General features: G+C 45.3%; 1 protein-coding gene across 1 annotated transcript; it reads right to left on the bottom strand.

Moving 5' to 3' along the window:
- Positions 1-12041: 12041 nt before the first annotated feature.
- LOC109701984 (uncharacterized) lies at positions 12042-54818 on the bottom strand. Its single transcript, XM_074057383.1, is given in 15 exon segments — positions 12042-15675; positions 15677-16979; positions 23129-23255; positions 31116-31156; positions 32943-33016; positions 33269-33454; positions 35524-35624; positions 35698-35756; positions 35829-35934; positions 39672-41527; positions 43363-43458; positions 43590-43716; positions 52208-52299; positions 53275-53406; positions 54069-54818. Coding segments are annotated over 13 exon segments (4224 nt in total). The 5' UTR covers positions 52268-52299; positions 53275-53406; positions 54069-54818; the 3' UTR covers positions 12042-15587.
- Between the last annotated feature and the right edge of the window lie 833 nt (positions 54819-55651).

Raw genomic sequence — 55651 nt, 5'->3', positions numbered from 1 at the left:
GTAGCCCAGAGACGCCGAGCCCCCAACCAACCACCTGAGTCAGGGGCTAGCTTTGGCATTTGACACTAAAAAATCCTGGAGGTGTTACTTAATATTTCTGTGCCTTAGTTTTCCACTCTGTTAAGTGAGCATAATAATTACTCCCCCACATCCAAACCCCAGGACTTCTGTGAGGGTAAAAAAGTAAGTAACACAGTTCTTGGAACAGCGCCTGGAAGCTGCTGTGTTACTGCACAATCGTCATTGAAACTTTACAACACGATCACGGAGACTAAATCAATTCTTTTTAAATTTTTGATGAAGACGTTTGAGGGGAAGAAACAGACTCCCTTGGTAATCTTATTTTCATTTCACTGGCTACTAGTGAAAATGTACTTATTTATCTGTTCTTCAGGTTTATTTTCTTTCTGGTGAATTATCTATCTCCTCCTTGCATCACTGTTTATATAGCGTTTACATAGTGAGTTATAGGCATTCTTTCTATAATCTAGATACCAATACTTTGCTTCTTAATCTGTCAGTTCAGGTTTCTATTTCCTCCCTTATCTTTTTGCTCTATTTACAAAATGCTGGGAATTTTGAATTTGAATAAATATATAAAGTCTGTGTTTTTGTTTTTTGCTTTTGAGGAGTTAAGATACCCTGCCAGGTGTGGTGCTCATGCCTATAATCCCAGCACTCTGGAACTAGGAGGAGTTTGAGACCAGCCTGAGCTATATAATGAAAATCATTCTTCTCTCTCTCTCTCTCTCTCTCTCTCTCTCTCTCTCTCTCTCTCTTTCTCTCCTTCCTCACTCTACAAAAACACTTTCTTATATGATCTCCTGTATAGTCCTGTCTTATGCTGGTTGAACCTCCAGCATTTTTTTAATGGTGTGAATTAAAGATTTAGCTTTCTTTTCCAAATGAATAAACGATTGAATGGCCTCAGTACTCAGAAAAATAATAAAAATAACTCACTTATCCAACAGATACTATAAGCAAAAGCATCTTTTGTTCTGTATCTCACTTAATTCCAAGAGCCCCATGGTAGGTAGGATTATCTCCATTTCACAGAGAAGGGAACCAGGCCACAAAAGACTTGAGTAATTTGTCCAGAGACACACAGCAAGAATATGGAGGATTGAGATGGAATTTCCTTAAGTTTCCACATAGGTCACATAATCGCCAGGAGAAACTTCCTTCATTCAGCTGTTTAGGAAGTGGGTTTCTAGATGCTCCAAGGACAATTCAGAGTTTGAAGAATGTAGATTCATTGAATCTACATTCAATGAATGAATTGAATGAATGTAGATTCATTCAACTTTTAACACTTCCTTTGATCACAGGACATTGAGAGCAAGAGCCCAGAGGAGCTGCCCCAGCTCACAGAGCCTGGGGGAGGATAAGAGCTGGGCCTCTAGATCCAAGCATGTGACTTTGGGAAGTGATTTAACTGTGTATTAGTTTACTTATCTCCAAAATGGGGATAATAATGGTTCCTACATCAAAGGGTTTTTGTGTATATCTGTGAGTTAGTATATACGTACATGTATAGTGAGTGCTTAATAAATGTCAGTAGTGTTATCATGGTAATTATTAACAAAAGGTCCTCAGCATGGGGTTTGATCCTGAGGGTTCTTAGAATAGGGTCCAGGAAGAAAGAATGTTACTGAGTCACTTATTTAGGAAATTATTACTTGGCTAGACATGATGGTGCACAACTGTAATCCCAGCACTCAGGAGGCAGAGGCAGGAGGACCATGAGTTCAAGGCCAGCAACATAGCTACCTAGTGAGTTCCAAGCTGACCTGGCCTCCAGGGAAAAACTTAGCCTCAAAAAAGAAAAAAGAAAAAAATTACTTAAATTACTTATTTCTAAAAGGGAAGAAAAAGCGGGGGGAAAAACGTCTGCATTTCCATTCCATTACTTTATTCCTTCTCAAACGTCAGCCTTCCACAGTCCTTCCTCCATGTTGGCCATGCTTCTGCACTAATGGACACCTCCGTCGTGACTGCTTCTATTACATCTGTATTACTCGAGTTAGTATTTTTCTTCTAAATGAATTTTTCAACGGCGCTAACCCATTGAATTGTGCGCTGTCCGCGGTGCTGAACCATTCGGCGCTAAGAGCCACCTTTGGCGCTTGATCATTTCCTGTGCATGCCCTGACCTGGGGCGCAACCATTTGACTTTGTGTTCTCTCCACGCGCTCAACTATTGATTTGTGCTCTGTCTGCCGTGCTGAACGCTTTAGGGGGGCTGTCCGCAGTGCTGAACCATTTGCGGAATGAGTTGCCCTGGGCTCTGACCCACCCGCGAGCTCTTTCCGTGGTAATGACTCGTGTGTGGTGTGCGGTGTGCGTTGTCCGCGTGGCTGAATTATTGAGGCATGGGCTTTTCCCAGTGCTCGACCATTTGAGGCATGAGTTGCCTTAGCACTGATCCATTGGCGGAGCACCATCCGCGGCGCTGAGCCATTGCGGCGTGCGCTGTCCGCGGTGCTGAATCTCCCCTCTGACTAGCTCGAGAGGACTCCCCGCCCCATCCCCAAACAACCCATTCCCTTGGGGAAAGCCCTGCTGTTGCCTAGAAACAAAGCTCTCTAGGGACCATGGAGAGCGTGGAATGAAAGCAAATGAAGACGAAGACTGCAGTCATTTTTAAGTGGCAGCATTGGCTCTTAGGACAGTAGGACTGGCTACAACCTGACTGAAATTCTTAACACGGAGTTTCCAAATCAGCGCTGGGGTGGGGGTGCAAAAAGGGAAATACTTGCGCAGGATTCAGACTGTTGGTTATCTTGGGTTGGGGAAAGCAGAGGAATGAGGTAGAGAATGCTTACGGAGCACACGTGAGTGACTGGAAGTTTCCTAGTTTTTATGTTGGGAAGTGGGGGGGTCACGAGAGACATGATTGTTGATGTATAGAGACATACTGTGACAATATTTTACTATAAATATTTGAACTCATGAGCTTTGGTTGCCATTTTTTTGAAGTAATGAGAAGATTTATAATTTAAAATTCCTCAAAAATCCATACTTTAAAGTACAACTGAAAGCATGCATTGCAAACTGTTAATTTTGTATCAGTTCAGTCCATAAGTATACATGCCCATGATTTTTGTCAGAACAGACTTGAATTAGGTTGGTTTTGAATTGTGCAGGTACTTCAAGAATGAGTCCCTGGCATAAGATTCTCCCCAAATTCAAAACTGCTGAATGAATTAATGTATGCATGAAAGAACAAGTTTGTTATTCACAAAGATCTGGTCACCAGGGAAGCAACAGCTGCCCAAATCACTCAAGAGATGTTCACCACTGTGTACTGTACATTACCTGGCCGCGCAATGTGTGAGGTACACACTCTGCCCCTAAAAAGCTGAAGCCCATACCTCTACAAGGGAGCTTTGAGGCTCCAACCGAGAACTCTCTGTACAGTTACAGCAACTGTGATCTGACTCTAATTTACATCTCTATCCTCGTGTGGAATGGCTGGCTCAGTGAGTTTTGATATTCCTAGCTCTTGAGAGAAACTGGAGCTCATTACACTCTTGTCTCACTTCTTGTCTGCCTTGCCTTCTAGAATTTAGACTCATGATGGTAGGAGCTGCATGCTTTTAATTCACTGAGCCTCCAGCATGTAGAACAGTGCTTGGCACATATCAGAAGTGCTGTGGATGTTGTTTTGAAAGTTGGAATGAGTGAAAAGTGATGTTTGTCAGTGTATGCAACCTCAATGTTTTAATGGTGGCAACTCATTAAATTAGAAAGAAAATGAGTGACCCCAATCAAACATTCAAGTCGTTGGTCAATTGAGACATCCAAGATCATGGAATCTGTGTTGAGTGAGACTCTGCCCTGAGACCACTTGATAGGCAGGTGATCTGTGGTTCCTGCCTCTGTCCACAAACTGTGGCCCAGATGGTAGTTTCCTGTGGCACAAGGCAAAGAATCCTGTTAGTATGGATCATCTTGCAAGAAGAATCAATTCCATTTTTTTTAGCAACCTCAGGGAATTAATCATATAGTGTGATTTCATTTCATTTATAAGCCACTCTCAAACTGACAGAGAGTTAGGTTATTTCCAAAGAGTGATCATTTAGAAGCCCCAGTTCCCCTGGGAGGGGTCCACATCCATATTATAAATGGCACACCTAGTATTTAATCCAGAGCAGTCTGTTCCCAAAGACCTTCTTGTTTCACTAATACTAGAAACTCTTCCATTTTTCTGAAAGATAAAAGAAGGAAGACTAAAGTGAGAAAACCCATTTTGTTGCCACAAATGAAGAATCCAGTCAGTTAGCATATGAGGTGAAGTCACAGAATGGCAATGAACTGTCCACTCTCCCTAGAGAAACACATGTCCTCCATCCCTTCCCCACCCCACAGGGCTTTTCTGTAGCCACACTCAGAAATAGTGGGATTAACATTTCAAAGACATAGTAACTATAAATCAAATCACATTTGTTGATCCCTATTTGTGTTCTCATCAATGACCCTACTGGTTGGGTAATATTATCCTCATTGTACAGAACAAAGTAATCTTGGTAGCCTGATATAGAAAGATTTCCAAGGCAGATCCTTATGTGTGGGGGGATTGGAGGGGGAGAAGCAAGTTACAAATCACAGATGTAGTCTAATGTCACCTATATTGTTGTAGGACGGCTCAGAGAGACAGGTTACCAAAGTTTTCGGGAAGCAAGTTTATTAAGCAAGCCAGCAGAGACTCAGCAGATTCTCATCCAAAGGCTGAGCCCCGAGAAGAAAGGGGGCTTTCCCTATATACTATTTAGAGCAGGTTACAGAAATGGGGGTGGGGGTACAGCTTGTCCCATACTTGGTCACATATTATTTCATTGGTTATTTTAAACTCTAGGCCGAGGTGACCCTTCTCTGATCTCACCCCAGGTGCTACTTGACATACTTCAAGTCTGATTTTTTGTTTGTTTGTTTCACTGTAGCACTAATTATCTCCCTTCCCCCTGCCTGCCTTCCTGCTACAATATGAAAACCCAACAACACATCAAGCAATGTCAAATATTTTCTATGGGTGTATAAATATAGATGCAAAGCCTTACCAAATTAAAAACAAAAGTTATTTAAAAGAAAAAAAACATGAGATTACCAAGTTTACCAATATTACATTTGTTCTTTCATGATTAAAAAATTAGCAGTGTTATTAAACATTTAGTACACACAGAAAGCTTGTGACACTTCTTCAAGTCTCAGCATGGCAACTTAGGGACAAAACTGCTGTCACTAAAGAGTGCAGGCTTACCAAAAGTGTTCAATAGTTCATTATTTGGGAACCAGGACTAGATCAGGTGATTCTGTTAATCTTGGGATACAGTTTAGTTTTTCATTCCAACTACAGTATGCTTTTAGTATGACACTTTTGCTTCCACATGTATTGCTTATAAAATAAAATGTCAACATCTTAAAAAGAAAAAAGGAAGAAAATCCAAAGATGTGAACAATTGTAAGATACATCTCAAAGAGAGATGTTAAAAATTTAAGATATTAAAGAGTCACCATAGCATCAATGAAATATGCTGCATAGGTTTCATTATCACAAGTTATCCAACAACAATGGTGCATATCTCATAGCAAGCAGTTGATACACAGGCATGACAATCAAGCATTCCTACACACACACACACACACACACACACACACATGCATACACAAATAAACAAATATAAACAATGCACATTTCTCCAGGCACACACAAAATAAAAGCACTTCCCCACCTCTGCAACAAACCTCAACAGGGCTGGAGATGTAGTTCAGTGGTTTAGTGTTTACCTGGCCTGCACAAGCAACTGGTACAGGGTTCAATTCCCAGGACTACAAAAAAAAAAGAAAAAAGAGAGACAAACCTCAACAGCATTCACTAACCTGTAGGGCAGAGAAGGGCTGAAATGCAGTCACCAGGAAATCTTCCTTTATCAATATATTCTGTCTTCCGACAAAGAAAATGTGCTAATTTATTAACAGTCAAGAAATCAAATAATTTTTTAGAAGGGATTAGGTGACATTAAGAACCTGTCTGAGAGGCAGGGTGGGAAAGAACTTGTTCATCCCTGATTTCCAAAGCTAGGCACACAGCAGACACCCCTCATAGATCTGTTAGACCACATTATCCAGTCACTCAGCCAGCTAATGGCAAAGCTGTGATTTCAACAGACACTGGGCATGAGGCCTGCCGTAGTTCTACTGCATGGGGCAGCTGCCTTCTGCAGGCTTTTTAACACCAGAAGAGTTACACTCCCTTTTCCAGCCTCACTCCCACGACTTGTGAATTCCTCAGGGAGGGACTGGGTTGAGGTAGGGATGGCAGTGTCAATTCCTTCTGCCTGCATGCTAGGTCTCAGCAGGAGTTCTTCTCCCAGACCGGATCCCAGCTCCATTATAGGACAGCCAACCTGTGTTTTCTCTCCTTCGTCCAGAGAAGAATGGTTGCTATGGAAATGCAGATTATACCACCCGTGCGTCTGGACCACCCACAAGGGGAAAGACTGTTCTACTGTTTAGGTTCCTTTATTTGCTGTTCTGCTAGGATCATGTGTGTCTGTGTATGTGTGTGTGTGTAATGCATTCCACATCTTTGGGAGGCTTCAATAGAAACTAATTCTTGCAGTTGCCAGAGGAAGAGAAGTGGGTGTTGAAACATGGGAGCAGCCCCATCTTTTTTTTTTTCATCATTTTATTTATTCCATATAAGGCCCAAACTCAAATTAGCCTTACCTACTCCACTTTGTAAAGGACTCCATCCTGTCTGGCAGGAAGGCTATTTTACTTTGTTTTACAGAAGCTGTTTTACTTTACTTTTTTTTTAATGATACTGGGGCTTGATCTCAGAGCCTCACACTTGCTAGGCTGGCACTATCACTTGAGCCACTCTGCCAACCCATTTTTTGGTGATGGGCTTTTTGGAGATAGGGTCTCAAACTGTTTTCTCAGGGACTGGTTTCCAACTGTGATCCTCCTGATCTCTGCCTCCAGAGTGGCTAGGATTACAGGCGTGAACTACAAATGCCTGGCCAGAAATTGTTTCTCTGAACTCAGTGGAACCCTACTTGCATCTTGTTGACAACATATTCAGACCACATGATGCCATTGGAAAAGATTGTACAAGCTACCAAACAACTGCTTTGGCGAATCACTGAGAAAATGATCACCCAGCTAACTTCCTGAACAGTCACGTGAACCAGAAAACAAAACTTCAGTAGTTTAGTCTTTATATGTCTTAAATGCTTACAAACTCCAGCCCTAACCTCATTCTGGACCATACCTCTCTTAGTATCTGGAAAGTGAATAAAACTTTGTTTCTGCCTCAATTTCTGTTTTTCTGTGACATCTTTCACATCCCACACACCAGTCTCATGGACTATGACCCAACAGGAGTGGTGTTGTTAATGGTGCTGGTTCAATTTGTGATCAGAAGACTAAATTCTTTGTCCTGTGTGGAAAAATCCATGGCAGGAAACGTAAGTGTAAATGGAATTTATTAAAAGTTAGGGAAGAGAAACACAAAGGGAAGTATGGTGGGGCCCAGGTGGAAGCTGGAAGCCAAGAAAGCATGTTTCTACTCTTCAGATGCTTTTAAAACCTAGGATAACCTATGGGCAGGGAAGGACAAAGAGATTCCCATCCAATAATTAATGACTTTGGAGGGGACTGATTGGTTCTCAGCCAGGTGAGGATGATTCCTGAGCCAATGCATAGTTAATCTAAGATGTAATTTTTTTTCTATGAGTCCCAAACTTTCTCTAATTTATTAAGCCTGTCTCCGTGTTACTCAGCAAAAGCTAACAGCTAACCCTTATACACAAGGCTATTTTTGTACCAGTTTTTAATTTAGTGAAATGCTTTTGTGGAAGTTGGTAATTGTTGCTGGAAAGCCCCTGAAGCTATTGCACTTCTTTAAAAACACAAATGAGGCCAAGTATCGTGGCACACCCCTGAAATTCAAGTGACTTGGGAGGTGGAGCTCAGGAGGATCATGATTTAAGGCCAGCTCAGGCAAAAAGTTAGGAAGACCTCATCTCTGCCCACATGCTGGGTGTGGTGGTGCTCACCTGTTATTCCAGCTAAGTGGGAGGCATAAATAGATGGATCATGAAAACCCTATGATCCTATCTAAAATATCCTATTCTAAAATAACTGAAGCAAAAAAGGGATAGAGGCATGGCTCAAGTGTCAGAGCACCTGTCTAGCAAGTTTGAGACCCTGAGTTCAAACTCTAGTGAAAAGCCTCCACTCAACCTTGTTGGCTTAGATGTCCAGCGAGAAGGAGGGTTGGAGTTCTGTATTCTTGTCTCATAACACCAAAGAATGAACTTTAGGACAAGAGCAAGTAAAGCGAGAGTAAAGCAAGAGAGTTTATTGAGATACAAAAATGTAAAGCGGAAGAGTAGAGCTTCCAGAGTTGAGGGGGGTCACCACAATAGGGTGCTGAAGAAGTGACTTGATCTGAGGGGGTTGACCATTTTCTCCAGGGCCAGGGCATTCCTCAATCTCTATGCTAACTAGGTGTATAGAAAGCAGCATTCTGGTTGGTTATTCCTGCAGCATTCTGATTGGTTGTGCCCTAATCCTCACACCATCCTTATTCTGACCCAACCTGCTTTTCCTTCTTTTCACCCTGTAAGGCCACAGGGAGGTCATAATGGAGGTTTCCAGGGCCCCTTCTGTCTCATTAGTACCAACAAAATTTTTTTTTAAAAATAATAACACAATCAAGCACCAGCGGCTCACGCCTGTAACCCTAGCTACTGAGGAGGCAGAGATCAGGAGGACTGCAGTTTGAAGCCAGCCCAGGCAATTAGTTCTCAAGACCCTATCTTGAAAAACCCATACACACAAAAAACAGGCTGGTGGAGTGGCTTAAGGTGTAGGCCCTGAGTTCAAACTCCATTAGTGCAAAAAAATTAAAACTAAATTAAAAAAACCCCAAATGAGAGCCACAGTAAATACTGTCGTCAGCTTTGTAAATATAACACTCCAACTCAGAGCCCTTTCCTCATCAGTTCACCAACTCTGCCTTATCATTTCTCATCCAATTGAATTCTAACCTACTTAGCAGATCTCTGAGGATGGATCCTTGGGTGTTGACATCTTTTCTCTCTTCCCAGCAAGGCTTCAATGAGCACATGGACATATGGAGAATGCTGTCCTTCCTAGTATGTATACATCAGGCTGCCTTCTGTCAATTTCATCTGCTCAAATATGACCCTCTTCTAGAGGCCACCTCCCTGACTGCCAAAGCCAAGGTAGTCCTCCACTACACTCCACTTCATCTTGGTCTGTGAATATAACAGGTACTTAGAAAGTGCTTTCTCTAAAAACAAAACAAAACAAAAACACTGAGTCACCTGGGCCCACAAGTTAACTAAAAGCTGAGAGATTTTGGCATCCCTGCCTCTATTTTGCATCTGTGTCCTTTGCTCTGAGTCTTTCTTCTAAAGGAAAGGAACAGCAGGACAGACCACTTCCCAAATGAAGACAATTCCCTATATTGATGAGGCTGTATGCTGGAGCAGGAGCAATCATCTCATGGGATCCAGATCGCTCCCCTCAAGTGATGACAGTGACAGCATCTTCTCCAGAACTCCTAAGGGAGGACTGACTGAGACAGTGATCAACCAAGTCACACTTTGCACCAGGCTGTTTAATTATGCAGCCTCCCCCAATCTTCCCTTATTCAAACCTAAAGCTCATGTCTGTACCCCAAGATGGGTTGGAGTGCTTACTTTGCCTCTCCCCAGGCCATGCTGGTGCCATGTGAATTTCCCTTCTCTGCCCATCGCCACTACTCATCTCTTGTCATATTGGGGTGAATGCTGGACCTGACTTGATGGACCCTCCCGAGTTGGACTTCAGGCCTAGAACTCTGGCTATATGTCCATGCTCAAAAATTCAGAGTAGGGGTCCCATTAGGAAAAGGACTTTGACTTGCTCAGTGCTGAATTCCCAGTCTCTGCCACAGTGTCTGGAACAGAGTAGGGACTCAGATATTTGTTGAAACATTGTTCACCCCAAAGCTTTTTGTCTCTGGAGATTCCTGCATTTCAGATCATGAAGACATTCTAGGGATTCATATATTAGGCACTGAGTTTCCTATTTCTTGTCACAGCCTCTTCCCCACCACTAAAAGAGAGGAGGACAAAAAATAGCTTAGGCTCCTTCCTGACACTGATTTCTCCTCCCCCTGTACAATACTTCTGTGCTACATTAAATTTAGTAGTGAGAACAGTCAAGTTTACACCTGCCCTTCTCTTCCCCATCAACCTCTCTTTAAAACAGGTGATCAGCTATAAATAAGCATCTGACTTGCTTGAGGGCATCTATTTCAAGGCACGCAGACTCTGTTCTGCCTGTCCCTCCTGCAAGCTCCAGGACTGTCTAGTTCAGATTCAAATAGGGACAAAAACACAACCATGTGCTGCCCCCACCTTGCAAAAGCATTTCTGTGGTCTTTCCCGATATTATTTCACTAAGCCTCCACTCCTGCTGTTGCAGGTAAATATCACACTGTGTCTGGGAGCTCACAGTGGACACTGCCTGCAGTATGTGCTCAATAAATGACACTCGTAGTGATAACTGGTACATGCCATGGATACTGAAATGTTGTTCCTGAGTTCATGTCCTGGTGTAGTCTATGATTGAAGATGCCAGATCAGGAGTTAAGAGTTAAAGCAAACATAAAATTTATTGAAAGGTTAGCAAAGCACCCTGACAGGTGGGACTTAGTGAAAGAGCTAAGCCAAAGAAAAGCTGAAGTCTAGGAGAAGATATAGGGTGTTAACTAGCTTAGGTCCAACTATTCTACCTTAAAACTGTGTTTGTAATTGGTTGGTGCCTAGCTAACTTATTAAATCTGACCACTGCTTCATCCTTCTTATCCAGCTGACCTTCCTGCTACCCACATTGTGCAGCTGCATTTTGTTACTGTGGTGAAAGGCTTGTTATTTCTCTGAGAAGTCCGTTGTTTCCCACGCCTCTTTAGATGTCTGCTTTTAAGGATGTCTTCCTGTCTCCTTCAACTCAAAAGTTACTTCTGCCATCTGTTCCTTTACATCCCCAGAGTCATTTTTGTCCTCTATCTCCCTCCCGTTTGCTCCCATCACACCATGAGGCTCATCAAGTAGATCCATGGCCAGGACCCCGTGGTTGACCCGGAGTACCTGATACTTACCAAAGACCAGTGAGAGCTGCCGCTATTGCTGTTGTTACTATTGTTCTTATGGGATTTTAAAGTAAAATTAAAAACTGTAGTAAAGTGCAGGATGAGCCCAGTATCTGTAATAAAAATAGTAAAAGCTTTAGAGCTGCTCGGTGCAATGCAGCCTAGGTAACTAGTAAAACATAAATTGATTAAAATGAGATACAGTAAAAATTCAGTTCCTGAGTCACACAGGAGCCACAGTCACGTTCTCAGAAGTCCAGGTAGCATAACGCGTGTACACACAGAGAACAGTTAAGTTCATTGCAAAATTCACCTGGCCATGCTCCTGTAGTGGACCTCAGCCCCTGCTCTCAGCAGATCCTGAGCTTTTTAACTCAGTCAATCTACATGAACAACACTGAAGGGAACATGTTCAAAGAAGAGGCTCAGGAAACCAAGACCAGGTGAGTGGGAGGGCACACGGCAACGTCAATGTCTCCCAAATACTTTCATTACGGTCATCTTTCCAGAGCTCATCTTTCAGTGTTGTTCTCTCTCTAACCCTATTCTCATTTTCTTTCTGTTTTTTTCCCCCTCTTTTCCTTCTTTCCCTCACCCTCTCCCTCTCCTCTTCTTCCTCTGATCCATCTTTTTCTTTCCCCCTTCCCTCTTTCCTCAGAGTTCCTCCCTCCTCCTCTACCAGCTCTCCCTCTCCTTTTTCCTCTTTTCCTACTCCCCCACTCCCTTCTCACTCTTCACTGTCTGTCCTACCTCTTCTCCCCTCATCCCTCCTGCCTCCAGGCCTGGTCCTATCCCTATCCCTTCTCTCCACTCTTCCCTCCTTCTGAACCTTACCCCACTCCCTCTTCCTCTCTCCTCCTCCTGACCCCTCCCCCTTCTCATCCCATCTCCCAAGCTTTTTTATTATTTTAAAAAAATATTTTTTGCAGTGCAGGGACTTGAACTCAAGGCCTTCACCTTGAGCCACTCCACCAGCCCTTTTTTGTAATGAGTATTTTTGAGATAGGGTCTCGAGAGAACTATTTGCCTGGACTGGCTTTGAACTCTGATCCTCCTGATCTCTGCCTCCTGAGTAGCCGGGATTACATGCATGAGCCACTAGCACCCGGCATTCTCCCACACTTCTTTTCCAAACCCTATCCCCCCTTCCTCCTTTCAATCCTCTCCTCCTCCCCTTGTCCAGCCTCCTCCTCTCCCTCCTTTGCCTTTCCTTCTCAGCCCTGTTAGCTAATACCTAAAAATGTGTTTTCCATCTTTCCTTCATGAACTATGATTGTAAACTGAGCATGCTCAGAGGCACTCCAGCCCTGAAAGTGTTTTCCTATATGAGTAAGTGGAGTCTCCCTGAATAAAATCCCCACCCTTTATTTGTTTGAGGAGGGCACTTCTTTGGAAGTTAACACCCATGCTCTCCTTATCTGCTGCAGGGAATAAATCTTTCTCCTCTCTTTTCTTTCTTGGCCATGCTTGTTTTGGTTTTGCATTCATCAAGATACAAATCTATTGTGTCCAGTTTCATAAGCAGAAGAAATGTGAACCATCTCTGCCCTGGTCCTGAGACTCTGGACTCACCTCCTCAAACTCTCTCCTCTTTCTTGCGTGCTGGACCCTATATGTACCTTGCACATACAGCTCCATGTAGAGCCCATACACTGAGGCTTCTAGGGACCATCAAGCAGCAGGATGAGAACCTGTGTCCTGAGTGCCCCCATGGGCAGCAGACAGCAGAGCTGACAGCAGAGCTTCTGCTGTTCATCTGGGGTGGGGTGTGTGAGAAGGAAAGAGAAAGAATGAGAGAAAAAGAAGATAGAGATAGAGGGGGAGGAGGGAGAGAGAAACAGGAAGAGGAGGAAGGAGGGAGGGATGGAAGAGGGAGGATAAGGAAGAGAACAGAGGAGGGAAAGACAGGGGAGGGAAGGGGAGGAGAGGGGATGGCAGGGGAGGGAGAGAGTGAATTTTGTTCTTTAAGCCTCTGCGTTGTTAGGTTCACCTGTCATTAGTGTCATCTTCCCCTGACTCACCCATCAATCAAACCTGGGGAGTGTCACTATTTTCTTGTTTTTGAGAAGAAGAATCCAAAGCACAGAGGAGTTAAATACAATGTGCCCAGGCTACAGAGCTGTGCTAAGTCCTTCCTCTCACTCACCTTCCATCCAGCACCCTTCTCGCCTGCATGGTTGTCATGATGTTTTCCAAATGTGTCACTGGGAACTCCAATTATGACCTGTTTATAATCTCCATTCTTTCCCAACCTCCCCCACTACAGGTGACTTACATGACTTAGGGAACTTACGTGTTCTGTGGCAGGTACAGAAGTGGAGTGTAACAGAGTGCTAGCCATGCAGCAGAAGCTGAAGGGAGACTGGAGTTCCTGGCTACTGTGGCCACTGCTGGGCCCAATCGGGTAGCCAAACCCTTCTCTAACCTGGCAGTGACCACCAGATGCCCTAGCTCCCCTGCCTTACCTCCTGGCTAGAGGGGCAGCAGAGTACAGACAGACAGATGGTCTCTCAAGGCAAGAGGGGCCAGCCCTCAGTTCTTAGCCCACTGGGCAGATGTGGTGGATATGGGGTGCTTTCTCCACATTGCCCTACATCTCCCCCACTGTAATCTGTGTGCACTGACCCTGCACCCACATCAAGGGCACACACTGGTTTCAGGCCACCTGGGACATCTATCCCATCCCTCTGGCCACAGGTATCATTTTGGGAATGAGGACAGGACCCAGATCTAAGCCATCCAGCCGGTGCCATCCCTCTGGTCACAGCATCAGGCATGGTGATTCCAAAAGAATGAATTTTGGGGGTTTTATTCCCCCAATGACTGGAGGAGGTCTTCTCTCTCCATTTGGATGTGAATGAGAACATGTACAGTCCTGAGGAACCACTGCCAATTAAGTGCCCACAAGGGAAGTCAGTCTGAACATGAGGCCAACACAAAAGGGACAGCCAGAGACTTCCAGAAAACCAGAGTTGTGGCTCCAGTGCTGTGCCTGCAGCAAACCCATTCCCACTTGAGCACAAAGTGTTCCTGCTGATATAATTTTTAAAATGAATCATTTATTCTACACACACACACACACACACACACACACACACACCAGTGCTAAGGAGTGCAGAGGAGCATTTAGAAATGTCAGGACATTAGCAAACAGTAGTATTATATGTCAACATTAAGAGCAGTTTAAAAACAAAACAAAACAAAACAAAAAACCCAAGGTGGGAGGGAAGGGGGAGATCCATGTGTAAAAAACACTTCAAGTCAGCCTGGGAAACTCATTTGAAGATATTGATACAGTTGCTCTGAACACCTGTGTACCCCTCAAATCACACGTTGGAAACTTAACCCCCCAAAGGAACAGTTGGCAGAGATGGAGCAGAGCTCCTGTGACTGGTTTAGTGACCTTCTGAAAGAAGTGGAGGGAGCTTCCTTGTCTTCTTCCACCAGGTGAGGACACAGGTAGGAGGCACTATGAGGAACAGGTCCTCAACAGAGAACAGACCCACCTGCACCTTGGCCTTTCAGGACTCTAGATCTGCTATAAGCAGTACATTTCTATGGTTTGTAAGTTACCTGGTCTAAGGTACTTTGTTACAGCAACAGGAATGGACCAGGACAGTTACTGTTACTGTTTAACTGCATCATAACTATAGAACAGTCTGTGCTAGGGTGTGGATCCTGGAGCCCATAAAGATTGGAACCCGAAACACACCTGGCAGTTGTGTTCTGAGTCTCCCACTCTCAGTCTTGAACGGTCAAAAAGACCGTTCAAAATGGCCTGTTGGTTAAAAGTTCTAAGACTGCTTTAAGAAACTTTGGCATTCAAAGCTGATTTTGTTATTTGCTAACTGAAAAAAAATTTCCCTAGCAAACAACTTGCAAACTTCACTGAGTGATTTGATGACTCCAGCACACAGTGTAGGAGACCAGGAGGGCTAGGGTGTGGGGAAGCTGGGCGCCAACCAGCCAACATTGACCCTCAATCTTAATCCCCGGAGGAAACTCAGATGGGGCAAACCACATCTGAGCTCTGTGCATATGATGGAGTAAGGGATGTCCCAGTGTTCAGCCTCCCCTCCACCTGCCCTAGGCTGCTGCAGGAGTAATCCTGCGAGCTCCAGGGAGCAGACCAGACCCCTGAAGAACTACATCTCTCCTTGGAGCCTCCATGGATCCTGGCTCAGCTACACGGACCTTAAAATATACCCAACAAGCCAAACGTCAGGGGCTCGCCTTCTGGCGCTGTTTAAGGAAGCGCACTGATGGAAATGCCTTTCCAGGTTCCTACGTTCCCAGCCTCTCCATCCCGAGTCACCAGACCTCCAGCGGGAGGACAGTCCACACCGGCCACCCGGAGGCAGCACCCCCTACACACACACCTGGCCCTGCAGACCTGCCAGGTGCCGCGGATGGCTCAAGTGTGAATCCGCAGGTGGCGCGTGAGGTTGGTGTTGCGGCTGAAGGTCTTCCCGCACTCGGCGCAGCGGTAGGGCTTCTCGCCGGTGCACGGTGAGCGAGGAGTTTTTGATGAAGGCCTTGCCACACTGCGCGCAGCGGTACGGCTTCTCGCCAGTGTGGATGCGCTGGTGCTCGATGAGGTACGCGCTCTGGCTGAAGGCCTTGCCGCACTCGCCGCACCGGTAAGGCCGCTCGCCCGTGTGCACGATCTGGTGCACCACGAGCGACGAGCGCCCAGTGAAGTGCTTCTTGCACACGTAGCACTCGTAGGGCTTCTCACCGGTGTGGATGCGCTGGTGCTGCGCTAGGGCCGAGTTCTTACTGAAGGCCTTGCCGCACTCGCCGCACTCAAAGGGCTTCACACCGATGTGGAAGCGCTGGTGCTGGATGAGGTAGGAGCTCTGGCTGAAGGCCTTGCCGCACTCGTTGCACGCGTATGGCTTCTCGCCCGTGTGGTTCCGCTGATGCAGGGTAAGCGATGAGCTTTTGTTGAAGGCCTTGCCGCACTCCTTGCACGCGTACGGCTTCTCGCCCGTGTGCGTGCGGTGGTGCTCGGTCAGGTGCATGTTCTGGCTGAAGGCCCGGCCGCACACCGGGCACACGTACGGTTTCTCGCCCGTGTGCGTGCGCTGGTGCACCACGAGGTGCATGTTCTGGCTGAAGGCCTTGCCGCAGTCCCCGCATGCGTACGGCTTCTCGCCCGTGTGCACGCGCTCGTGCTGCACCAGGGACGAGGTCTTGCGGAATGCCTTGCCGCACACGCCGCAGGTGTACGGCCGCTCGCCTGTGTGCGTGCGCTGGTGCACCACGAGGTTCATGCGCTGGCTGAAGGCCTTGCCGCAGTCCCCGCACACGTACGGCTTCTCGCCTGTGTGCACGCGCCGGTGGATGGTGAGGGACGAGCGCTCCAAGAACGGCTTCCCGCACACGTCGCAGCCAAAAGGCTTCTCCCCAGTGTGGATCCTCTGGTGCTTTATCAGGGATGAGCTTCGGCTGAAGACCTTGCCGCACTGGCCGCACGCGTGCGCTGGCTTCTCCGCGTTCTTCCTGCGCATCCCCAGTGGATAGGCGCCCTTCTCCTGGGTGCAGCTGTGGTTGGTAGATGCCTTCAACTCAAAACACTCGGGGACGAACCCCTTGGCTAGGACGTCCCCCAGCCCAGAGCCCAGGAACTCCGGGCTGGGTCCCGTCCCTTCCCGCCACCCATCTACCCAGCCGTCTGGTGTCCGTGCTTCTCCCCAGGCGCAAGTCCTAGCGGGCCCTGCCAAGGCCGCCTGCAACGGTGGTTTGTCCTCCGGAATGTGATGCTTCATATCCAACTCCTTCATTTCAGGTCTAGTCTCCCAGTCTGGAAAAACAAAACAAACAAAAGCTGGGCGTGAGAAAGACCCGCAGTGGGACTGGGAAACCCAGGTTCGAGATGCTGTGTGAAATACTGGTCACCCAAGGCAATGGATAACACAGATCCGACATGCTCCATGAGACAAGGTCCTCACGTGGGCCTGGAAAAATGAGATCCAAAATGCTGCAAGACGCCCATGCACCAGCAAAGAACACCCTCGGATGAGAGAGGGATGGAGAAGCCAAGTCAGCTTCTGGAGGCGCACTGACGGAAGGACTAAAAGGGAACAAGAACTGTCCCTTTGGAGAGGGAGAAAGGGCAGCAGCATCTTGGAAGGCAGGAGGGAGGAGAGCTAGGTTTCCTGCAGGAAGTCCTGGCCTGCCGGTCTTTCCTCTTCTTGTCATCCTGAATACCCAACAAGCAGGGTCCTATTTGAAGTAACAAATAGCAGCTAAGCCATTATGTTGTTTGTGTGCTGGGGACTAGGCTCCCCACCCCACCTCTTGTTCAGTCCTGGCTGCAGGAGGCCCACTTGTTCACTGGCTTCCAGTGAGTTTGGCCAAAGGCAGGAACCAGCAGGAGAGGAGGGTGGCAGAGAGGAATGCTGACAGCTTCCTGAGGCTCAGGGGGGCTGGATACAAGATCCCCTCCTCTCTCCTGGGCTTTCCATCCTTGCTGCTCTCTGGTGCCTCCTGGCTGTTCCCCAACCTCCCACATCCCAGTACCCAACATGGTCTCCAAAACAGAGTGTTCACACATCTCTCTCATGTGAGTCCGAGCCTTCCCACCAAAAACTTAAAAAGAAGTAAGGAAGGCCCATCAAAGAGACTTAGTAGAATAAGTCAGACAGGAGAGAATCAACACAGCATGAATCTATGGATGTGCGGGCCTGGGGAGTCAGACTCACAGGGGCAGAAAGAAGGACCACCACGACTGGGGAGGGTGAAGGGCAAGTTAGTGTTTACCAGTCACAGTGTCAATTCGGGAAGATGAGAAAGCTCTCCAGGTGGACAGTGGTGACAGTTACCCACAATGTGAATGTCCCAAATGGCACTGAACTGTACACTTCAAAATGGTTATTTTGTGTATTTTATTACACTCTAAAAAAATTGATGGCACTGGGGTTTGAACTCAGGGCCTAGCACTTCCCAGGCAAGCACTGTACCATTCGAGCCACGCCTCAGCCCCTTTTGCTTTATTTTTCAGATAGAGTCTTGAGCTTTTTGTTCAGGCTGACTCAGACCTCCTACCTACACCTCCTGTGTAGCAGGGATTACAGATGTGAGCCATCACATCAGCTACAACTTAAAAAGATTTGAAGACACTTAGCAGTCATCCTTGCTTCTTACCTTTCCACGCACCACTCCCACTACCAGAAAGTACCTGTGGATGCACAAAACAGCCTGAACAGGACCAGATCTCTCTGTCACCTTCACCACTGCCAACCACCTAGTCAGCCACCATGATTTTTTTGCCAAAGTGTGCCACAGGTTCCCATCTACTCCCCTGCCCCCAAACTCACCTCTCCACCTTGAGATCCGCACGCCTCCCTGTTCAAATTGAATACCCTGGCAATAAAGATCTGGTGGCACCAAGGTTTGTGGAAGGAGCCCAGGACACCTCTCCTAAGTCACCCCCACCGTCCTTCCTCCCATGGGCCACTCGTACCCTCTGTTCCCTTTTTATCCCCTGTCCATGTGAAGCTCTTCCTGCCTTAGCATCCACTGTCCCCCCCCCACACCACTATGCTACCCCTCTCTCCCAAAGATCCTCATCCTTCAGGCATCAGTTTCCATCAATCTCCCTGAGAGGCCTCCCCCTTCTTCCTACTAAGAAAGGATCTTTCCTCTTGCCATTCTCTTGAGCCCTCAGTGGTCCATGACAACCCTTCTCTGCTTGTTCTTTGTTGATTACTGGCTTCCCCAGAAGACTGAGCTCCATCAGGCAGGAACCAAGCCTGTCCCCAGCTCCTCCCACAGTGCCTGGCACACAGAAGGCACAGGCTCCCATCTGCACTGCCCAGCACAGTGCTGAGCAGTTTGTATGGACTCTCTCTCCACATCCTTACAACCACATGAGTTAGGTGTAGTTGTGGACTGTTATGCTCCAAGAATGAAGCCAGATACTCCAGGGCACATGGCACTGAGGCAAAGCTGGGGTTCAAGTTGTGTAAGGAGGGGCACACAGGAGTGGGTGTAGGTGATTCTCTGTGGAGAGAGGAAGGAAGGGCACTGGTGGGTGTGGTTGGGGGGCTGACAGAGACCAAGATGCCCTGGGATATAGACCAGCACTGGCTGTGGGAACAAAGAGAGCTGGTGTGAGAGGGCTGGAGTCCCATGGAGTGAGTGTTAACTTAAGAAGACTGGAGAACTGGAGGTGGAGGCCAGCATGGAGTAGGGAAACAAGACGCAGCCTCCCTTGGTGGATTAAAACCCCTCAGCACACAGTAGAGATGCCTGCACGCCCTACTTATAACAGCACCATTCACAAGGCCAGGCTGTGGCATCAGCCCAGGTGCCCACCATCTGCTGAGTGGATAAAGAAAATGTGGTTTACATACATAGTGTGGAGTAGTATTCAGCCATAAAGAAGAGTTTCGTGCCATTTGCAGGAAAATGGATGAAACTGGAGATTATCATGTTAAATGAAATAAGCCAGACCTAGAAAGACAAATATATGTTTTCTCACATATGTGGAATCTAGAATTAAAATAAGCTACAAAAGCAGAAGGGGAGATTACTTGAGGGGAGAGAGACCAGTGAGAGGAGAGGGGGACAACACAGGGGATGGGCGGGTGAGTATGACAAAAGCACATAGTATGCAAGTATGAAAATATCATATTGAAGCCCATTATTTTGTACAATTAATCAAACAATAAAAAAAAAAAAAACGCTTTCAGTAGAGCTCATTTGCAAAGCAGCAGACACCCAACTCCTAGCTGTGAAAACCCAGTTCGGTGTTAGCCAGAAAAGTCTGCTGCACCACAGCATTTCTCACCAGAGTCAAAACAGCATAAGCCCAACAGCATACATGCATGGCTGGCAGTCCCCCACTCACTGCTGAAGAAAAGTTCAAGACCCACTTCTGCAGGGGCGTCTTGCAGGAAGATAGCCGGAGCACAGAGCAACCCCTGCCTCTGGAGCCAATGTGGGTGCACCTTGTTCTCATCATGCTAGAGCTCCCATCTGACCTTCAGGGTTTCCTTGTCTCCTTATGTGCTTCTACGATTGCTTCTGATTTCAAAATAGTTTGCACTTATTATTAAACACCAAAAATGTAAATGTGGAAAATGGTGTATCCTGGAATCTCACTCATCAGAGTTAACACTTTGGGTTATACTTTTAGGATTTCCCCCCTCCACAGCCTTTTAGGATTTCTCCCCTCCACACCCTTAAACATATGCACAACACATCTGCACAGTACACATACATGAACACACACTTTGTCCAAGATAGAGAAACAAGGACAAGGTTCCCTCCAGCCCTAAAACAGCCTAAAAAGGAAAAATTTTTAAAAAATACTTTTTAAGGCACTGGACATCTGGAGTGAAAGGCAGCAATTTCTAAGAGATGAGAATCAAGTAGGGTAGCATGCATTCCCTTAGCTCACTGCCTGGAATGTTCCAGGCTGTGACACAGGCAGGGGAAACTGATGCATGACCTGGCAGCCTTTCTGGGTATAGGAGATGAAGCTGAGTTTACAGAATGGAGCACTGGAGAGGAGACTGGCAGGCTGCCCCCCTCACCCCCCCCCCCACGCCACTGGTGTTGATGGAGTGTCCTGCATCAGAGACCCTCCATCAACCATTTGCAAAACAGCAGCACAGCAATTGTGCAGACTGCTGCACAATATCAGGAAATGATCCAGCACTGGGGGTAAACCATCTGGAAGGATTTAACTGTGTCTAGAGTTGACCTAGGGCCTTTCCCATCAGTCAGACAGAAAACCCTATAATCCAAGGGTCCTGTGGAAAGTAAGTGGTTCCAGTCTGAGCTCAAGTCATAAAAGCAAGATGGAAAGGACCAGGCTACTTTGCACTGGGTCAGGGCACCCAGGCCCGTGGGACAGAAGAGTCCAGAATTAGACACCTCCACACAGAAAATTAATATTTAACAAAGGCACAAGGCAATTCAGATGAGAAAGAACACTTTTGAAAAAATGAACATATTTGCCAAAAAATGAACTTGGATTGATGTTTTTAATCATCTATAAAAACTGACTCTCAGTGGCTCAGAGAACAAAATGTAAAACCTAACATTATACAACTTTCAGAAGAAAACCCTTGTGATTTTGGAATATGCAAAGTTTTCTTAGCTCTGGCATCAAAAGTGCTGTCCAGAAAAGGGAACAACTGATAAACTGCAGCTCATCCAATTTAAAACAGCAGCTCTTCAGCAAATGGCACTGGGCACCTGGACACCCACAAAGTCCTTTCTTACATCACTTACAAAAATTAACTGAAGTGGACCAAAGTCCTAATGAAAACTGTAATAAAATAGCTCTTAGAAGAAAGAGTCAACCTTCTGTGCGGCTTTGGGTTAGGCAGCAGCTTCCCAGGTATGAAATTAATGACGATTAAAACCATACAAACTGGACTGAGTCAAAATTAAAGACTTCTGCTTCTCATGACACTGTCAAGAAAAGCAAAAACACAATCCACAGAAAAGAAATACTTGCATAGCATATCTAAGAAAAGACTTGTATCTAGAATATAACTCAAAACTCGATGATAATCCAACTTTAATTTAAAAAAAATAGGCAAAAGACCCAAATGGAAAATTTACCAAAGGTGATATAACGAAAGGCAAATACACACAGGACAAGACAGTCGATATCCAACAAAAGCCACATACCTAACCTACAAGGCTCAAATGAAACGGGTGGAGCAGGTGGGCCTCTCCTTGTAGGCACTGCTGGTGGGAACGTCAAGTGGTTCCAGCTTCAGACTAGAGTTGGCAGATTCTACACAGACAATGTGATGCTCACTTTCCACCCCTATGTGTTCATGCAAGAAGAAGGAGACCATATCTACCCAGGATCTGTACTCACACACTCATGGAAGCCTTGTTTTGAATACCTCAGAACCGAAAGTAGCCCAAATGCTGGTCAGCAGGTAAATGGGTAAACAGACTGTGGAGACTATGCAGTGGAGTAATATGCAGTCATAAAGAGAAAAAGGTAGCAACATGGGTGATGCTCAAATCATGCACTGAGTCAAAGAAGTCAGAGGACATGGTGCAGTGTTACAAGACTATAAAAATTGAGAACTGCGGAGTGGAGTTTGAGACCCAAAGCTGACAAGTGCATGCATGGGGATGGGAGAGCAGGGGACTTTCTGGGTGACAGATGTGTTCGCTGTCTTCATCACCTGTCAAAATGGAGCTAATATCACCTTATGTGCCATTAATTGTCAGTCAATCACACCTCCAAGGAAGCCATTAAAGCACCAGGTCCCTGCTCGAGTGTTTCCACCTGGTCGAGTATCTCCAGACATCTTCCATGGCGATGCCTGAAGAGTCCTCACTGAGCTCTGCAGAGCTGCAAACCTGGGTGTTCAGTCAGTTGAGTGTGGCTGGGTGTGTGGCAATCTCCTTTACTTTTCCTCTCATACAAAACTTTGCCCACTTATGGGAGAATTCCTAAATGACAGACCCCTAAATATGCAATTCTTAAAAATTTGACTCACATTGACAAGCTAGTCTTCAAAAGAGTTGTCCAACTTTAAAATGAGAGAGTCTCTTTCCATCCACCTGATATGCAGGCTGTAATTCTTGTTAATCTTTGTGTACCTCAAAGGCAAAAGGACAATATCTCAATTTGTATATCTCTATTAGCTAGGTTAAAAAAGAAACTTCAAAGTATAATCTTGTGTATTTCTACATCTATGAATTGCAAGCTCATCTGTGAATCGGGTTTTGGTTTTTTTTAATCATTCACTTAGTCTCTTTCTTATTCATTCCTGGGAACTCTATGACACTTTGATCATACACATGAAGAAAATCACTCCCCATGCCATCTATTAACTTTATTTTTAGCTTCAAGTAGAGTAATTTTAATTTTGTTCTGCACAGTCAAATCTGTCAACCTTCTTTCTTATTTCTTTGTGGTCCTGAAGCCATAGGCTAACAGTGACTCAATGAAGCCACCCCCCTTACCCAGCAAGACCAGGTTCCTGTAGTTCTCCAGCATGACGTCCCTGTACAGGTCCTTCTGGGCTGGCTCCAGCCACTGCCACTCCTCCTGGGTGAAGTCCACAGTCACGTCCCTGAACGTCACTGATTTCTGTAAGAGGAAACCCACATCTGTTCACCGTGGGGCCCTCCTTACACAGGTCTGGAAGCCGGGAGGACTTAAGGATCTGCAGTGATGTCAACAGGATGCAGGATTTTGATGGGATCACTCACAGCTCTCTCAGTGCGTAATTGTATTGGGCTCTGACAGAGAAAGAAGCAAATGGGACAGTTTGGAACACAGTAGCAGATTTGAGAGCCGGACAGAAAGGAACCAAAAGGAAAATGAGCCCATCAATATCAGGAGTACAGCAGGGGCCGGTTCCTGGGGGAATCTGGGAACTCAAAGAACTCTACAGAGTGCCTACAAAGTGCCAGCCACTGAGCACTGCTGGGATACAATGCAGAAGGTTCCAGAACTGTCTCCTTGTGACAGAGGCAGATTAAAACACACAGCACTTGGCCACTGCAGTCATGAAGGTCAGAACAACGTCCTTAAGGCACTGAGTACAGACAGGGAAGACTGGGAAAAGGTGACCTGGATGCCATCTGCAGAGGGAATTAGCAATCAGGGCCTTGGAGGGAGACTCACTGGAAGGGAGACCCTGCATCAAGATCTGAGATGTCAAAGGTTGATCAGACTGCCAGGTATTGGCAAGAGTCCTGGAGGGGGAGACTGAGCCTCACAAACAGGTGGACTAAATGAATATGGCAGGCAGGAGGGGTCAATCATGGTAACACCCTTGCTCATTACACAGTTCTAGGTGCCAGGTGCTGTATAAGGGGGTAGATTATGATGTGTCCCACTCCTAAGGATTCACAAGGTGAATTCCTAGTCCAGGACCTCAGCAACATGACTTCATTTGGAAGCAGGGTTGCTGTGGGTGGAATTAAAATGAAGGCATCCAATAGGGTTCTTATAAGATGGCATCCATTGGGAGCGGACACACAGGGAGAACCTGGGTGCAGACAGAACCTCACTGTACAAACCTAGGAAACACCAGCAGCCTGGGGAGAGGCTGGAGCAGACCATTGACAGCACCGCCAGAGAAGCCTTGCTGCTCCCAGGCTCCCAGCCACAACTTAAGGAATCTTTTTCCACTGTTTAAGCCCCCAGTCTGCCATAATTACTTACAGCAGCCCCAGGAAGCCAATGTATGTTTCACACATCCTAACTCATTTACTGACTCGGCACTGATCTGTAGCAGGTACTGATAAAGTCAGCCCTTCCAGATGGTTCTACCAAGCCCCCAAACAGGAGCCGCTACAGGGAGGCTGAAGGTGCAGATAAAGGAGCAGAGCACAGAGAACGCCTGTCACACACCTAATGAGAGGGACGACCAGGCTTGAACCCAGCAGCTATTGAGAGCCTCCCTCTCGTGAACCAGAGCGCAGGTAGGAAAACTAGGAGTGTCCAAACACAGAGTCTTGGTTCTGACCTCTTGAACCCCCACTTCTGTCCCCACCTTCTCCTCTCCTAGTTTCCTGACTACATGCTGGCCTATATTCTCATTGATTTGACCCAGGGCCTTTCCATTTGCTTCTAACTCTCTGTGGAATGCTCTTTCTTCTACTGACAGCAGTAGGACCTGACATATGATGTTAAAAAAGTAGACTCTGTGTTTGCATGACCAGGTTCACATTAAGATGGAGGCCACTCAAGTGTCCATGGATGGGTGAATGCATGAGCAAAATGTGGTCCATCCATACAGTGGAATGCTATTCAGCCTTTAAAAAGGAAGGAAATTCTAGCTATTTGGGAGGTAGAGTTAGGAGGATTATGGTCTAGGCCAGCCTGGGCAAAAAATTCCCAAGACACCATGTCAACCAATAAAAATCTGGGGATGGCGGTGCTTATACTTGTCATCCCAGCTACACCAGAAGCACAAATAGGAGGACTGTGGTCCCAGCTAGCCCAGGCATAAATGCTGGGCATGTGGCTCAAGTGGTAGAGCACCTGCCTGGCAAGTGCGAGGCCCTGAGTTCAAACCCCAGTACTGCCAAAAAGAGAAAGAAACAAAGAAAGGAAATTCTAACATATTCTACAACTGGTATGAGCCTCGTGGACACTGTGCTAAGTGAAATGTGCCAGTTTCACCAGGCAAATACTGCATGATTCTATCATATGAGGGCCTCAAGGCCTGGGAGGAGGAAGGATGGGAAGTTAATGTTTAGCAGGTGCAATTTCAATTTTGCTAGATAAAGAGTTCTGAAGATAGATGGGTGTACAACAGTGTGAATGGAGCTAATGTCACTCAGCCATGCACTTGAAAATGGTTAAGGCAATAAGTTTTATGCTATATGTAGTGTGCACAATAAAAAAGATATGGTTGCAGCCAGGCATGGTGGCTCCCACCTGTAATCTCAGCTATTTGGGAGGCAGAGATTGGGAGGATCATGGTCTGAGGCCAAATTGGGCAAAAATGTGAAACCCTATATGAAAAATAACTAGAAAGAGCCAGATATATGGTTCAAGTGGTAGAGGAACTGCCAAGCAAGTATGAGGCACTAAGTTCAAACCCCAATACCGCACCCCCGCCACCTGCAAAAGAAAAGATATGCTTATAAAGATCTCAGCTTTGGTCTTGAAGAAGGTCTCTCTCCCTCTCTTTCCTTTCTTCCTTTTTTCTCCCCCTACCTTCCTCCTTCCACTTGTGTTTGTCTCTCCCTTCTTCCCTGTTTCTGTCTCCTGCCCTCCCTCTCTCCCTTCCTTCTTCTCTCTCCCTCCTTTCCTTCCCTCCACTCTCTGTCTTTCTCTCATCACTGACTCTAGGGGAAGCCAGCTGCTACCCTGAACAGTCGCACAGATCAGCCCGTCTGACCAGCAACTTCGGCTTCCTGTCAACATTCCCACACCTGAGCCATCTTGGAAATGATTTTTGAGATGCAGCACCTCACCAAGACACTGAGCTACAACTATTCAGCCAGGCCGCTGCCCAAGGCAGCTACATGAGAAGACAGACACCTGAAGCTTCAAGGGCTGGGCTTGGGAATGATCGGTTATTCAGGAAGAAAAAGCCAATACAGGCAAGCCATGTATATATAGTAATGAAAGTCAGGGCAGTGTCCTGATTGACAGTTTGTGTGTGGGACCATCCCACCCCACATGGCCATTTGCCATTTACTTATGTGACAAGGCCAAGCTTATTTCCTCCTCTGTGAGGTGGGGACAGTAACAGCAGCTCCTTCGTGGGGAGGCTGTAAGACCATGATGGCTTCCTGGTCCACTGCTGGATCTTCAGGCCCTAGAAGAGTGCCAGCACACAGTAGGTCTTTAATAAGTGTTTGTAGGACAAATGAATAGGCCCGAGGATACAGTCAGGCATGAGGGGAAGACCCAGAAATGCTGCCTGCTCAGACCATCTGCCCTCAGGAATCTAAATGTGGGGTTCTCACACTCTCGCCTCTCCACTGCTCTTGGGTTGTGAAGGAGGCCTGGTCCTAACTCCCCTCTGCAGATGTAGGTGTGTGTTAGTCAGACTTTGGTCTCTGTGACAAATACCTGAGACACACAGCTCAAAGAAGGAAAATTTGTTGTGGCTCACGTTTTTGGAGGCTCCACTCCATCATGGCAGGGAGGGCAGACAAAGCAGCTAACATCACGGCAGCCAGGAAGCAGAAAAAGAGAGAGCAAGATGCCCGCACTAGCTTCATGAGAGGCAGGATGGCCAAAGGGCTCAACAGGTGAGCACCGGCACCAAATGTCCTGGGTCTGATGGCTTGGCCACCTAGTAGCTGTAAGACCTTTGTCTCAAATGGTATCTCCATTTGCCTACCTGTAACACGGGGGATAGTGTGGTACACCCCAGTCACACTACTCACATTAGATAGTGTCTCTCCATTACTCAGAACCCACAAGCATTCATCCTGCTCATAGGGAAGAATTGGCCAAAAACCCACTGTACTACATACAGACCCTCTGTGCACTTTAGGCCAGGCTCCCCCACACTCAACGGCACCCCATGCTTGCTGGGCTCTGAACACTCCCAGTCACTCCTGCCTCAGGGCCCAATCTATGAATCCCCTCATCCCTGGGCATTACTCAAGATGCCAGCTTCCCTCAGGAGTAACTTCTGTGAACAGCAACACCCCCAAACTGGAACCCACAACCCCACCCACTTTCCCTCTGTAGCTTGTGTCTCCAGGAAGAACATGCTACTTCACAGGTGCTTACCATCTGTCCTCTTCTGGGATATCAGCTCCAGGAGGACAATGATCTTATCCACTGCGAGGAGCTGAACTGTGACCCCCAAAGTACCATGTTGGAATCCTAACCCCCAGTACCTGAGAATGTGGCTGGCTTGGAAACAGGGCCATTGTAGAGGTAATTGAGGTAAAATAGAGTTGTTAGGGAGGCCCTCATCCAATACAGCTGGTATCCTTTTAAGAGGAGATAAGGACACAGACACAAGAATATGGTGGCCATGTGAAACCCAGGGAGAAGACGGCCTACTGCCACTCATAGAGAAGCCAGCCCTGCCCACACCTGGACCTCAGGCCCCCAGACAGAAAATACATTTCTGTGGTGTAAGCTGCCCACACAGACTATGCATCCGCCTTGCTCCCTGGCATCTCCCTGGTGTTTAGAATGATGGCTGGCATATACAGTGACAAATGGATCGACAAGTAGGGTTGGTATGATGAGGATGATATAAGCTAATCCATATAAGACATTGGGAACCACAGTGCATAGCAAACAGCAGGCATTCAATAACTGCCAGTAATTGCTACTGGCATCCACAGGTCTCTGGTTCTCCAGCACCCTGACCCTACCTAACCCCTGACACAGGACCACAGTTCACTCTTCCTAAAGGGAGATCTTGCCCTGCAGGCCCACCCCTGCATGGCCTCGAGCGTCCACACCGGGTACCAGGGCCATGCCTGACTGGGGGAGCCCTGGCCCTGCCCATCCTGGCTGTGTTTCATTGGACAACTGTCTTTCCCTCTCTAAGTGCCATCTATGAAATGGGCTTCACAATGTCAACCTCCCTCCATGGCTGTCATGTGGGTTGAATGAAGTAATTCATGTAGAGCACCAACACAGCCCCATCTGTTATGGATGGAGAAAGTTCTTGATAAAGTCAACTACCACCATTGTTTGATTAATTTCAATATTCAATATACATCATACATATGTATTATCAACACTTATGACATGACATATTTGATTATTTGGTCCAGTACACCCTTTAGCCAGTTCAGCTAATAATTCCTTCTTTTCTTTTTATTTGAACTGCTTAATTAGGCAGGACTGACATACAGAAAACTCGACTCGTTCACAAACACAACTCAGTGAGTCTGGCAGTATGTGCAAACTGTGCAATATCACCACAGTCAAAGCCAAGACAACACCCATCGCCTCCAAAAGTTTCCTTCTGCCCCGTTTATTTACTTATCAGAAATTGTTTTAATAGACTAATCCCTTCTAAATATCTTCCCTCAATTGCTTTTACAATAACTATTCACTGAGCAGATGCCATACACAATGCCCAGGCTAGTCCAGAGCTACACTGAGAAACAGAACACAGTCATCTGTGTCTTAAGACCTCTGACCTACATGGCTAAGGGTGCTCATTCCAGAGCTTCCTCCCCTGTGGTTTTGATGGTGTAAACTGTCCCACACAGGAGAAAAATCAGAATGTAACCAAACTATAAGTGATTTTTAAAAATCCAAGTTTAAACCCCAAATCCCAACTATATCGAAATGAGATCAACCTTCTAAATAATGTAGGTAAAGGAAGACATCAAGACAAGAATCACAGATGTGTTAAAAATGGAGACATGGTGTAGCCATTTTGGAAGGGATTATGGCAGTTCCATGAAAGGTTAAGCAGAGTTAGATGAACTAGCAATTCTAGTCCTAGACATATACCCAAGAGAACTGAGAACACATGTTCAAACAGAAATTTGTACATGAATGTTCATGACAGCATTATTCATACTAACCCCAAAGTGGAAACAACCCAAGTTGGACAGATGAACCAAATGTGGTATAGAAAAACAAAAGAATATTATGCAGCCACAAAAAGGGATGTTGTTCTACAGAAGGTACCACATGGACAAACCTTGTAAATATTCTAAGTGAAAGAAGGCAGTCACAAAGGTAACATTTGTGTGATTTCATTCATATACAATGTTCAAAATAAGCCAGTCTAGAAAGACAAAGTAAACCTGTGATTACAGTAGCTGGAGGTTGAAAATGGGAGTGAAGGTTAATGGGCACTGTCCTTCCAGGAGGTGATAAAAATGACGTGAAGTTGATTATGGTCCTGGTCACGTGAGTGGGAATACACTGAAACTCCATTAATTGTGCACTCTGTGGTGTGTGAAGTACACCTCAACAAATGTCAACAAAGGAATTAAATAAATGAAGACACAAGACAGAAATCACAGAGAGGTCAAAGAACATGTCTGTCCAGAGAAATTAACTGCAAATGGACTAGAAGGTTCATTGTTAACATTTGAAAGATAAATAGAAAAGGGGGCAACAGAGGTGCTATTGGCCTGAGGTGGAGGAACCCTCTCACAGGTTAAACACAGGGGCAGGTACAACAGGAAAGAACAACAGGTTTTGTTTTAAATATGAAATGCTTGTGAACCGAAAAATTTAAAAACTATGTATGAGATGGAGGATGGTGGTTTGAAGCCAGCCTAGGCAAAGTTAGTGAGACCCATTTCAAAATACAAACAAGTAGGTAATGTTTATTCTGGCCTCAAACACCTTATAAATCTAGATGTCAAGTACCTTTTAAAATCTTGGCTGTAAATGTTTACATTGGCTTCTAAAACAGCATTAACATAATAGTTACAACATATAAAAAGTCATGCCTTAAATTTTTCAATAAATTTATGCAAAACAAGTAGAAAAATGAAACAAAACAAAACAAGCTGGAAGCCAGGGGCCGGTGGCTCATGCTTGTAGTCCTAGCTACTTGGAAGGCTGAGTTTGGAAGGATCACAGTTCAAGTCCAGCCTGGGCAAACAGTTTCGGAGATCCTTCCATCTCCAAAATAACCACAGCAAAATGGATGGAGGTGTGGCTCAAGTGGTAGAGTGCCTGCTTTGCAAGTATGAATCCCTAAGTTCAAACTCCAGTCCTACCAACCCCCTCTCCCCAAAAAAATAAATCAAAAAAACATCCTGGGCACAGGCCTGTAATCCTAGCTATGGGGGAAGTAAAGATTGTTGGAAGGAAGATTAAAACAGTAGAGCCAATACTTAGCCAACCTTTAAAGAAGAAAGAAGATAAGGAAATACTCATATGCCCACATGGTTATTGCTGGGAAGAGTCTATCAGTGAATTATGCTGTTGTACTTACAGTTCAATAGCCACATACACATACACCCCACCCAGTTAAAGACAAGCATCTGGGCCAGAACTGCAGGTGCCGTGTCCCTCCCCTAACCCAGTCCTCCCAGATGTCACTGGTAGCAGCCTCTTCTTAGATGTGGCAGGCCTGCTCCTGTTCTGTCCTTTCACAGCATGGGGAGGGGGAGCACTCTGAGAGACAGTCAACACTGCTTGCCCATTTCTACAAGCCATATGAGCAGCATGACCCTGCATGGGTCATTTTTTGCTCAAGGTAACACGGTTAAGCCTTCGCTTGTAAGTGCCCACCTGAGAGCCACAAGGGCAGGCTTAGCCACTTTTGAGCCACACTGTCCCCCATAGCTGACCCTGTAGTCTGTATCAGACACAGATGAGGGGCTATCAGCGCTGAAGCATGCAGAACAGAGGTGCAGGTTCCCATGAGCACCATCCTCCTCACCGGAGTGGACAAAGCCCCCAGGAGACCAGCTGGGAACACAGGCCCTGCAGTGGCATGGGTGGGCAGAAGCTCATCAGAGGTCAGAGCCCAGTCCTCCAGGCTTGAGTCTCTGGAAAGGAGGGTGAGAGGGTGTCAGGACTCACCGGATACTCTACAGTCAGCAGCTGAGCAGCCATCCCTCCAACTGCTCACAGTGGCCTAGGTACAGGATAGGCCTGAGGTGCCAAAGGGCTGTGGAGTGGGAGAAAAGGGAAATATGTGAGAGACCAGGGCTGGCCAGAAATGCAAACCGATACACATGTGTATCAACCGCAACATTTTAGGACCCTGCCTTAGAAGTTGGGTACTTCTACTCACTCCATTTCTCAGATGGGGAAAATGAGGCCAAAAGAGCTAAGTCACTCACCCCCAGATTCCAGAGCTGACTGGAGTGGGACAGGAAAGCCCCAGTTCACATGCTACTGCTAGGGTATGCTGCCCTCTACTCCCCATGCACCCCCACATTCCCACAGCCTCCTGGGGACTCCATGGCTTTTCCTGCACCCTGTCCAGACCCCACCTTGCACCAGTGCTGCACTGAGGCCCTACCAGTCACTCCAGCACTGCCCTGGCCCTGTTGGGCATGTCCTCCAGACCTCAGGATGTTACTTTAAGGCTGAACTGACAGATACACATAGGAAACTTGGAGCTATGCCCAGTATACAGCAAATACTTACTGTTATTATTACTGACATTGGTTGCTTACATTTCCTAGAGTGGGATGAGGTCACCCAGAGTGTTTCCACAGTGTTTCCAGTTTTGGATCTCTTCCTGTTCTCCCCATATGCTCAGGAGAAAGGGCCAGTGGCCACCACCCTGTGTTAATACCCCTAGCCTGCCATATGCTCCCCGTGGAACAAAAAGCAAAGCAGGCCCAGGCCCCACTCTCAGACAGACCTCACTGTCTAGTTAAAATCACTTGGCTTTACTGTCCCTGTTTAATAGTTTGCCTCCCTTTTACAGCAAGGCCCAGCTTCTATTTACAGTAATCACTCAGTGTCTTTTTAAATGATGTTGATTTAAGAAAAATAATCAGTGACTAATTTAAATAAAAGATAAAGTGGAAAAACAGAACAAGGTGAGGGCAAATTCTCAGAGTCTGAGGTAGTCCTGCCTGGCTCCATGGTGACTGCTACCTTGCATACCTCCATGACAAGAGGCCACCACCCAAGTCCTCCTCTGACTCTCCAGACAAGGTTTCCATTTGCTGTGGACTGAGACCTGCCTCCTAAATCTCCCACCCCAGGATCATCTGGGAAAACCTGTTTTCCCCTACACAGTAGCCCTTTAGTGACTGTGCCACTTCCCAAAGTACCAGAATCACTGAGGATGCTTATTAAAATATACTCAGAATATATGTAGACTCCCAAGCTCCAGCCCAGACCCCCGCATCAAACCACCTGGGTGAGCCCCAGAAATGAGCTTCTAAACAGGCTTACCAGGGGACTCTGATGCCTCTTAAAGTGCCAGAAGTACTAAGCCAAAGAACTGCCTTTGGAGGTCAAATGGCTCCAACTGCCACAATCAAAAAGTTGTGATTTTTTTTAACTGCGGAAGGGATATAAAAGGCAGAGCGAGCGAGCAGCATTAGTCCTTTGTCCAGAGGTTCCCACTGCAGACCCAGGCAAGGGGGCCTTTGCTGCTGCTGCAAGTTAAATGGGGATGCGCTTTCCACACGAGCCCCGCCTCCTGTCTAGCTCCGCCCCTCGACCGCCCCACCTACACAAGCGCCGTCTTCAGTGCGGCCCCGCCCACTGGTGAGCTCCACTCATTAGCAGTTTGGTTAGCTCCGCCCCTCAACTGGCCCCCTTCCACACAGACCTCGCCCACTGGCTAGTCCCGCCTCTGGTCAGCCCGCCTCCCGTGCAGCTCCACCCCTCACGCAGACACAGCTTTCTGATCACCCTACCTCCCACACCAGCCTCTCCTACTGGTCGCCGGGGTCAGCGCAGCCCCACCCACCGGCCCCGCCTCCTGGACCTCCAGCTTCAAATGCCGCCAGCCCCTGGTCAGCCCAAAGCCAGCTTTTCGGAGTCGCCCACTCCCAGCCCGTGAACCCCAGGAGTTCTGCCTTCTTGCGGCACACATCATTAACCACCGTTTTTTTTTCTTTTTGCAATTGTATTTTCTTTCATATTGTGACATTTACAAAAGTTCTTACACTGTATCATTATTGAATTCACCCCCGCCATCATTCTCCTTTATCCCTCCTCCCCAAACCACTTTCCTCAGTCTTTGTCGTTTGTCTTCCCTCCACCAGTCGCAGGCATCTAGGGACGGAAACGATCCTTTTTGTACTGTCTCTAGGGCATCTAGGACAACGTCTGGCTCATGGGAGACGTCCACATGGCGAGCTGGCTGAACCAATGCGCTGCCCTCTATCTCATGCAAGGGCGAGCGAACAGGCTTCTCACCACTGCTAAAGGCATTGAACCAGACTGAGCTGGCAACACACAAACCCGGTCACCCAGCTGCAAAGGTCCTTACCAAAGCTACAAAACTCCACGTAAATAAAGGGTTATGCACAGGGGGAAAAAAAAAAGTCACTGCAGCGCCCTCCCTAGAGCCTGAAAAAGCAAAATCAGAAAACAACCCAATTCAACCAACCAAAAAGCCTGGAAACAAAACGAACAAAAATTATTAAAGGAACAGGTCGAATAAATGCTGGTGCCCCCATACTGTGAAAGATCAGGTAGCTTCTAGGGTAGCAGGTTAGTTCTGAGTCTGTCCATGTTAGTGGTTTTGTAAGTAACCCTTTGTGGAACTCCCCTACCCCCATGGCAAGCATGCATCTCTTCATGAAGGGTGTGAAAGAGGCCAAGTTGGTGCCTAGAGGGCTCGAGTGGGAATGAGAAGGGGAGGACAGTTGTTAACTATTTTTTCTATTTCTTTGAATTGCTTCCTGGAGTGCAGCAACCTCAGATTCCCTGTCATAATTTCTGAAACAGAATTTAATTTTTAAAAGTATGTTCCTTCTGGGCTAGTGGTCTCTGACCCTCACCCTGAGCTACAGGGTCAGCTCTGGCTCCTTGGGCTGCGCACCTGTCCTGCAGGCACACAGCCTGGCCGTCAGCACCTTCAGGAACACAGGCAATGGTCCAACTTATTTTAAAATCCTAAAAAAAAGGTGAATCTAATCTGGCCTGGATTATATTTGTCTGTGTATCAGTGAAATCATAGGATACAATATCAGTTTTTATTTTTTTAATGGAGCAAGGAGCCCATGAAGGCAAAATGACCCCAAAAGTCATAATGCAGCCCTGGGAGTTATCTGCCCAGGAACATGGGCCAGTGACAGGAGAATCCCATTTGTCACCTGAGTGGCTGCAGAGCCAGTGGCTTCTCATTCCTCTTCCTCCTAGGAGATTTCTGGCATTTCCTTCCTTCCTTTCATTTCCATTGTTTCACTGGGAGACTCCCTAGGGAAAAGTCCTGTATCCTGGTCTCAGCTGGGAGGAAAGGGAAAAGAAGGATTTCCCATCCATCTAGTGGTTAATTTGCAGGGGGGGGGGGCGGTTCTGGAACTGATGCCTGCATGTAGCCTTAGGTGATTCACTTAAAGCCCCCAGCTTCAGTTTCCCCATCTTATGGATGGTACCTACTTCAAGGTTGCTGGGAGTCCTGTAAATGGGAGTACCTGTGGCAAAGTGCTCAGAAAAGCACTGGATGGAGAAATCGATCTCTCAGTGGTAGAAAGAAATAGGGGACTGAGACCCTATAGGACCATTAAGAAGGTCCTGAGGGAGGCAGAGGCCACACACCCTATGGCTCACACATGCTTCCTGCCTTCCAGAGCCTTTTGAGGGCCAGACATGGCTCTAGGGCAAGAAGGAGGCTGATAGGGATTTTTAGGCCAACAGGCCATGGCTCTGCTAGGCCCACCTGTCCAGGCACACAGGGTCTGTGACACACATATAGAAGGGGGCACATCCAGACACAGCTGCACAGAACCCACCCCAACAGTCACACACAATTCGCAGAGACACAGGCAAGACACATAGCGATAGGAAGAGACACACCCCCAACACTCATTCCCACCAGGGACACAGAGGTAAAGACAGGACATAGCAGACACCCAGACACATAGACAACACACATAGACACCCAGACACATAAACAGGGATCACTGCAGACACACACCACACAAAAGACTGGACACAGGAGGCCAGTAGAGAAAGGCAGAAAGCCTGAGAGACAGACTTAGATGAAGTGTGTGTGAAGGACACTGATGTACACACGAGCAGTCAAGACCATAGGAAGACATCCAGATACAGCACACAGCCCTGCAAGGAGACACGCAGACACATCAGAAGACACAGCCAGGATCTCAAGTTACTCTGCACTTACAGATCTACCTGTGTCCCCTCCCTCCTCAGTGCCCATTCTCTCCCCTCACTCTGGGCCTACACTCCCTCCCCCCGGCCCTGTACACCCTCTTCCACAGCTGGCACACCATCTCCCTGCTCCCTACATTTCTTTCCCCTGGACCAAACTCTCTCTGGCCCCACACACCCTCTTTTCCGACCCCGCACACCCTCTTCCCTGGCCTCCACATTCTCTCCCCTGATCCGCACCCTATCCCGGGCCCACACACCCTCTCCTACAGTCTGCCCCTACCCGGACCAGGGTCAGTCCAGGTAGAGGCAGAGGGTGGGCTGGACCCGCCTCTCCAGCAGCAGGACTCACCCGCGCGCCACCGGTGGGACAATAACCGCGCCCGCAAGGCCCGCCCAGGCGCAGTGCGCCTGCGCAGATGGAGCCAGACTACACTTCCCAGAATCCCACGCGCAATCAACACCCTTGCGAGCCCTTCCCACCGAGCGCCTCGCAGCCGGAAGAATCCGAGCAGAACCGAATTGGGGAGGATTGCGAGCTTCCATTTCCCACAGGCCTCCGCGGGCCCCGGGGCCTAGGAGGCGGGGCCTGGAGGATGGACGTGGAGAAGCAGAGAGGACCGGGGGCAGGGCGGGAGGGGGAGATGAATGGGACAAGCAGGGATGGGAGCTGGAAGGGCTGAAGAGAGCTGGCAGAACTACAGCAAGGAAAGGGAGTAGAGGGAGGAAAGAGGAAGGAAAGGTGGGGAAGGAGAAAGGGTGGAAAGAGTGAGGATGAGGAAGAAAGAAGCATAAGGACGAGGAAAAGCACGGGAAGAGGAGGAGAAAAGGCAGAGTTGGGGGAGCAAAGAAGGGAAAGGGCAGAAGGAGAGAAAGAGGAACGGTTGGGAGGAGGGGTGGGACTGATAAATGACATTCTGCAGGTGTCACTGGCTGTATAAGAGACACTCAAATCGCTTTTGCTGAAAAATTCTGACTCCTAACTTGGACACATGAATTAACTAAAAACAGGAGAAGCCTAGCACCCCTGCCTCCATTTTATATCTGTCTTTGCTCTAAGCCATTCTATTTTCACTCACTTTGTGATCACCTTGGATTCCAGAAAGAATAGAACTGATAACATCTTTATGACAAGGGACTGAAACTTCCCATAAGGAACAGTGGAGACTTGCAGGACAGACCACCCCGCACATGAGGACAATGACCTGTAATGATGAGGCTGCACCCTGGAGCAGGAGCAATCATCTCATGGGAACCAGATTGCTCCCCTCAAGTGATGACAGCGATGACATCTTCTCTGGAACCCCTCTGGGAACCCTTGGACTGAGATAATGGTCAATCAGAACACTCCTGTGACTGGGACTGTAATTGTGCATACCTTTGTCCCCTGCTTCTAGTTCTTGGTCTACTTAAACCTGTAACTCGTGACTGTACCCTGAAGATGGCTGAAAATGAGCTAAGTGCTTACTCTGCCTTTTCCCATGGCATGACCAGGGCCGTGTAATAAATCTTTCTCTGCCTTCAACATGCCTCTTTGTCATTTAGGAACAGGTAGCCGGACCTGGCATATGAAATCTCAGAAGTTTGGGTCTTAGGTCCAAAACTCCGGTTTCAGCTGGACTGAGGGGTGACCCTGCAAGTTACAACCCTATAGTGTGCTTATTTGTGGAACATTGGTAAAGCATGGAGAGGTGCAAGTAGCAAATGAGCATGGCACATGTTCAGTGAAATTTACATGAGGCCACTGATGTGGCTGAGCCGCCCCCACAGACCAAACTAAAACAAGGTTGTTGGTGCTGAAGTTCTATAATCTATATTATATACAAATAGAATCATACAGTATGTGAACTACAGGATTCATTTTTTTTTCTTTCAGCATAATTCTCTGGAGATAGATCCAAGTCGTTTAGTTTATAACTTTATTGCAGAAAGCAGTGACTGGATCACAAGTTGGGTATGATACCTGGATTGTTTCTAGTTTGGAGCTATCATGCTGTGTGTGTGTGTGTTAAGAACACATCATGAGATCTACCCTTTTAAATCAGAAGAGGGAATTTAAAACCCCACTTTCTATCAGTCTTGTGCTCTATATAGTTAAGAGCTCTCTTTACAGGGACCCCTATACTGTCAGAGGCCATAGCTAAGAGGGGACTTGAGAGCTCTGGATGGTACAGAAAAATAACTCCTTCAGGAGTGGGGTAACTACTAGACAACATGAGACTTCTTTTGGGGGTGAAAAATATTCTAAAATTGGCTGTGGTGAGAGAGTATGTACAAGCCTGAATACATTAGGTTCCAGTTAAATACACAAATATACAAATATACTGAATATACATACTGACTATACAAGGTTCCACTTAAAGTGGAACCTTGCACTAGGGGATACCAGGGTCTCATCCAAAATTGTATAGTATGTAAATCATACCTCAACAAAGCCACTACCAAAAATTACCCTAACAGTCTCTAAATCACCATTTATGAGTGACAGAACTCTCATGATCCTGGTGAAGTCATCACCTCTCCCTTCAACACTCAAAAGTATCACAAATAATTGCCTTGGGACTATCATGACTCTTCTTATGGTGCCCTTTGTGCATGAGTCACCTCACCCTCTAACTCCAGTGCCCCCATGTTTTGGGGACAAGGCACCCACACCAGCACTTCCTCACTCCCCCTTTAGATCATTTCTCTTTGTGGTACATAGTATATATCTATCACACAGTATTTTTTGTTTTTTCCCATTGAATGATGACAAAAATTTTGGCCATTTGTATCCTGCAGTGCCTGGCATGAGAAAATACTCAATACCATGTAAATGAGCTCTGCATTCCCAACATAATCTACACTCCTCACTAGTCACAAATCTACACGTGGTCAGAATTAGATTATCAGCCTACAAATTGAGTTTTTTATTGCAGTATCAATAAATGCACATATTTAACTTAGACATATCTTTACATATGAGTATTTCTATACAGAAACACACATAACCTTCCTAATTTTTATTACTCTATTTATTTACTTTTAGATACAGGGTCTTACTATATAACTCAGGTTGGTCTCGAATTAAAGATCCTCATGCCTCTTACTGGATTACAGTGTGCCACCATGCACAGCCCTTTTTAATATTTAAAAAATTTAGTATTTACACACAAAGCTAATTGCAGTATGACTTCATGTTTTTTTATGTCTTGCCAATCTCATGGACTAATATGGGAAGTTTCATTGCATTAAAAAATATTCTAGAACAATCCAAATACCACAAGGATTGTCTGTAGTGCTTCTTTAATGGTTAAAGCATCAAAAGCATTATTTTCAGTTTATTTCACAGCTATTTGTGTACTTAAGCTCTCTAGCTTGTTAAATTTTTCAATATTGAGTTTCAAAGGCTTTGTGTTTGCTAGTCGAGCGCAACCAAGCCATGCCTCCAACCCTAATTTTAATACCATCCATCCCCTGGGTAGGGCTGTATTCTACCAAGACCTTTTGTTCTAATTGGCTTAATCTCCAAGTGTCGGGAGGTGAGAGTTCTCATCAACAATGCTACCTGTACTTACACTCTTACAGAAGGGATGGTCAGCCACCACGTTACCTCAAGCACCAGATGGCTGTCAGTTCTGCACCTTTTCTACATTCTGGGAAAGTAAAGAGCTTTCCTCTGCTCTACAACAGTAGCTTTCTTAGTCTTGACCTGCTGATTGTTTTCATGCAGCTGAACGTGACTGTAAGAAAGGCTAAGATTGCTTAAGAAAAAAAAAAAAAAGCCTTTCATGGCCAGCATTTAGTGTATGTCCAGGATTGTAAGCCAAGCCCTTAAAATGGGTATTTTTCAAAGCAAGTTTTTTCCATTTTTGTTTTTTTGTGATACTGGAGTTTGATCTCAGGGCCTCATGTTTGTTAGCCACTCTATCTCTTGAGCCACACCCCAGCCCTTTCTGTTTTACTTATTTTTAGTAGGGTCTCACATTTTTGCCCAAGCTGACCTGCAATCCCATTTATGCTGCCTGCACAGCTGGGATGACAGGCCACCACACCCAGCTCTTTATTGGTTGGGATGGGGTCTTGCTGTTTGCTTGGACTGGCCTCCAACGGCAATCCTCCTAATCTCCACCTCCCACATAACTACTGCACCCAGCAAAGCAAGTGTTTTAAATAGAAAATATGTATATTTTATTTTTCAAAGATTAAACTATACTGTTAACGCACTTGAGGGAACAAGAGGGACAACAGTTTCATATTGCAGAAATCCAAATGAGATGGTGGCACCTGGACTACGATGATGTCACTGGCAGATGGATCCTAGAGGCATTCAGAACATTGAATTTATAGGACTTCCTGGTATGGGAGTGAGGAGGGGAAAACTGAGGCTGACTCTCCAGAGTGAGTTCGCTGATGCTGAGCCAGATGTACACTCTGCCTGAAGGCTCTTCCACACTCCTTACACTCAAAGGGCTTTTCTCCAGTATGAATTCGCCTGTGCAGTGTAAGATGTGAAATCTGGCTAAAGGCTTTGCTACAGTCCTTACACTCATAAGGTTTCTCTCCTGTGTGAATTCTCTGATGAAGAGTAAGGGATTTACGGTGGCTAAAGGCTTTTCCACAAACATCACATTCATAAGGTTTCTCACCAGTATGACATCTTTGATGGCAAATCAGGGACGCCTTCTGACTGAATGCCTTCCCGCACTCCAGACATTCATATGGCCTTTTGCCAGTGTGGAGTCTCTGATGTTGAATGAGATAGGAGCTGTCGCTAAAGGCCTTCCCACATTCCACACACTCATAAGGCTTCTCGCCGGTATGAACTCTCTGGTGTTGAACAAGATGTGCAATCTGACTGAAGGCCTTTCCACACTCCTGGCACTCATAAGGTTTCTCTCCAGTGTGCATTTTCTGGTGTTGCACAAGGTGTGCATTCTGGCTGAAGGTTTTGCTGCATTCCTTACATCCATAAGGTTTCTCTCCAGTGTGAACCCTCTGATGGTGAGCGAGGTGTGTGCTCTGCCGAAAGGCTTTCCCACATTCCTGACATTCGTAGGGCTTCTCTCCAGTGTGAACTCTTTGATGAAGGGTAAGTGAGCCACGGTGACTGAAGGCTTTCTCACAGTTACTGCATTCGTAAGGTTTCTCTCCTGTATGAATTCTCTGATGTACAGTCAGGGAGGAGCCATGGCTAAAAGCCTTCCCACACACATTACATTTGTAAGGTCTCTCTCCAGTATGCATTCTCTTATGTTGAGTCAACCCTATGTGATCGGTAAAAGCCTTCCCACAATCAATACAATCAAAGGGTTTCTCTCCAGTATGGTAGTAGCGCCGATGGCGTGTAAGAGAAGCATTCTGCCTGAAAGCCTTCTCACAGTCAATACACTGGTACGGTCTCCTCCCACTGTGAGTCCTACGGTGATGAGCTAGGGATGAGCAGTCACTGAAGGCCTTCCCGCACTCCACACATTCATAGGGCTTCTCTCCAGTGTGGACCCTCTGATGCTGAGCGAGGTGTACAAGCTGGCTGAAGGCCTTATTACATTGCTTACACTGATAAGGCTTCTCTCCAGTGTGGACCCTCTGATGTTGAGCAAGATGGGCACTCTGGCTGAAGGCCTTCCCACACTCAGCACATTCAAAGGGTCTCTCTCCTGTGTGTATTCGCTGATGTTGAGCAAGATGGGCACTCTGGCTGAAGGCCTTCCCACACTCAATACATTCATATGGCTTCTCTCCAGTATGAATTCTTTGGTGAAGAGTAAGGGTTGAGATTTTGTTGAACATTTTCTCACAGTCATTACATTTAAAAAGTTTCTTTTCTCCATAATCTCGCTTGTGTTTTTTTACAATTGAATGTGTTTTCTTGTCTGTATCAAAATTATGTATTCTTTCTTCCATGGGAATAATCTGTTTTATATAAGGTAATGTATTCAGATGAAAATCCATCCCAGACTTAGCAGAGTGGTCTCTTTTCTCAATAAGGGCATCTATATGAGTGACTGTCTCCTGCCTAAAATGTGTTCTCTGAAAAAGTGACGCTGTCTCAGACAAGTCTTCACATTTCTGGTTTTCCCCTAAGGTGGAACACTCAAGGTCATCGTTTGTAAGTCTTTCTACTATTGCCTGGGATAATTTTTCTTCACAAACATCCTGCATTAGCGATAATTCCGTGGTCACCCACATATATGCCAGGTCTGAAAGGTAACAAGAAAAACAAACATTTGCTTTATTAAATACTAGAAGAATGGAAACTTTCAAAATGAAACCATGTGAATCAAACAGTTATTAAAGTCCACCAAAAGTCCGTGTTTTTGGTGTTTCATAAATAAAATTAGGTGACCAACCACACTTGCATTCTTGAAATGAAACTGTATCACATCATGTGACAACCTGATGTGTAAGATCTGGCACCAAGGTCTGTGGTTGGGATTTGTCTGTGACTGCTCTTTTTATCCTCTATTCTAGAATTTTAAACAGCATGGTGATATTTTTTCTTACAGGTTTACAGGATTGGTTTACGAAACTATTGGGATTTTGTGGCTTCTTTTCTTGGATGAGCCAGCTCTTGCACAACTTCCTGAATTTCTTTGATGGGAAGTGGTCTGTTTTTATATGTCTTACCTTCTGTCGTGTCAGCTGTGCCACTTTGTACTTCTGTACTCTCCTAGAATAAAGGTCACTTCATCTATGTTTTCAAATTACAGAATCTGTTTTTATTGAGAATAACAGATTCATGATTCTTTTAAGTCCTTATGCATCTGTGGTTTTATATGTTTTCTCTCATTTGACCCAACAGATTATATAACTTACTGGTTTTCTAAAAAGGTACACATTTGATTTCTCACGAGATCTCCTGTTTTAAAATTCATTGATTGCTCTTTTATTTCTAGAAGTACAAATCACTACATATAATTTATTTTGGTTTTCCTTTGATTCATTCTATTCTTTTTCTTCTATCTTGAATTGGATGTTTATTTTAATTATTTCCTATCTATGAATGTGCATTTAGGGCCACAAGTGACCCTCACTGCTTCAACAATCTTCTTCTTGAAGCTATGAAAACTGAAAGCAGGAAAAGGCCACAGAATAAACTGTGACTATATCACTTGAGGCTCATTTCCTTAAAATACCGCAGTATTTTATTTGCTTTTTTAAATCAGAAAAGGAGCTCTGACACAAAGCAAGGAAATAAGAAAAAAATTTTTAGCGCTGGTAGAGTGGCTAAAGTGGTAGAGTACCTGCCTAGCAAGCATGAAACCCTGAGTTTAAACCCCAGTACCGCCAAAAAAAAAAAAATTTTTTTTTTAATAAAATAGGTCAAAAGTTCCAGTCAGTACAATGTAAATGGGAAAAGGATGGACACAGAAGAGAATGTACATGAGCTAATTTCTTCTTCCTCTTTCATACTGGTATCAAAAGATGATATTTTGAATTTTGAGTGTATGAACTTCAAAATTAAGATAGAAAAATATATAAAGACAGAAAGGTAACAACTTATGTAACTAAAAAACTTTCCAGTAAAGGGAGGGTGGTGTGAAGAGACAGAAAGAAAAAAAATTGACATAATAAAGCTGTATATGGTGTGTGGTGCATACCTGAAATCCCAGAATTCAGGAGGTTAAAGTAGGAGGATCATGAGTTCAAGGCCAGCCTGGGCTATGTAGAGAGACCCAGACTCAAAAAAAAAAAAAAAAGAAAAATAATTAAAGGCAGCATGAAGGACATAACTACTATACATGCTAACACAATAAACTCAGCTTTAAAAAAAAAAAAAGGAAACTTTTTCAAACAGTTAAAAAAACATCAGTTTGTTTAAAGAATTCAGAAATGTTTAAAGTCAGGATGACTAAGAATGTGGTATGTGAGCAGAAGTAGGTAAACATCAACAGACTGAGTTCAGAAACAGACCCTGATATACACAGAGCATCAATTAGAGTGGTGTGTCATACAGTGGATGCTGGGAGGGCAAACTAATACCACAGAGAAGACACTTGGCACATGTCTCCACCTTTAATCATCTGGCACTCACCTGGGCACAGGCCTCTTGACAACTCTCCTTTTATCAACCAGGGCTCCTTCTCTTGTTCCAATAAGGAGATCACATCTGGCTTAGAAATGCAAAGACCTACATAGGAGATATGAAAATTGGCTCTGCTTGTAAATGGTTTTGAAGAAAGAGGGACAGTGTAGGGGAAATGCTGAGAAAACCAGGAGAGGCCAGTGAGTCATGGGGAGGTGGAAGAACACTACTCTCACCCAGCGATGCCAAGTTCCTGTAGTTCTCCAGCATCACCTTCCGGTACAGACTCCTCTGAGCAAGATTCAGCCATTCCCACTCCTCTTGGGAGAAGTGGATGGCCACATCTGTGAAAGTCACGCAATCCTAAAATGACACAAATATAATCTTGTTCAACTGGTGTTCTTGTCCTCATGTGGTTCTAGGGTAAAAGGTTATGCTGTTCTTACTACTGAATAAAAACGCTGTGTGTAAGTTACAGCACCAAGGGTCTAAGTGTTTCATGCAGGTAGTTACTGAACAGCTTTTCTGCGAAGTTATATTGTATATATTAGGGAAAAAAAAAGAGAGACATACTCCAGTCTTCACTTGTAATTGTATGTTGGTGAGAATGCATTCTCACATGAAAAAAAAATGTTGACACAATACAATCAAGTAATAAGCTATGTTATTCATGTCAGGAATGAGAGCAATTCTCCACATAAGAGAAATTAAAGAGTGCAGGGACCGTGAGGCAAAGTGTGAAGAAAGGACACCCAAATAATGGTCATGATTTCAATCCTCACAATGTTCCCTAAGAAATCTTGTGTTCTTGAGATGTTCAGAGGTATGACTAAAAGATGAAAGAAAACAACAAACCACCTAGCAACATTATTTTCTTTTGATTTAAAACTGTATTTGCCTTAGGAGACAGCACATTTGGAAAGCTATCTTTTTCTAATTTGCTGGGATGTGATGTGAACCATGTCAGGCAACCTGTGTTTTATTACATGGGCTGCATTCTAACCATCACCATGGAGGGCAAGCTCATCACCACGGTTGCCAAGGCAGTTACTGATTTTATATCAACATCTCAGTAAGAGTTTCAAATAAATATCAGCCCTGAATGAAACTAGAAAGAAAGGAAGATTATGCCTAAGGATTCAGACTCTGTTGATCTTGGGCAGTTAATTAACTCCAGAGCCTCTGTTCTCCCAGGAATGATTTTAGTACCTACCTCAGGGCAGCATTGTGGGAGTTAAATGAACAAAGAGGAGTAAAGTGCTTGGCTCAAGAACTGTTACTGATGAACAAGATAAAGGTGGGACAAGCCAGGCATGTGGTACACAGCTATAATCCCAGCACTTGGAAAGCTGAGGCAAGAGGATTGTGAGTTCAAGGCCAGCCTGAGATCTCGCCTCAAAAAAAAGAATCAAGCGAAGAGCATTTAACTTAGTGGTACAGCACTTGCTGAGCATGCACACAACGCTGGGATACATCCCAAGCACCACCCCTGCACAGCCCCACAAAAAAGGGAAGGTAAGGCCAAGACAAAATGGTAAAATAAGTGGTTTGATGCTACAGTATAAGTTCTTAAATTTCATCTACCTACTTGCATTAAACTATAGTTAAGACATGGCCTCTGAATCCAGCCACCAACATTTGACCACTGTTCTATTCAGTATGTCTATTCCACTATGTCTGTTTTCAGCACTGATGATAAATTAAAGAACTTGAGAATGTCCAATGCATTCACAGGCAGTCTGCCATTTCTATCCCACTCCCTTCACTCCTGATGGTCCAGGTTACCTTCTAGTGTGTTTATCTAAAGAACTTTCTAGGACTGGCTCAAGTGGTAGAGGACTTCCCTGGCAACCATGAGGCCCTGAGTTCAAACCCAGTACTGCAAAATCAAAACAAAAAAAATAAAACTTCCTGTGACAACAATTATGTAGGAATTCTGACAATAAATTCTTAGTTTTGATCCATATGAGAACCTTTATTTCACTTCTATTCCTGCTTATTCTTATAGGACTAGAATTCTGGGTTGACAGTTATTTTCTTCGAGCACTTATAAAAGCTCAAAGTAACTCCTTCCAGCTTCCATGGTTTCTGACAAGAAATCCAATCATTCAACTCACTGCTGCTCTACATGTTATGCGTTAATCATTTTTCTCTGACTACTTTTTGAGGTTTAGTTTGTCTTCAGTTTTCAGCAGCTTGATTTTAAAATTTCCAAGCAGTGATTCCTTGAATTTATCATGGTGGAGTTTGCTGACTTTCACAGATCCACAGGTTTACAACTTTCACTAAAATTGGGGCATTTTCAGCCACTGTTTCTTTAAATTTTTTTCTTTTCTACACTCCACTTTCTCCTCTCATCTTGGAATTCCAATAATACAAATACTAGGCATTTTGATATTATCCCACAGGGCTCTGAGGCTCAGTTTAATCTTGTTCCTCTGTTATTCACATTAGATAAGCTCTATTTATATTCAAGTTCACTGTTTCATCTGTAACCTCTACCCCTTTAAGCCCATCCAGAGAGACCATCTTAATTATCATATTTTTATTTCCTATTCATGTTTTCTGTTCCTTTGCTGAGATTTCTTATTTTTCCATTTGTTCCAAGAATGCTTAATCTTACTCATTGGAGCATTTATTAGGGCAACTTTAAAATATCTGTCAGATGATTCCAACATTTGTATCATACTGATGTTAGTATCTGTTGCCTTTTCCTTTGTGAATTGAGATTCTTCAGTTGTTTTGTTTTTTCTTGATGAGAAATTTTGCACTGAATGGACATTTTAGACATGTTAGAAGACTTTGCATGTTTAAATACTATGGAGAGTGTTAACATTTTGTATAGGTTACAAGTTCCAATCAGCCTTCTCTGTGAACTGTGTTTATGGAGGGGGATGGGAAATGGAGGAGATGAAGGTGAGAAATATGGTTGATGTGCTGCATATACATACATGAAACAGAATGGTGAAACCTCTTGCAAGTGCTTTAAGTGCGGCAGGGAAGAGGTTGCAAGGGGGAGGGAAGATGGAGGGGGCAAACTAACTAACGTACAATGCAAGCCTATTTAAAATGCCCCCTGTACAACGAATATATACTAATTTTTTTTTTTAAAGCATCAGTTTCTTATCAAAGCCTTTGTAGTGTCTCGATTTGCTTGTGCAGCACCACCCAGTGGCCATCTTGAGAATGGCTGGTTGTCAGTTCCTCAGTTCACTTCTCAGTAAGGATTGTGGTAGTTATATTCTTTAGGGTGAGATAAAGGCATGAGTAGCTCAGAGTCAGCCCACAACTAATAACCAACTTTGTCATCAACTTCTAAAGCCCTGCCCTCTCTGCACTGTCTCTAGTGATTTTGGTTTCTCTGCAGCTCCTTTTTTGTCCTCTAGTCAGGTAACTGGGACTAATGTACTGCACTGCACTCTACACTACCCAAGAATATAGCAACCCTTAGGGTCAAGTAGAAAGAGGAGAGGTCAAGTAGAGAGAGAAGAGAAACCAGGCACCAGTGGCTCACACATGTAATCCTAGCTACTCAGGAGGCAGAGATCAGGAGAAACAGGATTGGAAGCCAGCCTGGGTAAATAGTTCATGAGACCCTATCTCAAAAATACCAAACAAAAAAGGGCTGGCAGAGTGGCCTAACTGGTAGAGACCCTGCAACTGCAAGGGCAGAGAAAACTGAAAATTTCTTAAAGAGGGGATTTTCTTTCTTCTCTTCTGAAGGGGCGGGGGGGGGGGTGAATTCTTTTCCACACTAAGCACCAACCAGAAGGCTTTTCTTGTAGTTCTTTCTGTCCATGCCAACATTCCTTCCAAGTTTTGGTCTGTTGAATCCTTGCTAGAAGATACTGGTGGACAAAAAAGGTAAATGCATCATAGGTCTGGTGACACTTTAAATTTGAACTGCTTCCAAATCTTCCTGCTAATAATTTCTTCTCATAGACCTCAGATATGCTGGCCTGATTTTATAGAAGCTTCCAAAGGGAAAGAGAAGGTGAAGTGTGTGCTTAGTCCCTCTCACCCAGAACTGTTAGCCTCTCCTCTCAAATTCAGTGTAAGTTATTATTTTCTAATGTACTTGTTGGAAATAAAAAACATCTTGATATTGAACTTGCACATGCAGGCGTGCATAAGTGCATATTGTTATTTTAATATGAAATGTCCCCCAGAGGTTCCTGTGTTAAATGCCTAGTCCCCAGCTGGTTATGCTATTTTGGGAAATAATGGAAACTTTAGGAGGTGGGACTAGCCAGAGGAAGTAGGTTATTGGGGGTATGACCTTGAAGGTTACACACAGTCCCCCATCCCTTCCTTCCTCTCTTCTTGCTGTCTGCCATGAGGTGAACAGCATCAGAAACATACTCCTACCACCAGAAACCACTGCCTTACTACAACCCCAGAAACATGGCCAAGTGATCATGGACTGAACTCCCTGAAACAGCAAGCCAAAACCAGTAAGTTGTTTATGTTAGGTGTTCTACCACAGTAATGTAAAAGTGACTAACAGATATACAATGGACTTAGTTCTTCAACAATAGTCAGAGTGACTTACACAAGTAATGTTTAGATAAGGCATACCACACACCAGGGACTTTTCTAAATAAAAGAATTAACTAATTAATCCTCACAAGAGTCCTATAAATTACTACTGTTATCCCCATTTTACAGTTGATAGAACTGAAATTAGGCGATATACCTAGTATTCAGTGGAGCTAGAATTTGTACATGCAGTCTGGCTCCAGAGTCAGTGTTAAAAACCTTTATACCATACTCTGCTGCTCATAAAATATTTTTCTTTCACCAGGAACTGATGGCTTACGCCTGTAATCCTAGCTACTTAGGAGTGGAGTTCAGCTTTCTCAATGAAACGCCAGCAGCACAGCAACTAAGAGATAGCATAGATAAATGGGACCTCATAAAACTAAAAAGCTTCTGTTCATCAAAAGAAATGGTCTCTAAACTGAAGAGAACACCCACAGAGTGGGAGAAAATATTTGCCAACTATACATCAGACAAAGGACTGATAACCAGAATATACAGGGAACTTAAAAAACTAAATTCTCCCAAAACTAATGAACCAATAAAGAAATGGGCACGTGAACTAAACAGAACTTTCTCAAAAGAAGAAATTCAAATGGCCAAAAAACACATGAAAAAATGCTCACCATCTCTAGCAATAAAGGAAATGCAAATTAAAACCACGCTAAGATTCCACCTCACCCGTTAGAATAGCCATCATCAGCAACACCACCAACAACAGGTGTTGGCGAGGATGCGGGGAAAAAGGAACCCTCTTACACTGTTGGTGGGAATGTAGACTAGTACAACCACTCTGGAAAAAAATTTGGAGGCTAATTAAAAAGCTGGACATCGATCTACCATTTGATCCAGCAATACCACTCTTGGGGATATACCCAAAAGACTGTTACTCCAGAGGCACCTGCACACCCATGTTTATTGCGGCACTATTCACAATAGCCAAGTTATGGAAACAGCAAAGATGCCCCACCACTGACGACTGGATTAAGAAAATGTGGTATCTATACACAATGGAATTTTATGCAGCCATGAAGAAGAATGAAATGTTATCATTCGCTGGTAAATGGATGGAATTGGAGAACATCATTCTGAGTGAGGTTAGCCTGGCTCAAAAAATAAAAAATCGTATGTTCTCCCTCATATGTGGACATTAGATCAAGGGCAAACACAACAAGGGGATTGGACTATGAGCACATGATAAAAGCGAGAGCACACAAGGGAGGGGTGAGGATAGGTAAGACACCTAAAAAACTAGATAGCATTTGTTGCCCTTAACGCAGAGAAACTAAAGCAGATACCTTAAAGCAACTGAGGCCAATAGGAAAAGGGGAACAGGTACTAGAGAAAAGGTTAGATCAAAAAGAATTAACCTAGAAGGTAACACCCACGCACAGGAAATCAATGTGAGTCAATGCCCTGTATAGCTATCCTTATCTCAACCAGCAAAAACCCTTGTTCCTTCCTATTATTGCTTATACTCTCTCTACAACAAAATTAGAAATAAGGGCAAAATAGTTTCTGCTGGGTATTGGGGGGGGGAGAGGGAGGGGGCGGAGTGGATGGTAAGGGAGGGAGTGGGGGCAGGGGGGAGAAATGACCCAGGCCTTGTATGCACATATGAATAATAAAAGAAAAATGAAAAAAAAAAAAAAAACAGGAGTGGAGTTCAGGAGGATCATGGTTCAAAGCTAGCCTGGGCAAACAGCTCATGAGACCCTATCTCAAAAAAAACCCATCTCAAAAAAGGGCTGGTGGAGTGGCTCAAGGTGCAGGCCCTGAGTTCCACAAACCCCAGTACCACAAAAAAAAAAAAAATTTCTCTGACAAATGACAACAATGCTGGTATTTAAAATGTTTAGGTATTCTAAGAAACAAGTTGCAATGGCAGTGTATGTTTGTGGCATTATAATTTAAAAAGGTGTTACGATGCCATATAAATTGTTCACTGTGTTTTTAATATAAACCCAAATCACTTGAACTACTCCAAATTATTTGATAATTTTCTAAATTTATGAATCAAATGGCTTTTTTTTTATGCAACTGGAGTTTGAACTCGGGGCCAGCCCTCAAATAACTTCTTATAATAATTAATTTCATTTACTTTAGCATTTTAACCAGGACATTAATTATAGTTCTAAAGCTTCTACTGTTGGTCATAGAATATTAACATTAAAAATGTATCTAAGGCTGGGATTGGGGCGTGGCTCAAGTAGTAGATCACCTGCTTAGCAAGCACAAGGCCCTGAGTTCAAACCCCAGTACTGCTAAAAGAAAAAGAAAAGTGTTCTAGAGCTAGGCTGGAGGGATCTTTTTTTTCCTCCCTCCTTTGTTAGAGTGAGCTTTCTCCCTCCCTTGTTATTACCAAACCTAACTGGAGCTAACTGGGGGTGACTGGAGATTCAGGAAAGACACAGGATAGACAGACAGACAGACAGAAAGCACGGTCAGGTGTGTTGAGCGCTCAGGTGGAGATGCACAACCCTCATTGCTTCTTTTCTCTACCTTTATTCTTTAAGGCCTTACTCCTTGCAGTTCTTTAAACCTGTTTCTAAAGTCTTCTTTAAAACCTTACTGAAAAAAAAAAAAAAAAAAGAAAAAAAAACCTTACTGAAAACCTCTTTCCTTGGACTCGCTCTGTCCCATGTTTTCTCTTAGCTGTTCCTTAGCTTAATCACTCCTAAAGTCTTTTGCCTCCAGGCTTACACTGTCCCATCTCTCTTTAACTTTCTTAAAGCCTTGGTGCTCAGACTTGTATATGCATAACTCTTAAAGTCTAGGTCCTTAGGCTTGCCCTGTAAAGTTCTTTCTTTGGCTTTTCTTTAGCTTAGCTTTTCTAAGGTCTATGTATAAAGTTCTTTCTTTAGCTTAGTTTTTCTAAGGCCTATGTTCAACTCTTTAGCCATTCTTTTCCCTTCAGCAATTCTTTTCCCTTCCAAAAGCTTCCCACACCAAGAAGCCCAAAGCCAAAGTCCAAAGTGAAAACCCAAGCCAAAGCCAAAAAGCCCCTCTTTCTCTTTCAGGGGTCTTTTATAAACAGCTGTAAACAGGGTGAAGCAACAGAAAAATGAGTTTAACCAAAGAAAAAAACAGAGATGTGGGCAAAAAATTCAACCATAAGGATGATTACTACAACACTATCAAATAGCAAAATAGTGTCAACAATTTTCATCTACAGAAAAAAAGGATGCAGAATGTCCCCTGGCCATTTTAAGATGATCAGTTTCCACAGGCAAGTAGAAGGATGGAAGTTTTGCATACTTTAGGTAGAATGGCACCCAACCCAGCTGTGCCTGCAGATTTCCTCTATTTCCTTCAAAACACAACTCAGGGCAGAGCACACTGGCTCATGTCTGTAATCCCAGCTACTCAGGAAGCAGAGATTAGGAGGGTTGAGTTTGAGGTCAGCTTGGACAAAAAGTTAGTGAGACCCCTCCCCCACCCCCCACCCCCATCTCAATTATGTTTGTCATCCCAGCTACGTAGGAGGCATAAATAGGAGAATTTTGCCCAGGTCAGCCCAGGCAAAAACACAAGACCCTATCTGTAAAATAACTAAAGCAAAAGAGGGCTGGGGTGTGGATCAAGTGGTAGAGTGCCTGCATAAGAAGCAAAAAAAAAAGATACAACTTAGGAATCATTTCTTCCATGAAATCCTCTGCCAGCCCTTCCCATGGAGCAGTGAGTTTGATGGTGCAGACTGTCTCCCACACAAGGATCACTTACCAAAGAGGTATGGTGTAACTAAAATAAAATACACTTCTTGCCAGATTATGTGACCCATCCCAAGCTTTATCAGTCTATAGGAAGGGGCACCTTCTTTTCTAATTCACAAAAAGGTGCCAGATGGACAATCAATGTCCTTCCTCACTACCCCACAACCAGTCTGTCCTCTTCCTGCAGCACGTGCCACACTGTGTTAAGTGTTTGCTGCCTTGTCATTTCTCTATCAGACTGTAAGTTGTCTGAGAACCAGCAATGAGACTTAGAGACCAGGCACACAGTGGTTCTCAATTTTCTCCAAGGACTCTACTTCAGTTTTATGTGATGCCTATAAAAAGACTAAGCACAAGCAAAGGGACGAGACTGAGTCACTTCTTGAATGAAAAATAAACACCAGGTAGGAAGAGAAGAAACTCTGGGAAGGCACTGGGTTATGTGAATTTATCCCTGTGGTCCCATCATTCGTCAGAAATGGAGGAAATAGCAAACAGCCTTCAGAGTGGAACTCTAAAGTAGACAATTCAGAGGAAAACAAACATTACCAAATCTTGAAAAGCAAGACTATTTGTGTTGGAGAGAGGGAATACTAACTCACCAGGGACATGGTTTTCACAAGTTCAATTCCCTTCATCTCCACTTCTTCCTGACTCTTCATTTGGAAAGGGGCTTTACTCTGAGAATGTAGAGCTGAAGGAGAAAGGAGTTGTGAGAGACCAAGAAGCACTGACAGTCACAGCTTAGAAACCCTCTCTTCCTTTCAGCTACCTGTTTTTACTACCCTCCCCACCCAACAGACTAGGTACTCATTGGAAGAACTATAGCTTATAGCTGGGATTACCTTCTGCTCTGGGTTTTCAGGTTGAACCCAATCAACCTCTCCCTGTCCCTTTCCTTCTCTCTATGCCCCCTCATTCATTAGCAGACACGTATAGGTATGTTGCTCCACAATCTTCAAAGAAAGAAGGGAACAATGTCACCATCTTATGCATGAAATCTCAGAAGTGAAGGCTTTTTGCACAAGGCACAGAGCTGAATAATAATGAGAACAGTCAGCAACCTGGGTCTCCCACTCAAGTGCTCCAGCAGACATGAGAAAACATGTCCCCATGCAACTATCAGGAAGATTCTTACAAGATGAATTCTTTGGAGAATACCGTCTTCTCCAGAAAGAGGCCTTACCTTTGATGACAGTCTCTGTGGACTGCAGTTAACTGAACCAAATGTGACATGAGACATGGTTTCCATTTTGCTTTATGACAAATGAACAGTTTTGATACCCCACCCTCAACCCTGACTCGATTCCTTTAATCAGGAAGAGTGTTAAGTATCTGAATTAATTCTGGCTTCTCTCCCTCAAGTTCCACTGCCTTCTCAAAGGATTATTATAATGTTGACAATAAGAACCCGCATGTATTGAACTCTTATTACGTGACAGGGACTACACTAAGTGCTTCAAATGTATGTGCTCATTTAATCCTTAAGAAAGTTCTCTGAAGTATATAATATTCTAATTTCCATCTTATTTACATAAGACCCGAGAATCATAAAGCTTAAGAAAACCACAACTCACTCAGTGGAGGCTGAGGATCTGGACTCTTGAAGTTACTTAACCATTTCATGGTTGGCTTATTCAACTGTCAAAAAGTGGTTAAGAAAACCTACCTCAGGCAATTACTGAGAGGAATATATGATAGCCAGTATAGAGGGACTCCAGAGTCATCCTGTCCTGGATCCAAATCTTGTCTCTCCACTCACTAGTAATTACTCATCCTCTGTATACTTCAGTGTCCTCCTCTGTAACAAGGAGACAAGGTAGTCCCTACTTTATAATGTTGTGAGGCTTGGTGTTAATATTCCCCAAAGTCTTAGATCTATGTCTGACTATACATAGCACTCAATAAATGCTACCTATTCCCACTGCATACAGTAAAGCAAGCAAAGAAAAATGTGGCTATGAACAGCAATTCATCTCTGTCTCCCGCTTTTTTTTTCCCCTCTCCCTCTTCAGTTACCTGGGGACAGTGACAAGAGAAGCAAGAGAAGTTTAGAAATGTGAACATTTTCTTGCACTGACGACTAAGACACAGAAATGTTGGAATCGCTCAGCATTTCTAGATAAAGGTGTGAATCTCATTCACAATTTCCACGCTGACACAGGGGACAAGGATCTGACAAATGCTAAGGTCCTTGAACAGCAGCATGGCACCCAGAAGTCAAGTTCTAATGGACAATATACTCTCCCCCTGGGTCCTTGGTGACACCTACAAGGACCTGGAAGAAGTGACCCTGGGTGAGTCAAGGTCCCTTCCTAAGGTCAGCTCCATGTACTTGACCTAGGTGACCTTACAAATCTCTGGACTTCAGGATTCACCAGCCTTGGAGAGCAGGGTCATTTTGGGGTCACTTGGACCCCAAAGAATAGCATGCAAAGCTCGATTTCCACCCGTTACTCTTACCTGCGCTGAGTCCTCGAGGTCTCTGCTCGTCCAGGTAGGGCGGGCATGGACTGCTTGGGCCGCAGTCCCGCTTGCCCACCTTCTCGGGATGCTAGGGCTGTGGCCCACACGGATCTACAAGGCAGACTGGGGTGGGGAGGAGGACATCCCCTCCGGGAGGGATTCCGACTATCCGTCACTTAAAACCCTTGTCTCATCCCACTGCACACGGGACAGCAAAGCAGGTGCAGGGATCCGCGCGGTCGCACAGTCGCACGCATTCCTCCCGCCCACCTGTCCCGTCACACACTTACCCCGCCTCCAGGGGTCAGTCCAGCATCCTCACCCACTCCACGCACGTGTTCCTCAGGCGCCCGGCCCCACGGAGCCCGAACAGTGGGTTCCTCTCCCAGGCGCGTCCAGCCCAGCTGCTGGCCCCGCCCCGGCGTTCTACTCACGCTCACTTCGACTTCCTGTCTTTGCCGGAAGTGGGCGTGTCCTCCGCCGCAAAAGGACCTTGGGAAATGTGTTCCCCCATCCGGTGGCGGTGGGAAATGGAAATGTGGCCAGATTAAAGGGAGTGGTTGTTCTGGGTCAGAGGATCTTCTATACCCTGATCCTGAGTAGACTCCCGCTTCCGCCCCCGAAGAATCTCAGCCAAGGCTGGGTTTAGGAGTCCTGGTCGGCTTCAGCACTCGGAACCGCCAGGAGCCAGCGCCAGGCTCGCAGTGCGCAGGCGCGGCCTTGGGAAGCAGCACGTTGGGTCCCAACGCATCTGGTCAGTGTTTTGGAGGCAGGGGAGTCTCTATGGCTTCCCTGAAGAGGACAGCTGTGGGGAGTGGACAGAGCTTAGGAAGACCTGGCTGGGAGCAAAGCCTACGAGATAGGAGAAAAAATGAGATTTGAGTTGCCTGATTTGTGCTCTGTGTGTGTGTGTGTGTACTGTTTCATGCCTGTCCATTATTGTTCTCTGAATATCCTCATTCCTCAAGTTATCTCTCCCTCCTAGGATGACAGTTCTAAGAGGCCACACAGCTTCGGTCCTGTTCAGGGCTATATTTTCAGTGACTATAGAGTGTTCAGCACACAGTAGATGCTTCTTTTTAAAAAATCACTTATTTGAACCCTAGCAGTCTAACCATGTAACAGAATGTTATAGGTTGAGTATGTCCTCCAAAAATTCAAGTATTGACGTGCACACCATCCCTAATGGTGTGATTCTTTAGAAGGTGGGACATTGGGAAGTAGCTGGGTTTTGGGCAAGATCTTCATGATTGGATTAGTGATAAGAACTGCCCCTTCTGCAGCCTAAGCTGCAGCTGGTTTCATCCCTTGCAAAACAAAGCCCACTGTTCCTCATCTCCAGCCACCTTCCTTTGCCCACCCCTAGACCTTGCTTCAGCAGCTAGTCTCATCCCTTGCAGAACAAGGCCTCACTGTCCCTTATCTCCTGCCACCTTTCATTGTCCATCCCTAGCCCTTGTTTTCTCCCAAATGCTACTTAAGGCCAGACCCGCTGAGAGAAGCTGCTGCACCATTTTCTCTTGGCCAGCCAGCCTGCTTATTAAACTTTTGGACATGAGATAACTCTTGTGAGCCTCCTT

Source organism: Castor canadensis, chromosome 16 (assembly GCF_047511655.1).
Source record: "Castor canadensis chromosome 16, mCasCan1.hap1v2, whole genome shotgun sequence".
NCBI lineage: Eukaryota > Metazoa > Chordata > Mammalia > Rodentia > Castoridae > Castor > Castor canadensis.
This window is presented reverse-complemented; position numbering and strand designations above follow the sequence as displayed.